This window comes from Macrotis lagotis, chromosome 4, assembly GCF_037893015.1.
Source record: "Macrotis lagotis isolate mMagLag1 chromosome 4, bilby.v1.9.chrom.fasta, whole genome shotgun sequence".
Taxonomy (NCBI): Eukaryota; Metazoa; Chordata; class Mammalia; order Peramelemorphia; family Peramelidae; genus Macrotis; species Macrotis lagotis.
The window spans coordinates 170,296,478-170,368,566 of NC_133661.1; the positions used below are offsets into that span (position 1 = coordinate 170,296,478).

At 36.0% G+C, this 72,089-nt stretch overlaps 1 long non-coding RNA gene and 1 other non-coding gene across 2 annotated transcripts; one reads left to right on the top strand and one right to left on the bottom strand.

Annotated features, from left to right (window-relative positions):
• The first annotated feature begins 9,053 nt into the window (after positions 1-9,053).
• On the top strand, positions 9,054-45,717 carry LOC141520079 (uncharacterized). Its single transcript, XR_012477538.1, has 3 exons — positions 9,054-9,200; positions 36,124-36,225; positions 45,258-45,717. It is a non-coding gene; the product is annotated as an uncharacterized LOC141520079 (long non-coding RNA).
• A 13,637-nt stretch (positions 45,718-59,354) lies between these two features.
• Positions 59,355-59,461, bottom strand: LOC141523255 (U6 spliceosomal RNA). Its single transcript, XR_012478439.1, has one exon. It is a non-coding gene; the product is annotated as a U6 spliceosomal RNA (small nuclear RNA).
• Between the last annotated feature and the right edge of the window lie 12,628 nt (positions 59,462-72,089).

Genomic DNA, 72,089 nt, shown 5'->3' on the forward strand with positions numbered 1-72,089 from the left:
CATCTCTAATGTCAAGGAATTTACAATATAGTTTTTTGATCAGTTATTTTTCAGTTATGTCTAGCTTTTCATGACCTCATTTGGAGTTTTCTTGGCAAGGATACTGGAATGGTTTTCCATTTCCTTCTCTGTCTCATTTTATAGATAAGGAAACTGAGGCAAACAGGGTTAAGTAACTTGACCAGCATCACAGTGTCTGAGGCTACATTTGAACTCAGGTCTTCCCAACTCCAGGTCCAGTGCTCTATACCTTATGCTGCCTAGCTGCCCCAAGAATAATAGTAGCTAGCATCTATTGTTTCTAAGATTTATATAATGCTTTACAAATATTATCTCATTTGATCCTCACCACACCCTTAGGGAGGGAGGTACTATTATTATTCCTAAATAGAAGTTAAATGATTTGCCCCAGGTCACAGCTAGTCAGTATCTGAAACTATTTGAATTCATGTCCTCCTGACTCCAGGTTCAGTGCTCTCTCTCTCTCTGTCTCTGTCTCTGTCTCTGTCTCTCTCTCTGTCTCTGTCTCTGTCTCTGTCTCTCTCTCTCTCTCTCTCTCTCTCTCTCTCTATATATATATATATATATATATATGTATATACTACACTATTTAGTTGTCTAACCTAGCATATAGTCTAATGTGTCATCTAGACCCAAGTAAGGTGATAAAAAGCAGTTAATCTAGTGATAACAGTAAAGGAGAGGTCCATATATAGCATTTTAGGCAATGAAGAAAGCAAATTCTCACCAGGGAGTCAAGAATGTGTAAAAGAAGATTGCAGAAGATTTTCACTAAGAGCTAAGTATATGAAAGAATAGTGAAAAGAGAATATAAATGTAGTATGTATATAGATTATTTTAACCCAGATGTATGGGAGAAATTATTATTATACTATTTTATTAATAACTAATTATTCACTGGATCCAGTCTTTTTCCTTTGTAGTTTGTCAAGTTCCAACTTCTCTTAAAGTTAGTCTCTGAAGGACTGGTTCATTAATGAGATTGTTCTTAATCTTTGAGGTACATATTCCTAAATTTTGGATAGAACCCCACCCAAATGAGAAAACTAGTAGCTATTTAGCATCTAAACAGAGACCAGTATGGATGAGCCTTTACCTTCCTGTGAGTAATCCTAATTCTTGGTGCTCTCCTTTAAAGTACAGAATGACCCAGTTTCTGAGGAGAAAACCAGCCAGAGAAATTGGGATGGAAATGACTTTCCTGTCCAGGTTACTGAGTCTCATAATCATGCCAAATTCTCAGCAGAAGGAACTAAAAACTTTTAGCCCATCTTTTCATTAAGTATCCACCAATCAAGTTTGATTTTCACTTGGCAGGGGAATTCCCTTTCAGAAGCTATTTAAAGACCTTGTGGTCTCTGGTTACTGCAAGAGTCTACAGATCAGGGGGGCAGCTAGGTGGTGCAGTGGATAGAGCACCTGCCCTGGAGTTAGGAGTATCTGAGTTCAAATCCGACCTCAGACACTTAATAATTACCTAGCTGTGTGGCCTAGGGCAAGCCACTTCAACCCATTGCCTTGCACAAAACTAAAAAAAAGGTCTATAGACCATCAATTTATAGATTGCTGGCTATCCTAATTAATATATTGATTATTAATTATTCAAAACTCTGTCCCTTGGAATTTTCATTTGTCTCAGGTAGTTGGGAGCCACTGAAAGCATTTGAGTAACATTTTCTATCAGTTTTCTACATGATAGTAAAATTCAGCAATGATTTTCAGATCTATATTTCTAAGGCACAGAGTGGACATTTGTCAACTAAATAGTCAATTTTGCTCTGATAGACTAGAATAAATTCCCTATTTCTTTATACTAATGGACAATTAATTGCAAAACAACAATTTTTTTTCAGATTTTATGCTCTATGTGTTCCATAACCCTTAGCATTCCTTTATATCCTGTATCAAAGTATTTGATACCAGCATTTGGATTTGGAAACTAGCAAAGTTTTCTACTCACTGAATTAGAGCATACCATTGCTTCCCCAAAACTTTACTGCTAGATTGTAGGTAAAGTTTATAGGTCATTTAACCCAGCATTTCTTTTTCTTTCTTTTTTTTTTTTGCAAGGCAAATGGGGTTAAGTGGCTTGCCCAAGGCCACACAGCTAGGTAATTATTAAGTGTCTGAGACCAGATTTGAACCCAGGTACTCCTGACTCCAGGGCCAGTGCTTTATCCACTGCGCCACCTAGCCGCCCCTAACCCAGCATTTCTTAAAATAATTTGGTAACAGAATTCTTTGGAGCTTGAAAAGTATTCATGGAATCAATGATGGTTTGCTAGAGGACCTGAGAATAAGCTTGAGTTTGGGGTGGGGGAAATAGGCTATTGAGCATGCTTTCTTTCTTTTTTTTTTAAAGGATTTACTTTTTTTTAATTTATTTTATTTTTTTTGCAAGGCAATGGGATTAAGTGGCTTGCCCAAGACCACACAGCTAGGTAATTATTAAGTGTCTGAGGTCAGATTTGAACTCAGGGACTCCTGACTCCAGGGCTGGTGCTCTATCCACTACACCACCTAGACGCCCCTTGAGCATACTTTCAAATGGAAAACTTGCTAAATATGCTCTGACACATAGGCATAGAATCAGGGATCTGACCCATGTTTTCACTGGTACAATGAACTTCTTGAGAAGAAATCTCCCTCTACCATCTCTACAATTTATATGATCTTAGTTTCCTAATTCATTTAAGATTAATATTTTAGATGAGTGAATGATACTAGATTGAAACTGGAACAGGGAACCTCTGTCCATCAAGTGAACATTAGGGTTCTGCTGAACACCTCTTGTTTAATGTTATGCTTGCACTGTGCTCTCTAATAGTTGAGAGAAAATAGGTTTGGCTTGATTTGTCTTGTTCTTTCTGGTACAGTAAAATGACTCAGACTGAATAAAAATAAAACATGTTAACCATGCGACTGTAAAATACTGTAGTCTTCAAATCCCAGGAAGATTTTCATAAAAGTAAGTCTTGCCCATCTTTACTGGTAAAATTAGCGATTTAAATCCCATCAAATGCTTGGCCTCTTAAGAGAATAAACTAAGATTTTTATGTTTATCTAGAAAAAGACAGACAGAGACAGACAGAGATTCTTTCTCTCTCTCTCTCTCTCACACACACACACATACACACACACACACATACACACACACACACATACACACACACACACACACACACACACACACACAGAGAGAGAGAGAGAGAGAGAGAGAGAGAGAGAAAGAATACTGTTGCAATTCATAGTTCTTTTAAATGTGTTTGTTATGCTTAAATGTAACAACTGATATCCCAAAGTGAGAGTGACCTTTTCAAAGATCTGGGTACTAGCAAAAGGATAATGAAGGTTACTTCTATTTAACTTTAAGTAACCTTAATTAAAACCAATGGGCTTTCCTTAAAATTACCAGAGACCTCTTAGAGAAAAGAAGGAAATCATAACCCATGCTTCCATAGAGAATTATATAACAACCCTGGAAGGATGATAGACTCAGGGTTCAAAATGAGACATAGTTTTGAGCACAGGCAATAAGGAAATTTACTTTATTTGACTATACATATTTGTTTTAAGGTTCCCCCCCACAACAGCAAGAGAAAATGAATTTCTATTAATTAAAAAAACTAAATTTCAGTTAAAAAACAGTCATATGAATTGAAATATAATCTATATTTTCCCTCCATATCTGGTTTGCACAAGAGCTAAATACTGCCTAAAATCAGTGTTAATCCAAAGATATAAATGCCTCTCCCCTTCCCTCTCTTCATCTCCCCCCCCACTCCCTGTTAGTTCATAAAGGTAGAAGGATTTTTTAAAAATATGTTTTGTTCATACATTACAAACATTTTTAGGATATTCCCATTTGGTCTCAAATTCACGTCTTCACTATTATTACCTGAACACCAGTGCTATGTAACTCATCCTTCTCTGAATACTACTCAACAAATTTAGATTTTGATAGGTGACCTTTCATTTTATCTTGACATGAACAGGTCTCCAGGTCATTTCCCAAAACCCATGTGAGATGTCAAAGAGTGTGGTCTTCATACTTTCCCTCCATTCATGCTTTCCCAATCCCAGACTTTCCCAGAATTTATTTGGGATGCCAGGTTGCTAGAAGACATCACAACCACAGAAGGCATCTTCCTCTACCCACTCCCCATATCTACACACATTTCCTGATATTGGATGAGTTAGAAGACACCAACTCAATTCCTTCCCATGAGATGGAGGACCACCAAGCATTACCAATTCTCTTGCCCTTACCTAGGCAGTCTTAAATGACCTATTAACCTATGGATGTCTGAACTTTGTCATTTCTCTTGCAGCTGAACCCTTAGAATTTTCCCTGCAGCTGCACTATCTTTTATGTGTGGTCTCCTCTAATTAGAATGTGAGCTTCTTAAGATTGTGGACTATCTCATTTTTTTCTATTTGTACTCTCAGCACTTAGTATGTAGGAAATATGCTTACTAAATGCTTATTCATTAATTCATTTCATTAATTCCTAGTCATTTTCTCACAATGCCACTGTACTTGTACCCTTGCTATCCTCTCCCTCACTTCCTTGCTTTCTTTTATGTGTTATCCCATTAGATTTTATTTTTCTTGAGTAATAAAGCTGTCTTAGTTGGATTTGTATCTGCAGTGCTTATTATAGTGCCTGGCACCTCATCAGCACTTAATATATACATATATATATATATATATATAATTTTTTATCATTCATTCATTCATTCATTCATTCATTCATTCATTCATTCCTTAAACTCTAGGGGAGAACTTATATTCAACCTGAGGCAGTGTTTCCCCTAGTTTAAGAATATGGAGTGAGATTACACAAAGTTAGATGAGGTCAGCACACTATGGAGCAAGGGACAATTCTGGCTTTTCACCTATCTTCATACAGTCTTTGAGCTTAGAATTCAGATTTCTGCTTCACATACTTTCTGGCCTGGGACTTCATTGAAAGCATTTAATCTTTTTTGGTGGTCTCTTCTCTCATCTGTAAAATGGGAATGATAATACTGCCTACTTCATAGTGTTTATTGTGATGACAAATGAGGTAATATATCTTAAACACTATTTTATTAGAACTAGAAAAAATAATAACAAAATTCATTTGGAGCATTAAAAGATCAAAAATAGCAAGGGAACTGATTTTTAAAAATGTAAAGGAAGATGGCCTAGCTCTACCAGATCTAAAAATTATACTCTAAAGTGGCAGTCATCAAAACTGCCTGGGACTGGTTAAAAAATAGAATAATGGATCAGTGGATTAGGATAGGTTCAAAAGAAACTTCAGTAAATGACTACAGCAATCTACTGTTTGATAAATCCGAAAACATCAGTTTCTGAGATAAGAACTCACTATTTGACAAAAATTGTTGGGAGAACTGGAAAACAGTATGACAAAAACTAGGCATAGACCCACATCTCACAACCTGTACTAAAATAAAGACAAAATGGGTACAGGATTTAGACATAAAGGGTGACACTAGAGATAAATTAATAGACCAAGAAATTCTCTTTCTATCAGATCTATGGAAATTTATGACCAAATAAGAATTAGAGTACATTATAAACTGAAAAATAATGATTTTGACTATATTAATTTAAAAGTTTTTCCACTAATAAAATCAATACTGCCAAAATTAAAAGGAAAGCAGAAAGCTGGGATTCACAACTAGGAGCTCTGATAAAGGTCTCATTTCTAAAATATATAGAGAATTGCATCAAATTTATAAGGTTGCAAGTCATTCCCCACGGAATGACTTATAGGATCTGATGCTGAGCAAAGGGAATAGAACCAAGAGAACAATGCACACAGCAACAACAACATTGTGAGATGAACAACCTTGATGGAAACAGCTCCTCTCAGCAGATCAGAGAGCTGGGACAACTATATTAGACTGGCTATGAACTATGTTATCCCCATCCAGAGGAAGAAAACCAAACAAAACCAAACACACACACACACACACACACACACACAAACACACACACACACACACACACACACAAAACAACCCTTCAGAATCTGATGAACACTTTATAAAAATGATCTCTTATGTATCTCTTTCCTTTAATCCTGATTCCTTATACCAAAAATAACTAATCTATAAACATGTTTTTCAAAATATGTATGTACAATGCTAACCTGACTGTTCACAACTGAGGGAGTGGGAAGGGAAGGTAGAAAGAAATTTTGTGACTTAAAATATGCACATGCATATGGATGAAAATTAATTAATTAATAAAAAACAAGTCATTCCCTAATTGATAAATGGCCAAAGGATATGAATAGACAGTTCTCAAATGAAGAAATTAAAGCTTTATATAAATCATATGAAAAATGCTCCAAATCATTACTGATTAGAGAAATGCAAATTAAAACAACTATGAGGCATCACTTTGTACTTATCAGATTGCCCAAGATGGGAAAATGATCAATTTTGGAGAAGTTGTGGGAGGATTGGGACATTGATGCATTGCTGGTGGAGTTGTGAATGGATCCAACCATTCTGAAAAGCAATATGGAATTATACCCAAACAGCAATAAAAATGTTCATTCCCTTTGACCCAGCAATTCTAATTCTAGGACTATATACAGAAGAAATCATGAAAAAATAGGAAAAGTCCCACATGTTCCAAAATGTTCATAGCAGCTTGTTTTTTTTGTAGTAGCAAAGAATTGGAAATTGAGGGGCTGCCCATCAATTGGGAAATGGTTAAACAAGCTATGGTGCATGAATACTATGGAATATTATTGTTCAATAAGAAACCATAAATGGTCAGATTCTATAGAAGCATGAAATGAGTTACAAGATCTGATACTGACAAAAACAAAAAAAAACCCCATTCAGAATCTGTTGAACACTACATAAAAATTATCTGTTATGTATTTCCCCTTAATCCTAATTCCTTATACCAAGAATGAATAATCTGTAAACATGCTTATCAAAAATATACAATGCTAACCTGATTGTTCACCACTGAGGGAGGGGTGTGGGAAGGGAGGGTGGAAAGAAAATTTGTAATTTAAAAATAGACATGTGTATATGAATGAAAAAAATTTAAAAAAAAGATTCAAGGTCTACCATATTGACATATACTGGCTCATGTCCCATGAAATAGTAATACTGATAATGATAGCTAGCTTTTATATAGAACTTAATATGTGTGAGATACTGGACTAAACACTTTACAAATATATCATATGATCCTCACAAGAACCTTGGGAGGTAGTTCCGAGGAAACTGAGGCAGACAGAGGTGGTGGATAGAGTGCTGGCTTTGGAGTCAGGAGGACAGGAGTTCAAATCCACCCTCAGACACTTGACACTAGCTAGCTGTGTGACCTTAGGAAAGTCACTTAACCCTGAGCCTCACATCCAGGGCCATCCCTAGTCACCCTGATTCATATCTGGCCAGGATACAGATGGCTCTAGAGGAGAAAGTGAGGCCAGTGACTTAGCACAGCACTCCTTCACTCAAATCCAATTCACATGCTTGTGATGGCATCACCACCTTGTGATGTGATGTGATGTGATATGATGTGGCCTTCTTCAAAATGAAGGACAAACATTATTAGCTAGTAAGAATCTGAGACTAGATTTGAATTCAGGTCTTTCCTGATATCGGTCCCAGAGCTTAAAACAATATACTATCTGGCTTCCCAAGTGAACTTGCTAAGACCACAAGTTATAGAGGAATTGATGATTTGCATTGCTGAAAAGTGTTTGTATTCTTGAGAATTCTTTACTTCAAATGCTTAAATTATATATCCATACCAAAATAAAAGCATTTTATTAAATAATAATGAAAATAAGAACAAACATTTAGTAAAAAAAATAAAAAGTAAATGCACAATGCTTAAAGATACAAAGCATTCAGTATGAGATCTTTGGGTCTACAATTGGGAGGCATTATTGTACAGTGGAAAAAAATATGGGACTTTCCATCCTAGGATCTACATTGGAATCCTGACTCTACTACTTAATATCTCTGTGACTTTGTGGTAGTCACCTAATCTCTCTAGGCCTGAATTGCCTCATGTATAAATTGAACAAGCTGATCCAAATGACCTCTAATGTCCTGTCCAATTTGAGATCTGTGTTACTATTTTCTTACTGGTTCTTCATGTTTTTTTGTGAGGAAAATGTAAGTGTGAAAGACTTTCAAAGGCTCTTTCTGACAAAAGTTGATAGATCTATGCACACTTTTTATATTAAGAAAATAATTCCATCAATTAGAAGGATGTGAACAAATTTTTATATATGAATGTAATGAAATATTAGTGTACCATATAAAATAATGAATGCAAAGAAATAAGAGAAATAGAGGAAGATTCATATAAGAAATTCAGAGTGAAGATCTGATGAGATTCCTTTGAATTTTGCTCCTATCTTGTGTTTTTTCAAAAGATGCTTAGTTTAGTTTTTGAATTTTTTGAATTTTGATAATTTTGATTTTGAATTATTTTCTTTTCCAAATATATGTCTCTTTTCTTGCCCTTTTCCAGTCATCCTTTGTAACAAAAAAAGAAAAAGGAAAAAAGTAATAAACGTAGTTCAGTGAAACCAACAAAATCATCAACCATATTTATATTTTACATTCATAGTATCTCACTTTTCCAAAGAAGAGAAAAATATTCATTTCTTAACTCTTTAGTAGCTTTCTGTTTAAAGTCCATGACCTGAACATTGTTTGTTGCAGATATAGATATGTATATATATGTTTATTGTAAAATACTTTCCTTCTCCAAAGCTCAAAGTTGCCTTCCTGTGAACTTTGTAATGCACTTACAATTCAACAAGCACACATAGTAATCTTCAACACTCTTCAGGTGAGAACTTAAAAAGGTTAAAGAAGAAGCCACTAAGATTCTATTGCTGTTTGAGAATTTAGTCAGTCAGGGCAACCAGGTTGCACAATGGATAGAGTACTGGTTATAGAATCAGGAACCTGAGTTCAGAATCTGACATCAGATACTTACTGTGTAACTTTGGACAAGTCACTTAACTCTGGGGAAGGAAGGGAAGAAGCAAGGACCGAAAAAAGGAAGTAGGCCAAAAGTGGATTAGCAATTGGAGATTTCTACTGCCATCTACCATATCTCTTTGAAGAGATATGAAGAAAAGAGACAGAAATAGACAAAGTTGCTAAAGGATAAAGGTATTTGTAAAGTATAATTATAATTGACAAACTGAACAGTATTTATATGCAAAAGTCCAAGTGTCCAAACGAACCTTGGAGATTATCTAATTTTAACCTCTGATGAAAAACCAAAGAACCAGAGCTGTCATCACAAAAGTCACCCAATAAACAAATACAAGACAAAGCTTTAAACCCTCTGACTTTATTATCTATCTAGTTCAACTAGACCAAGACTGCCTGATATGATATTTTTCTTTTAGGTTTTTGCAAGGCAATGGGGTTAAGTGGCTTGCCCAAGGCCACACAGCTAGGTAATTATTAAGTGTCTGAGACCGGATTTGAACCCAGGTACTCCTGACTCCAGGGCCGGTGTTTTATCCACTGCGCCACATAGCCACCCCCTGATATGATATTTTTGACAAATGGTATCAAACCTTTGCTTAAAATCTTTCAGTAGGACCAACCCACAATTTGAGGGGATAGCTCATTCTGTTTGCTGAGGACCCTAATTATTAAAAAACTTTTTTCCTTACAAGAAGCCTATAACTGTCTCTCTTCCGTGCATTGCCGCTAATTCTGCCTTTTTCAGACCTAGAACAATTCCCTTTTTTATTTGACTGTCTTTCCAATAATTGAAAACAGACTTCATGTCTTGCTTAAATCTTCTCTTCCTCAGATTTAATATCCCTATTTCCTTCTATCTGTGCTCATAAGGTAGAGTCTCAAGTCTCCTCAGCATCATTGACCTCCTCTATGTGGTATACATATTTTCAAATTGCTTCTCAAATGTGAAACTGAACATATTACACCAGGTGTAGTCTAACCAATACAGGACACAGAAAGACTGTTAGCACCTATTTTTTGATAGACTACCTCTGTGTTGCTGGATTTTTTGGTTGCTAAAACACTCAATAGGTTCATATGTAATCCACTGTAGTTCACTAAAGCCCTCCAAATTATTTAGTTTTACAAAAACACTTAATATCAAACCTTCACCACTTTGTATAGTAAAGTTATTTTTTAACCTAAGTATAGAATTCTAAATTTTTTTCTATATTAACTTATACCTTAAATTTGACCTATCATAATAGCATTTCAAGAATTTTTTAAAAATTATTTTATTGATACATTTCACTTATACTCTTCTAATCTTGCCACTCTTCCCTCTGACAGCCATCATTTACATGACAAGGATTGCCAAAATTTTTATAGATCTTATCTTAACTGCTAGTAAGAATGTTATTCAACCCATTTTGTGACATTCACAAATCTGTTAAACACATCATCAATGCTTTCCTTCAAGTCATCAAGGAAAATGTAGACTAGCAAAGGGCTAAAGACAAATGCTTGGACACTCATTATGCACCTCCAAGATGATGTCAAGCTATTCATGTAAGTATTTCCAAATCCACCTAACTGTATAATTATTTAACCCACCTTTTTTCATCTTATCTCCAAGGATATAATAGAAAACACTTTGCTTAGAACCAGAAGACATATATCTACAATATTTTTTTGATCTACCATTCTAAAAATCCTTTTTAAAAAAGGTGAAATTAAGGTAGTCTGATCAGAACTGTAACTTGTTGTAGTCATGATGGTTTATGGTGGTTACTATTTCCTTTTCTTAATTCTCACTAAATGTCCTTTTAATAATACATTCTAGAATAGTTAGGAATGAAATAAATTACACTAATTTATAATTGGCACAATTTATTTTTGTAATTTTTTCATTGGGGAAATTTGGCCTTTTCCAAGTCACTCATACTTCTCTTACCTTCATAATCTTTCAAAGATCAGTGATAGTAGATTAACAATTACATCTTTCTGTTCTCTTGTTATCTTTGTATTAAGTTGTTCCAATCTACAGTGCTTACATTCATTGAGAGTAGCCATGCTCTGTCAATATCTCTTTACGATAGTCAGGTCCAGGATTTTCTACCATATCAGGCAAGCATGGGAGATATGTCAAATTAAAATGTCTTTCTTCTTTCATCCAAGGAATTTTTCTAAAACATATATCTAACCTTGTTTCTCCCCTGTTTAAAAAGCTTTAGCTGCCCTTGGTGCCCAAGAAAAATAGAGAATTTCAGAGTATTTAGTGAATATTGAATCCTGAAGTTTGTCAATCCAGAAATTTGAGGAAGTAACTCCTCAGACAGTTAATACTTAGATCAGAAAATTTATTTTAGCCCCTTGTTTCACAAAGACATTGAGATGAAATGATTTGACCAGGGTTCCATAAAAAGAATGTGTTGAAGATAGTATTGGAGTCCAGGTCTTTTGACATTAAATCCAGTTCTCTTTTAGAATCATCATGCTTCTCCAATTGGTAAATGGTCAAAGGATATGAATAGACAATTTTCAAATGAAGAAATTAAAGCTATATATGATCATTTGAAAAGATGCTACAAATAATTATTGATTAAAGAAATGCAAATGAAAGCAGCTATGAAGTATCACTTCACACCTATCACATTGGCTAAAAGGGAAAATGATCAATGTTGGAGAGGTTGTGGGAAGATTGGGACATTAATGCATTGCTGGTGGAGTTGTGAACTGATCCAATCATTCTAGAGAGTAATATGGAGCTATGTCCAAAAAGCAATAAAAATGTTTATAATCTTTGACCTAGCAAATCCAATTCTTGGCCTATATCAGAAGAAATCATAAAAAATGGGGAAGGCCTCACATGTTCCAAAATATTCATAGCAGATCTTTTTATAGTGGCAAAGAATTGGAAATTGAGGGGATGCTCACCAATTGAGGAATGACTGAACAAGTTATGGTACACGAATACTATGAAATACTATTATCCTATAAGAAACCATAAATGGTCAGACTCTAGAGCAGCATGGAAGAAATTACTGGATCTGATGTTGAGTGAAGGGAGCAGAACCAAGAGAACATTGTTCACATTAACAACAACATTGTGAAACGATCAACCTTGATGGATGAGCTCCTCTCAGCAGTTCAGAGAGATAGGGCAACCCTATTAGACCAGCTATGAACAATGCTATCCCCATCTAGAGGAAGAAAAACAAAACAAAACAAAAAACCCTTCAGAATCTGATGGACACTACATTCACTTTTTTAAAAAATGCCTTTCCCTTAATCTTAATTCCTCATACCAAAATTGACTAATCTGTAAATATATTTAACACAAATGTATTTGTAAAATATTAACCTGACTCTGCCACTTAGGGGAGGACTATGGGAAGGGAGGGAGGAAGGAAATTTTGTAATTTAAAAGTATACATATGCACATGGATGAATGTTGAAAACCTTTCAGAATATATATTTGAAAAAATAAAATATCAATACAAAAGAAACTATGCTTCATGAAATTTCTTTTTTTTAGGGTTTTTTGGCAAGGCAATGGGGTTGAGTGGCTTGCCCAAGGCCACACAGCTAGGTAATTATTAAATGCCTGAGCCCAGATTTGAATTCAGGTACTCCTGACTCCAGGACTGGTGCTCTATCCACTGCACCACCTAGCCACACTGCTTCATGAAATTTCTAGCTAAAACTTGATCTTAGGAGGATTCAAAGGGGTAGCTAGGTGGTGCAGTGGATAGAGCACCAGCCCTGGAGTCAGGAGTACCTGGGTTCAAATCCGACCTCAGACACTTAATAATTACCTAGCTGTGTGTGTGGCCTTGGGCAAGTCACTTAACCCCATTTGCCTCCCCCCAAAAACCTAAAAAAAAAAGATGATTCAATGTGTTAAGGATTTAAGAAATTATCTCTTCTAGATTCTATAGAAAAAGATATGGAGTCCAAGTGGGGTCATATAAATCAGACCAGGACGAGTAAAAATAATAATTACATATCATTTTCTGTCACATCAAATATGTACTTCCCCAAATTTCAATGACTTTGCCTTAGAAAAGGGACATAATTCCTCTTGAGATGCTACTTTCAAAATGACACATGATCACTGATTTAGATCTTGTGGACTAGGGGGAGGAATCTGGATTAAATGACTTGCCCAAGTTCTCACAGCTGGTAAGTCTGATTTGAATTTAAGTCCCCCTGATTTAAAGGTCAATGATCTATCCACTGAACTAGATAACTGCATCCATCTATTTAGATCTTAAAGGATTTTAGAGATTACCTAGTCCTCTCCATTATGTACTTTATTCAAACAAGGAAAGAGAAGCCCAAAATCAGTCAGTTAACTGTATTTAGCTTCCACTATATGATAGATTCTGTGCTAAACTCTGAGAATCCAGTGAAGGGCAAACACATAAAAACAAGTTCCTGTTTTCAAACAGCTCATAGTAATGACAGAGACAACAGGCAGCCAACTACATAAGAACAACAAAATATAGTATTGCTTGGAGGTAATCTCAAAAGGAAAGCACCAAGATTGATTTGACAGAAACCAGAGAAGTCAGGAGGTTGAAGTGAATAGAGGAAGAGCCCTAGGCATGGGATCCAGGTAGGGAAAGAGCGCAAGGCATGGGTCCAGGTAATAAAAATGCCCAGAGTAGAGAGATTGTCATGTGAGAGGAATAATAAGATCAATAACATTGGTTTACAGAATATATGGAAGGGGATATAATGATGATGATGATGATGAAGAAGATGTTAAAGTCATCCACTACATCTAGAACCATCACTAGTTATCTTGCCACTGAATAATAATGACTTTGGGGTAGAGAGCGAGGTTCTTACAACTCTGCCTCACTTAATTCAATTTATGCAAGAATTAAAAGACATCCTCACTCATACCATTTTACCATTCTTATCTCAAAATCCTGTGATGACAGGCAAGTGTTGAAGCAGAAGTAGTCACAACTGTAGTCACAACCCTGTACACAAATGGCCCAGGTGATGGGGTCATTTCTTCACTGGAAGCAGCAATGGGATTTGGTAGCTCCCTAGTTGTCTGAGCAACCCTTTTAAGTATTGCACTACTCACCCCTTGGTGTGACAGAGGGACTAGAAAAGGTGCCTTTAAAATTGTCTGCTTACCCAACCCTGGCATGATTACCACAGCAGGCAGGGATTCCACCCTGCAGTCTAAACACACATAAAAAAAAATCTCTACTAACGTCATGCCAGGAAACTGAATTGTTTCCATTTAAATTTTCTTAGGAAGATTCTGGTGATCACCTGGCAGGAGAAGATCCCAGACACTGGGGTCCTTTCTTGAGCTAAACTGCTAAGCGTTCCAACATTACTACAGAAAGAACAACTACAATGGACTGGACACATTGTTAAAATGCCAGGTGCATACTTGCCAAATAAACTATTTTATGGAGAATTCAGGCAAGCACTTACAGGGAAGTCAGAAGAAGAGATACTGAGACCCTGAAGGTCTCTCTAAGAACTTAAGAATTGATTGTACAGCATGAGAGACACTGGCACAGTCTTACCCAGCACGGTGTGCCTTCATCAGTAAGGATGCTATACTCTACCAGTGAACTGAAGCATGTCAAAGGAAATAAAAGACATGTAATTTATAATAAGCACCCCAGAGTTCAAACGAACCCTTTGTGACTGACCTGTGGCAGAGCATTTCAAGCTCATATTGGCCTGATCAGCCACAGTGAGATACACTGTAATTTGTTTCAAACATTGTGATATCATTTTGTTTTTCTTCAATAACAAAGGACAGAAACCAACTAACCAAGCCATATGGAAGGGAATAAGGTATAAGAAGCCTGGAAAGGCAGGAGTGGTACAGGTTATGAAGGACTTCAAAAGTCAATTAGAGGATGTCATATTTGATCTTGGAGGCAATAGCAAGTCATTAGAGTTTATTGAATTGGGGAGTGGGGTAATATAGTTTGACTTGTATTTTAGAAAAATCAGTTTGACAGTTGAGTGGAGGATGAATTGGGTGTAATAAACAGCAGAGTCAGGATTTGAACTCAGGTCCTTTGACTTCAAAGATATACCATTTTCCATTAAAATACTCTTCTAATTCTTACATGAAATGAGGAACATGTTGCCTTCCAATCGCGTTTGCTTGTTTTTTAAAAAAAAATTTTGACTTCCTCTACATGTCTTGACTTCTGTAAGATACATCCATGTAAATTATTATCTCCTGTTGTATCTTGGCTTTGGAACATGAAAAATAACAATTTTCCCCTTAGAGGGTTACTGTCACCAAATGTCTCTATATCCCCCCTATAGTATAGATTAGAGAAAAGCAAAATGCAAAACCAACAGCACCTAAAGGATCTTTTAGCTGCTTTTCTGACCATCACTACTAGGAACAGCTATCATTTCTAAAGTGTTCAACAGTAAGTGGAACCAATTAGTGGAAATGTTTCTCTTAAGTGGTATATAATATTATCTGACATTTATATAGCATATTTTATCTGTAAGAATCCCAAATTGATATGCAGTGTTCTGGGATCACTTCAACTACTAAAGGAATGCAGGAGACTCTAGAGTGAGAAGTGGCAGTTTATTTATACTAAGAAAGTTATGCAGCTGAATTCTCAGTGATTTATAACTATGGAAAATAGTCTATATGAGGAATAGTGAGGTGTTGCTCTGGATAGAGAGAAGGACCTAGATCAAGGAAGGCCTAAATTCAAATTTCATTTCAAATTCTTTCCAACTGGCTAAGTTAATTCACCCCAATTTTCTTTATCTGTAAAACAGGGGATAATAATAGTGACTACTCCCAGGGTTATTGTGAGGCTAAAATGCTATAATATTTATAAATAGTCATAATTCTTAAAGTGAATCTATTTTTATAATAATAATAATAATAATAACCATTATTATTGTATTTGTGACTAATCAGTTACATATTACAGAAACAGACTCAAAAGTTAATTTGATGGGAAGATGGAGTCAGGACTTTTGCCCTTTGAGTGAGGAAGGTAATCAGAACTGCTAATTTTTATTTTGCTAAAAGCAGAAAATCATATTTCCTAATCTGTTCCCTGGAATCTTAGGATAAATTGGATAGTATTTGTATTTGAATCTATCACTCACTATAAATTAAACTGACCTCTGAATGTGGGGTAAAATGTTGTGTAATGGAACGAGTCCTGAGTTAGAAGGCAAAAGACCTTGGAGCAAATATCAGCTCTGGTCTTAGGGTCTCTGGTCATTCATTTTTCCAAGGCTTCCTTTCTTCTTCTAAAAGATGAGGAGTTTTGCTTAAAGCATTGAGTCTAGAAAGCATCGAGGGACTTTTCCATGGGAACAAAGCATTGGGCCTATAGTCAGGGAAGACCTGAGTTCAAATCCAGCCCCAGATACTTATTAGCTGTGTGATCCTTTCTAAGGTCACTTCACCTCTGTTTGCCTCCTTTTCCTCAGTCTCATCTACTTCAAGGGGTTCTTGTAAGGAATAAATGAGATAACATCTATAAAGCACTTATCATAATGCTTCACACATAGTAAGCACAATATAAAGGCTTAGTAATTCCCCCTTAATAACTTTCATTTCCATTCTAGCCTCTGTGACTATGACTGGTTCTCTGAAGCTAAAATGAAAACCTTCTTCTATACTGAGCTTTAGATTATAATGTGATTTCATACACATCTTTTCTTTTGATACTCAAAATATGCCTGGAGAAAAGACAAATGTGAGAAATCAGAGTTCTACTCTTCTAATTTAAACTCCCCAATACTTTTCACTACCTACTTCACATCTTCAATAGCTTTCAATAATTATCTAAAGTGAGACGGAGTCAAGGTTGTAGAGAGAATCCAAGAAGTTTCCTCTCCCAGACTTTCCTCAGAAACAATGTTAATCAAGGTTTTAAATAGATTTTTTAGAATGATAGAGCTCACAGAAAAACAGAATGGAGATATCACATGAAGAGTTGCAAAGACATATTGCAGTAGAGGGAATGAAAGGATGGGGTGAGAATTGCTTAAATCTTTCTTTCATCAGATTTAACTCAAAGAGGGAATAATATATATCCTCAGTTGGATTTAGAGAGTTATCTTACCCTATGAGGAATTAGAAGGGAAGAGGAAGGAGGAAGGGAGGGAGGGGCTGAGAGAAAAGAGGGCAGAAGGGAGGGGAAAAGTATTAGGGGAAAAGGGAAAGAAAAGGGAAGAGGACTGATAGAAGGGAGGGCAGATTGAAGTAGGTGGCAGTCAGAGCAATGGTAAAGAGGAATAGGGTAAAATGAGAAAAAAAAGTACAAATAAGGGGAGATAGGATGGAGGATAATACAGAGTTAGTAACCATAACTGTGAAATGTTAATGGGGATGATTTCCATAAAATAGATGTGGATAGAGGAGTGGAATAAAAACCAGAATCCTATAATATGCTTTTTTACAAGAAACATTTGAAGCAGAGGTACACACAGAGTAAAGATAAGAGGCTGGAGCAGAATATATTATGCTTTAGCTGAAATTAAAAAAGCAGAGGTAGTAATCCCTATCTAAGATAAAGCAAAAACAAAAATAGATCTGATTAAAAAGGATAAGGAAGGAAACTTTATCTTCCTACAAGGAACCATAGACAATGAAGTAATATCAACACTAAATATATATGCACCAAGTAGAACAGCATCCAAGTTCTTAGAGAAGTTAAAGGAGTTACAGGGAGACATAGACAGCAATTCCATAATTGCTTCTCTCTTCCCTCTCTCAGAATTAGATAAATCTAATAAAAAAAATAAACAAGAAGGAAGTTAGATATAATAGACCTCTGGAGAAAATTGAATGGGGATGGAAAGGATTTTATCTTTATCTCAATGGTACATGGCACCTGAATAAAAGCTGACAGTGTATTAAGGCATAAAAACCTCATAATCAAATGCAGAAAGGCAGAAATGTTATGTGCATCCTTTTCAGATCATGATGTAATAAAAATCATTTGTAATAAAAGAACCGTGGAAAGATAGACTAGGAAACTAAATAACCTAATTTTTAAAGGAGTAGATCAAACAACAAACCATAGAAATAATCAATTTCATCTAAGACAATGAATATGATGTGACATCATACAAAAACTTGTGGGCTATAACTAACACAAAATTAGGGGAAATTTTTTTATTGCTAAATACTTATATGAATAAATTAAAGAGAAGATCAATGGACTGAGCACACAACTTAAAAACATTAGAAAAAGAACAAATTAAAAATCCACAATTAAATATCAAAATAAAAATTCTGAAACTCAAAGGAGAAATTGATAAAACTGAAAGTAAGAAAGCTATTGAATAAATAAATAAAATTAAGAATTAGTTTCATAAAAAACAATAAAGCAGATAATTTCTGGTTAATCTTATTTAAAAAAAGAAAGAAGAAAACCAAATTATCAGATTCAAAATTTAAAAGAGAAAACACACCACCAAAAAGGAGGAATTAAAGTAATAATTCAGAGCTATTTTGCCCAACTGTATGCCAATAAATTTGACACTCTACATGACATATATGAATATTTACAAAAATAAAAATTGCCCAGAATAATAGAAGAGAAAATAAAATACTTAAATAACAGCATTTCAGAACAATAAATTGGACAAGATATCCATGAATTTCAAAGGAAAAATCTCCAGGGCCAGAAATATTTGTATGTGAATTCTTACAAACATTTAGAAGAGCAATTAATTCCAATTCCATATAAACTATTGGAAAAAAATAGGCAAAGAAGGAATTCTACCAAATTACTTTTATGATACCAACATTGTGCTAAATCCAAACCAGGAAGAATCAAAACAGAGAAAGAAAATTATAGACTGACTTCTTTAAAGAATTTTGATTCAAAAATTTTAAATAAAATATTAGCAAAGTGATTACAACAAAGTATCATTAAGATAATATATTATGATCATATAAGACTTATGTCAGGAATGCAGGATTGGTTCAATATTAGGAAAACTATCAGTATAATTACTATACCAATAATAAAACTAACAGAAATCATATGATTATCTCAATAGGTGTCAAAAAAAACTTTTGACAAAATATAGCATCCATTCTTATTTTTTTAAAAACTAGAAAGCATAGGAATAAATGGAGTTTTCCTTTAAAACAATGAGCAGTATCTATCTAACACTATCATCAAACATTATATGTAATGGGGATAAGTGAGAAACATTCCTAAAAAGATCAGGGGTGAAACAAATATGTCCATTATCATCACTATTATTCAATACTGTTTTAGAAATGTTGGCTGTAACATTAAGAGAAGAAAAAGAAATCGAAGGAATTAGAATAGGCAACAAGGAAACAAAACTCTCTTTGCAGATGGTATGATGGCAAACTTAAAGAATCCTAGAAAATCAAATGAAAATCACTTAAAACAATTAACAATTTTAGCAATGATGCAGAATATAAAATAAAAACACTTAAATCATTAACATTTCTATATATTATCAACAAAGTACAGCAGCAAGAAATAGAAAGAGAAATTCCTTTAAAAGTAACTGTAGACAATCTAAAACACTTGGAAATCTATCCGCCAAACAAACACAGAAACTGTACAAAAAAATTACAAAACACTTTTCACACAAATAAAATCAGCTGTAAATAATTGGGAAAATGTTAGTTGCTCTTGGAAAGGCAGAGCTAATATAATAAAAATGGTGATTTTATCTAAGCTAAATTATTATTCAGTGCCATGCCAATCAAATTACAAAAAATTGTTATACAGAGTTAGAAAAATAGTCACAAAATTCATCTAATGTAACAAAAGGTCAAGAATATCAAGGAACTTAGTAAAAAAAATGCTAAGGAATGCCTAGCCATAGCAACAGTCATCAAAACTGTTTGGTACTGGCTAAGAAATATAGTGATGGATCAGTGAAATGAAGTAGGTACAAAAGAAATAATAGCAAATGACTATAGTAATTGTGTTGGATTCACCCAAAAATTACAGCTTCTGAGCTAAGAACTCTCTAATGCTGGGAAAATTGGTCAAGAGTTTGGGAGAAACTAGGCAAAGATTAAGTGATACCAAAAGTCAATTAGGAGAACAAGGAAGAGTTTATTTTTCAGATCTATGGAAAGGGGAGGAATTTTTGAATCAACAAGAGTTAGATAACATTATGAAATGCAAAATGGATAATTTTGATTATATTAAAGTAAAAAGGTTTTGCACAAATAAAACCAATGCAATCAAAATTAAAAAGAATGTAGAAAGCTGGGAAACAATTTTTACAGCTAGTATTTATGATTAAGTATTCATTTATAAAATATGTTGAGAACTGAGTCAAATTTATAAGTATTCAAGTCATTTCCCAATTGATAAATGATCAAAGGACATGAACAGAAAGTTTTCAGAAAAAGAAACCAAAGCTATGTTATATAAAAAAATGCTCTATCATTCTTGATTAAAGAACAGCAAATTAAAACAACTCTGAGGTACCACCTCATATCATACCAATATGATGAAAAAAGTAAAATGATCAATGTTGGAGTGGATGTAGTGAAACTGGAACACTAATACATTGTTGGTGGAGTGGTGAACTAATCCAACCATACTGAAAAGTAATTTGTAACTATGCCCAAGAACAATAAAACTGTGCATACCCTTTGATCTAACAATACCACTTCCAGGTCTATATCTTAAAGATATAAAATAGAGGAAAAGATTCACATGTCTAAAAAATTTTTGTAGTGGCAAAGAACAGGGAGATTGAATGAAGAAATTGTGATTTATGAATGTGATGGAACACTATAGTTCTGTAAGAAATTGTAAACAGGCAGACTTCAGAAAAACCTGGAAAGAATTGTATGAAATGATGCCAACTATGATAGACTTAGCTCTCATCAGCAGTACAATGATCAAAGATAATTCTAAAGGACCTGTGATGGAAAATGCCATCCACATTCAGAGAAAGAACTGTGGAGTTTGAATGCAGACCAAAGCATACTGTTTTCAATTTTTAAATTTGTTTTATGCTTTATGTTTTTTCTCTCTCATAGTTTTTTCCCTTTTGCTCTGATTCTTCTTCTTTCACAGAATGACATATGGAAATATGTTTAACATAGCTGTAAATATATAACCTATATCAGATTACTTGCAGTTAAGGGGAGGGGGAAGGGAAGAAAACGAGAAAAAATGTAGAATTCAAAATCCTACCCAAAAAAATGAAATTTGAAAAATAGGTAAATAATTTTTTTAAAAGAGTTATGTAAAGTGTTTCATAATAAATCCAGGCCCATAAGTTATGTAAAATGTTCCGTACTAAAATCTATGTCCATAAGTAGGGGGAATTAATATTAGTGTAGATGTGATTATTAAAGCCCAGGTAGAAGAGTAGGTTAGAGAAATTTTGAAACCAACCTAAATATCAGCTAGAAAGGCTAGAATAGAAAAGAAGTAAGAGTGTCAAAAGAATCCCAGAATTTGGCAGTTGCAAGGGACCTCAGATAGTCATCAAGTCTAACCCATAAACAAAATACATGATTATGTAGCCTGCTATAAATCCTCCAGAATCCTACCAAGTCCCAAGTAGACCATTCTGTTTTTGCATGATTGTAATTTTTAAAAAAGTATTTTCTCATATCAAGTCTATATTTGCCTCTGTGCAACTTCCTCCTCCATCTTTGTACTATGGGGCCAAATAGAATAAGTTTAAACTCTCCTCTGTGTCCTTCAAGTTCTTGGAAGACTGATGAGATGAGGAATAAAACCCCAGACTGAGCAAAGTAACACATTGAGCAAAGTAACACATGGAGGGAAACAGAAAAAGGTGTCTATGATCCACTTGGTGTTTCATTCATTTGTCAAACACTTACTAATCATCAACTATGTGCAATACAATATATCATGTTAGGTAGATCTTTAAGAGGCATAAAGCTCCAACCTAACAAGCATTTATAAAAATTATTGTCTACATAGCCTTTAGGATAAAGACAGAAGCAACACAGCCTTTGTTATCAATTTCAAACTCTTCCAGAGAATGCAAGATATTCAGAGACAGAGGGAGGGCAGGAAAGCATCCTGGGTATGGGGTAGGAGGAGAATGACTTAAATGAATAGGTGTAATATAATTATATCACAGAATAATTTCTTCATTCCTCTGAATATTGATATTACAAATTCTTGTTGTATAATTCTTAGTTGTGTGACCATTTCTTCCATATACTAGGCACTATCTTATTTAATCCTGATATCTATCTTTGAAAGTTTTGTTTATTGCGTTGTTTCAGTTGTCTGACTCTTTGGGACCCAATTTAGGAATTTTTTTTTGGCAAAGAAACTGGAATGCAATTAGTATCATGTACATTCAACTGATCAAGAAAAGGCACAGAGGGCACAAGTGACTTATTTATTATGATAGGGCTAATAAGGGTCAGAGGTGGGATTTTGTCCCCCAAATAACTCCCAAATCCAAATCCAGTGCTTCCATGATAGTCTTCCTTGATAATACCTGCCAAGACAAACACAAAAATCATGCAGGAAACATTATTCAATCATTTGAAGGTACTATTCCCACTAGAAACTTTTAATAAGGAAGGGAATAACTTTAAAAACCATTTCATCAAAAGTTAGTGGGTCATTTTTCTTCCCTTGGGAACATATCACTCCCAACATGCTGACTAGGATATGTGAGTCATATTGAACTTTTCCACTTCTACCCCCAAAGAAGTTCAAGACCCCTCCATGTTCTCTTCTATAATCTAGTGGTCAGTGTCATAAAGCAATGATTTTAGTCATTCATCCATTAATTATTTATTAAACACCTACTCTAAACTAGCACTTTATTAGGCATTGTGGAGGATATCAAGAAATTTAAGGTCTTTATGGCCTGATTGTTCATAACCTCCCCTCTAAAAAATATTTGCTTTGTGTATGCTCATTTATGTACGCATCTCTCCCAATTCAATTTAAACTCTTTAAATATAATTGAAATTGTTTCTTTTTTTTGTTTGTATATTCATTGCATCTAGCACAGTGCCTAGGAAAATAAGAATTATATGTGTGAAAAAGTTGTTAATAACATAGCACAATATGAGATGACTCATTTATAAAACATCCTCAAAACAGCCCTGTGAAGTGCAAGAATTGCTTCCATTTTACAGATGAGAAAACTGGAGCTCAAAAGCATTGAGGAATTTGCTCAAAGAGGCTTAGAGTACTGGGACTGGAATCAGCAAAACTGGAATCTGACTTTCAATATTTACTAGCTATGTGACCCTGGGCAAGTCACTTTAACCTGTTTGCCTCAATTTCCCCAATTGCAAAATAGGGATAAGAGCATCACCTTCCTCAAAGAGCAGACTCATCTTCCAGGGTTCAGATCTGACTTCAGGCACTTACTAATTGTGAATCTCTGGGCAGATTATTTAACCCTGTTTACTTCAGTTTTTTCATCTATGAGAAAATGAGCTGCAGAAGTAAATGGAAAACTACCTATATTAAAATGGTCAAATAAAATGTGTGAAAAGGGAATAAGGAGAACATTTATTACATGCCAATTGTATACAAATACTCTGCTGTCTTTTGCATTTATTATTTCATTTGATATAATTTACAGTTGAGGAAACTAAGACAGACAGAACTTAATTGACTTGTTCAAAATCAGAGTTTACTAAAACTAAATTTGAACTCAGTTCTCTTTGACTACAGATCCATGGCTCTATCACTGTACTACCATAATATTAGCTATTGTTGTTTTGTGAAATTGAAAAAAAATGTGTTTTCAGAATATGTTAAGGAAGAAATGTGAGAGGTACTGATGACTAGGATTTGAAAATTTGGGGGGGTATTTGTTTTAAGTCAGAACTTGTGGGTATAGGGTATTCCCTCCCTTTGTAACTTAGAGTCCCAAAGTGTTGCACTGAGAGCTTGTCATTTGTTCATGGTCATCTGACTAGTATCTTGTATGTGTTAGGCAAAATTTGAACCTAGGTTTTTTGATCTCCCAGGCTGGCCCTCTAACCATTATGCCAGACTAGGTACTATGTGAGAATATAGCAATGTCAGAGAGACTGCAGAGGGAGGGGGGAAGAGTTCCAGAGAAACACTATTACAAAAGACAATGCCTCATTGCTCATTTTCTCTTAGGAGCACCTGGATGATTGCTGCCTTCTTGGTGTTAATCGGCTGTCAGAGATTACAGAGTTCATCCCTGACAGTACTTCCTTAACTATTTTCGCCTCATTGCTCACAAGTGATGGGATGGTGGTTCAGCCATATCCATCATGCATTTTGATCAGGTTGTCATATCTCAGATGACATAGATCCTCTGGTTGGGATTGTGCCCCCATCTATGACAGCACCTAAGTGACTTCTTGTGACAGTTGAATGGGTGATGCCCGATAAAAGCGTGATGGCAATGAGGAGTTCACTGCATGTCAGAATCAGATGTTCTACTGTGACATTTAGGATGTATGCTCATGTAAAAGTACAAGTCAGGGAAGGTGTAACTTGGAGCCCTTTTAAAAAAATAGCTCCTCTATTATAAGAAGTCTAATTGGATGGGCATCCAGCTGTGCCTTGTTTAAGGGCAAGGAAGAGTCAGGAGGAGGTCATATGTTGGCCTCATAAGTTGGCACAGGCTTTCTGTTGTCTAGTTAAAAAGCTAGAGGAACCCATAGATGCTAACTCGAGGAGGTTTTAAACTAGCCCCTTGCTGGGCCTACCAAAGGGCTGCAGAATCATAGAATTTCCATATGGGAAAACAGCTCAGTGGTTACCATGTTCAATATAGACTACAATGCATCTGGAAACAGTTATTCAGCCACTAGTAAAAGCTTTCCAGTGAAAGGTAAGGCTTCAGTGAAAGGCATAGGAGGGAAGGAAATTTGTTTAGAATCAATTGTGTGCCAGGGGACTCTGCTAATCATTTTACAAATATCTCATTTGATCATCGCAACAACCCTGGGAAATAAGGGGCTGATAAAATTGTGAAGGCAACCAGGAATTCCCTGAATGTAAATAGCTAGAGCTATTTACTGGAGTCAGGAGGATGAGTTCAAATCTGGTCTCAGACACTTGGCACTTATTAGCTGTGCTACCTTGGGCAAATCACTTAACACTGATTGCCTCACATCCAGGACTATCTCCAGTCTTACCAATCCATATCTGGCCATTGAACCCAGAAAGCTCTGGAGGAGAAAGTAAGGTTGGTGACTTAGCACAGCCCCCTTCTCACTCAGATCCAATTCACTTGCTTATCATGGCATCACCTCCCTGTTGGCATACTCTTCTTTGAGAATGAAGTGTCTTGTGTCTGAGATCAAATTTGACCTCATGTTTCAATTACTCCTGGTCCAGGGTTCTATCTACTGCATCACCTTAAGATATCTGTAAACTTGGTCTTCATGCATTGTAGCTGAAAAAATTAATTACCCATGGTCTCCAATGAAAAGTTTATGTGATTTAAGTTGCTCTTCAGATGATAGAGTCCTTCACTAAGGTTGTACCTCCACATTTTCCAACTTCCTAGGTCCTGGCTAGAGACATTGTGCTCTCTTGGTATACCTTTTGGAAATTTACGTCCATCTCCATCTCACAATGGGCACTGGAGGAGTACTTTAAAGTAAGCATGATGATGATGACAAGAGGGATAGAGACTGGACTTGTCATTTCATTGTTATAGGGAACTGTCAGATGGTGAAATTTCCTTAACTAATGTAAGTTTTCCAATTCTTGATTTAGAGTGATGTCTAGGGAGCAATAGTATCAAATCTTAAAGGAAGTAGGGCCACTAGCCCCTATAGAAGTATCCCCATAGGTTTCATATTGACTGAGTTTTAAAATATAATATTATCTCTATTGTAATTTTTATTTACTTTGCTAAATATTTCCCAAACACATCTTAATCTAGATGAAGTTATCCTTAGGAGTGGTATTGACTGCATACCAATAGTATGGGCTGTCAAACCACAGATTTGACACCTCTGGCCTAGAGCCTAGACTCAGAGGCTAAAACACTTTACCCATGGTCAGTTTTCCACTACATGACAGCCAGAACTTGAAACCAGATCTGCCCATCATTTTCTGTGATTCTTGCATCTTTCAGGACAATTTCCTCATAGGATTCCTAAAAAGTTAATATGAAGTATACTCATTTTGCAGAGGTGGAACTTGAAGCATAAGATATTTAAGAGATTTTCAAAGGTCACACAGTAAAGTTTACAATCTTAGAGCTGGATCTTAAACTCAGGACTTAGGAATTGACTTCAAAATTGAATTTGAACCCCTTTCACTATGCCATGCTATTACTTATTTCAATTTAGCAAGAATTCAGTAAATATTTCTTGATTGAATTTTTAAAATATCTTATAGATGCTACTTTTACTTCTCCATTGCAGTCATTTTCACATCTGAACCACCCCAACCCCCAATACTGAGCTTTCTCTTTTAACAAAGAAAATCAGTAAAGTAAAATCTGCCTGGACAGGGTCCTTACTCGAAGTGTACACAATGTTCTGGACCTTTGGTCCTCTCTCTCTGTTGAAAGAAGTTTAGTATATTTCATTATCAGTTCCTTGACCAAGACTGATCATTACAATTCCTCATAATATATAGATGTGTGTGTATTATATATATATATATATATATATATATATATATAATATACATAATTTTACTTTATGTTATATTGGTCTTTACTTTTTCTTATTCTTTGTTCTACCATTTATTTATTTATTCTTCATCTACTTAATTCTACTTAATTCTTTTAACACTGATTCATTCAAATTTCTCCATGCTTTTCAGAATTCCTTTAATTCATCATTTTAACATGCAATAATATTCCATTACATTTATATACCCAACTTGTTCAGTCACTCCCCCAACTAATGGGTACCTGCTTTGTTTCTTATTCTTTGATACCACAAAAAGTGATGCTATGGTTATTTTGCTAAATATGAAAACTTCTAGTCTTTGACTGGTGGATTGATTGGTTTAAATCATGAGTAGTTATGGTACAGAAAGCCTTAGAGTTTAATTTCCTTTGAGGTGGAAACCTATTCTTGTTTTCTGGGTAACCAGATGTCTTTACCCTTCTTAAATCTTCAATAATCTGGAAAATAGAAGTACTGCTTGCAGTTGAATTTGTATTTGTCTCACATACCTCTTATGAGAGCCAATAATGGTATATGGGCAGTATCTTGATGTCAGAGAAATTTTCTACTTCTCTCCATATGTTATAGTTTCTGTAATCTGTAAATTTCATTTTTCTCTCCTTGACCAGTTCTACATCAAGGCTTCACATTTGGAGAGTGATCTCTTAGCATAGTGTTAGGAAGTAGCCTCTTCTCCCATTCTGAGCTCATAGTTATTCCTTTGGGGTCAATTGTGATATCAGTTCAAAATGACATTTTTTCTAATACTCTATATTTTGTGAACAATATCTCCCATCTCTTCTCAGCATATTATTCTCTCTACAATAAAATGCAAGTACAGGAAGGCTTTGTCATTCTAGTTGTGTGGGGAGAAGTCCTGGGATGGATGAACTCATCATTAATATGAATTACGACACTTTTTAGGATCGTAATATCATGGATTTAAAACTGGAAAGGACTTTTTAAAGATCACCTAGTCTAACCCCCAGATGTTGCTGTTGTTGTTTGTCCTTCATTCTCAAAAAAGGACCATGATAGCAGAGAGGTGATACCATGGCATACAAGTGAAATTAATTTAAGTGAGGGAGGTCTGTGCAAAGTCACCAGTTTCACTCTCTCTCCTCTGGAGTCCAGTGGTAAGATATAGATCAGGATAACAGGAGATGACCCTTGGTCTTTTTAAGCTAAGGTTTTGATAGTTCTCAGTTTCACTGAGTCAATGCCAGTTTAGTGAATAAGACTGGGTAAGAAATGGGATTAAGAGTGGTTTCTTTTACCTAGTAAAAAAAAATTCAATCTGGATGGGGAAGACCCTTAGGGTTTCTAGCCAAAACAAAAATAATTTCTATTTACATCCACTCTGAGCCCATCAAGACCAAACAATGAACAAGTGGTACTTGATCTGGTAACTAGCGTTGACCAATCAATGAGAACCAGAGTGATTTGGGTTTAAAGTATGGATCTTAAAAAAAAGAAATTCCAGCCCTTAAACCCCAAAATATCTTGTAAAGTTTCAGCAATCAAAATGTACATTCCTTTGGACAGAGCACCTTCATGTAAGAGTATGATATCCTATGGATTCCCAGGAGAACAGTCCTTTATTCTTGAAGTTGAAAGAAACTGAGGCCAGAGATGCTAAAGGACTTGATATCTCTTAAGGGGCTGCTTCAGGCACATAAAAATTAAATGATTTGTTCAGGGTCGCAGAGTTTATATTGTTGTTCAGTCATTTTCAGTGGTGTTCAATTCACCATAATCCTCTCTAGGGTGTTCTTAGCAAACATATTGAAGTGGTTGCTATTTCCTCCTCCAGCTCATTTTACAGATGAAGACCTGAGGCAAACAGGGTTAAGTGACTTGCCCAGAGTCACACAACTGGTGAGTATCTGAAACTGGATTTGAACTCACAAAGATGAGTTTTCCTGACTCCAGACCCCGGACACTCTACCCTCTGTGCCACCTAAAAGAGATAGGATTTGAACCTAGGTATTACTGATTCCAAGCCAAGCACTTTATCAACTATACCATAATGTCTCTACCTTGCAGTAAACTTTTAATAAAGAATGAACACATTGAAATGGTATTCAAATCAAAACTTCTTCTAACTTTCTTTTTTTCTTTTAAATTTATTTATTCTCATTTTGTACAAATGTTTTTTTTTACATTAATAGAATATTCTTGTTTACAAGTAAACAAAATACCCCTCCTCCCCCATGAATATAGATAGACTTGTTTGGGCAAAAAAAGTAAAGGGGAGAGAAAAAAATTAAAATAAAAAATAATAATAGTAATAATTGTAGGTATGGCCAGGTGGAGCAATGGACAAAGCACCAGCCCTGGAGCCATGAGCACCCAAGTCCATATCCAGCCTCGTAAACCCAACAATCACCCAGCCGTGTGACATGCAAGCCACCCGATCCCCACTGCCCTGCAAAAACCAAAAAAAAAAAAAAAAAAGAAATAAAGAAAAGACCCAAAATAAAATAAAATAGTAATAATAGTAGGGGTGGTTGGGTGACAGACAGAGCATTGGCCCTTGAGCCAGGAGCACCTGGGTCCAAATCTGGCCCCAGACACCCAAAGATCACCCCACTATGTGGCCCCAGGCAGGCCATCTAGCCCTACTTGCCCTGCACCCTCCCCCAAATAATCATAACAAAAAATGTGCTTGAATCTTTGTTCCAACACCAACAACTCTGTCATGGGTGGATCTCATTCTTTATGATAAGTCCATCACAAAAGTTATTTCCATATTTTTCCACAGTTGCCATTGCTGATCGCAACTCCCTCCTTTCTTATTTCTCCACTACCATGTACTCTATTTTCTCTCTCCTTTCACTATGACTCTGCTGTAGGGTCGCTGGGTGACACAGCAGACAGATCCCTGGTCCTGGGGCCAAGAAGCCCTGAGACCCCATACCACCCCTTAGGCCCAGAATCCACCTGGCCTTGTGGTCCTGGGCAGGCCTTCCATTCCCAGCCCCTTGCAAGAAGTAAGAAAGAAAATGTGTTATATCTGGCCACTCTCCCCCCATGGTCCATCCTCTCCTCCTTTATTCACATCCCCACCTCTTCCCCCTGCTCCCCACTCCTTCTTACTCCAGATGTCTATACCCCATTGAGTATATTTGCTGTTTCCTCTCCTAGCCATCTCTGATGAGAGCAAAGGTTCCCTCATTCCCCCTTGCCTCCCCCCTTCCATAGCATTGCAATAGCTCATTGTAATAAAAAAAAATCTTATTACGTGAAATATCTTGGACTATTCCCCTTCTCCTTTTTCTTTCTCCCATGCCATTTCCATTTTTTTCCTATTGACTCCATTTTTACACCATATTTTACCTTCGAATTCAGCTTTCTCTTGTGCTTCAACTATAAAAGCTCCCTCTACCTGCTCTATTAACTGAGATGGTTCATATGAATATTATCAGTATCATTTTTCTATACATGCAGTTCATCATCATTAAGTCCCTCATATTTCCCCCCTCTCCTCCAATCTCCATGCTTCACCTGAGTCCTATATCTGAAGATCAAACCTTTTGTTCAGCTCTGGCCATTCCAAAAGGATTATTTGAAATTGCCCTGGTTCATTGAAAGTCCATCTTTTTCCCTGGAAGAGGACATTCAGCCTTGCTGGGTAGTTCATTCTTGGCTGCATTCTAAGCTCTCTTGCCTTCCAGTATATTGTATTCCAAGCCCTACGAGCTTCCAATGTAGCTGCTGCTAAGTCCTGTGTGATCCTGACTGCAGCTCCACGATATTTGAACTGTGTCCTTCTGGCTGCTTGTAATATTTTCTCTTTGACTTGGGAATTCTGGAACTTGGCTATAATATTCCTAGGCGTTGGTTTTTTGGGATCTCTTTCTCTAGGGGATTGGTGGATTCTCTCCATTTCTATTTTGCCCTCTGCTTCTAGAATATCAGGGCAATTTTCCTGTAGTAATTCTTTGAAAATGATGTCAAGGCTCTTTTCCTGATCATGACTTTCAGGTATTCCAATAATTTTTAAATTATCTTTCTTAAGTCTGTTTTCCATATCAGTTGTTTTTTCAATGAGATATTTCACATTTTCTTCTAATTTTTCATTTTTTTGGTTTTGAAGTATTGATTCCTGATTTCTGGTAATTTCATCAATCTCCCTGAATTCTATTCTTTGTCTGAAGGACTTGTTCTCCTCAGAGAGTTTTCTTATCTCTTTTTCCATCTGGCCAATTTTGATTTTTAAAGCATTCTTCTCCTCAATAACTTTTTGAACTGTTTTATCCATTTGACCTAAGCTGGTTTTTAGCATGCTATTTTCTTCAGCATTTTTTTGGATTTCCTTGACTAAGCTGCTGACTTCATTTTCATGTTTTTCCTGCATCTCTCTCCTTTCTTTTCCCAGTTTTTCTTCCAACTCCCTCATTTGATTTTCAAAGTCTTTTTTGAGCTCTATCATAGCCTGAGCCCAATTTCTGTTTTTCTTGGAGTCTTTAGATGCAGGAGCTTGTGCTTCCTCATCTTCAGACTGAGTATTTTGGTCCTTCTTGGGCTCATTTGCAAAATATTTCTCAATAGTCTTCTTTTTGTTTCTCTGCTTGTTCATTTTCCCAGCCTGGGCCTGGTTTGGGGTGTTTCTTGTGCTTTTGGGACACTCCTACAAGGGTCTCAGTGTGTGCGGCTCTATCCTCCCTCCTGTTCTGTGAATGACCATAAGTGCCCCCCCCCCTGCCAAGGGGCTGAGGTGGGGGGGGCTGCTGTTCTATGGGGGGGGCCTAGACTGCAATCAAGATCTGAATGTGGTCAGAGCCCCAGAGTCCTGTTTCAGGGGCAGAGGACAGAGCTAGGTAGGACAGAGCTCAATGGGCTCATGCCCTGGGGGCTCCTGCTTACCAGCTCCACCTGCTTCTGTTTCCTGGATCAGGGCTGGGGAAAGAAGATGCTGCTTGCTATATGCCCTGAGGGCTGGGCTCCACATGCTCGCTCTGGCAGAGGTCCCCAGCTGTTCCCCCACTTTGTGCCCAGTGCTCCTCGGGGTGCAGCTCAGGAGACTCCCCCGCTGCTGTGAGCTGTGACTCCCAGCGCCCTGGGGCTGCCTCCGGGAGGCTGAGGTTCTTTGGCTCTGGCGGGCCACCCCTCTGGCGGGCTGCCTCTCCAATCCCAGGGAGCAGAGCCTTTCTGCTCTTTTCCCGGTTACCTTGAATAGGAGAATTGCCTCACTGCGTCCTTTTGTGGGTTCTGTCTCTTGAAAGTTTAGTGAGAGTCCTTAGCTGATGAATTTTATCAGAGAGCTCCTAAGACTTGATCCCTTCTTGTCGCCATCTTGGCTCCACCCCTTCTTCTAACTTTCTAACTCAACTTTTATAAGTGTTCACCTAATAGAACTATCTCATGTTATAAGAAGCAGGACTTTGAAATGGTGCTGTTTGTTGATTGTTAAATTGGGTAACTGTCAATAAATATTGATGAAATACCTACTATTATACTCATTGTACTAATCATCCCAACCCTCAAGAAGTTCATAATCTAATAATGAATGTGTAGGGATGCTCTTGAAGTTTAGCTGTCACAAGCAAGGAATTCTGTCCACCCAGAGAAGAGGAGGAACTTATGATACTTTTTTTTCTGATTCTATGAACTGTGACAGCTCCAGGTTGGAGGCAGGCATGTGTGACATCAAAAGACACCAAGTCAAAAAACTCACAATAGATACTCTTGAATACATATGAGATCCATAGTTCTTCCATGGTAGAAAAAATTAGTGATTTTGTTAAAGAGTCCAGTCTGGCCCTGGTTCAGACTAGGAACATTTCTGTTTGGAAAGTGCCACTTGATCACATTTTACACAAAATATGTAACTAGGAATTTTTCATCTGGAACAAAAGCAGTTGTTGGGATTCGGGAGACAATGGGAGGCAGCTGTGATGCAGAAGATGGTTTGATCATTAGTATAATTGAACTGGGAGAGGGAATGGTCTGGAATGTGTTGTGTGAAAAACAGACCTCAAGAGAAACATGTGATAATTACAAGAAGTTGGGGGTTTCAGTCCAGGAACACTCATACTACACATTAATGAGAACTGATGGTGGGCCCTGTTCCAGAGACAAGAGATGGTCCTTGTCCTAGGGCCAAAACATATCCCCATTCACTTTGAATTATGCAAACCATTCCTTTGTTATCTATCTCCTCTCTCTCTCTCTGTCTCTCTGTCTCTCTCTCTCTCTCTCTCTCTCTCTCTCTCTATATATATATATATATATATATGTATATATATATATATATATATATGTATGTATGTATATGAACAAACATAAAAAAGTAAGTAAGCCCTCTTCCCTTTCACATCTGTATCTTTGGCTTGAACAGGACAGTTAAATAATGCTCATCCATCCCTTAGTCACTACTGTTGTATTGCTGAAAGATTCAAGGTTCTTCCAGTGACCTCCATATAGCAATGACTACCTGTTCATTGCTAGTTACCAGCCACAACATTGTATTTATATGTGCTCTGAGGGATAACTTTGGGGAAAAGGGGAAAACCAGGGCAATTTCTGATCTTATTTTTTAAATGGAGACAGTGTATAATTTAATAGGATGTGTGACTGGCGTAACCTATTCTCCACCTGCCATCCCCACCTGAGACATAAGAAGAAATTTATCTGTAATCATTTGTCACTCTCACTCTGTGACAAAGCTTTTCCATATTTTTTATTACCAAAACACTATAAAGTGTACAAAATGCACATGATATAGTGTTACTTTTATGCTCCTTTCCAAAGTGACTTTCTATTGCAGAAGAACTGAGCATGATATTTCATGAGATATATTTGGTCCAAGGACTGGGGAAATGTAATATTTTCTGGATCTAAACCCTCCTTCCCTCCACCCCACAATTCTCTGACCAATGAGTGACTTTTTATGATTTGAACTGGAAATGTCTTTTTGATTAATTTGTACAAGGTTGGACTTTATTCATAAGAGAGGCATCTGCTTCTATTATGTGCTCAGAAAAGCAATATAAAGGATCAGAAAAACATTTTTTCCTAGGTAGTATTTACCGCAAAATAAAGCACATGAGAGATATAATGACCTGGACTGATTCCCTCTGTATCCTGCAAATGTTAAAGAATATAAAGAAATTGAAAAACCATAGTTATAATACCATGGTTAATTAAAATTATTTCATACCCTTTCTTCAAAATAGTAATAATGTGCTTAAGCTCTAAGAAGGCAGGGACTGCATCTTAACTTTTATATATTCTAGCAGTTACTTAAAACAGTACTGTGGTCACTTAATGTTGACTTGAATCAATTTATATTGAATAGGTGATGAGTACTTCCTTTGAGTGGCACAGTGGATTGAGCAATGGGATTAGAGTTAGGAAGACTCATCTTCCTGAATTCAAATCTGCCTCAGACAGGGACTAGTTGTATGACCCTGGGCAAGTCACTTAACCTTGTTTGCTCACTTTCCTCATTTGTAAAATGAATTGGAAAAGAAAATGGCAAGCCATTCCAGTGTCTTTGCCAAAAAAATTCCAAATGGAGTCATGAAGAGTTGGACATGACAAAATCTATAAAATAGCAAGTTGCATAATCCCATAGTAATTTTGGTGTGTTTAAAGTCATGTAGATAGTAAATTCTAATGCATCAATAAAGTCTATTTAACATCAAGTTAACTCTTACTACCTAAGAGGTACATTATAAAGATTAGATTTTCTGGGAGTGGGGAGAGAAAAGAGGGAGGGGGGGAAAAACTGTAAAACTCAAAACCCTTCAAAAAAAATGATAGTAGAAACTACCATTGTATGTAGTTGGAAAAACCAATAAAATATTTATGTAATTTTAAAAAAGATTACACTTTCTTTCAACTTAATCTGATACTATTAGAGACATTTTTTCCTTTATAATTAAAATCTTATTAATGCTTGTTAAGTACTATATCTTACTCATTTCCTGTCAGATTGCTACCCCAACTAAATTCTCCCCTCCTAAAAACACAAGGCAGTTTTTCAGAACCAACTGCATCTGACAGCATATCCACCATTCCACATTCCTGTCTCACATCTTTTGCCAAGAGGAAGAAAGTGGGTTTTATGACCTAATCTTTAGAATTAAGATGAATTGTCACAATTAATCTATGTTTAGTTCCTTTTAGTTCTAGTTTCCCAGGCATGTAGATTGTTCTGCTTATTTTACTGTATATATATATATATATATATATATATATATATATATACATATATATATATATCAATTCTCAAAGTTTTTCTTAATACTTCATATTTGCTATTTCTTAAAGTGAAATAATACATTCATATGCTACAATTTGTTCAGCTATGCCCAAAGTCAAAATGTCTAATTAATTTCCAGGGATTTTTCTTTTTTCTTTTTTTGCTCCCAAACAAAGCAAAGCACTGCTTCAAAAATTTGAGTATTAAGAACTTTTTCTATCTTAGGAATATCTATCTATCTATCTATCTATCTATCTATCTATCTATCTATATACTGAAGTGAGATTTATATATTGAAGAGTATAAGTAGCTTTTCCTGACAATTCCATTTTTTCTAAAAAATTATAGAATCAATTCAAAGCTCCATCAACATTGAACTTGTACATTTGTCTTCCCACATTCCCCCCACCAGTACTCATTGTTATGACTTTCATATAGTATCTTTATCAATTTGAAAGGAATGATGAAACATCAAACTTGTATTAGTTTGCCCTTATTTTTGTAATTTGAACATTTTTGTCTCATTTGGCTGTTGACAGTTTGCGTTTCTTCTTTGAAAACTATTGACCTCTTTTTCTTTAATCACATATATTAGGAAATAGCTCTTTATCTATATACATATGTACATACAAACATATATTTATATATTTATATTTCTTTAACTTTGACACCTCTTATTTTAGCTACATTGATCTCATTCACATGAAAATGACTTAGTTAGATCATAAGATCATCCATTTTGTGAACCTGAAATTTTTTATTTTATCTTTTAGTTTTTGTTTGGTTAAAAATGTCCCCCTAACTATAGTTATGAAAGCTACGCCTCTCTCTCTCTCTCTCTCTCTCTCTCTTTAATGATGTGACCCCAGAGAGACTCTTAGCATATCTAGGCCCTAGGGGCTAAGAAAGCTTAGTAAGAGCACACTTAGGGTAGATAGTCACATGATGAGACTAACTGGGAGTCTCTTTTCCACTTGTCCACTTTTCTCCCCACAGCCTTGGTCTTCTGGGGATCTCAGGTCCTAAGCAAGAGAAAAGAAGCTTCAGAAATAGGGGGAAAAAACTACAAAATGATGATAGAGATCAGAGAGAAGAAATTTGTTAGGAACTGCCTAAATATCATTCACTGGGGTTTAAATATATGTCAAATCAAACTTGTTTTATGAGAGGGAGGCTCTATTACACACAGATTCATTCAACTGTATACAGACTTAACTGACATGAATCTTTTGGTCTAGACACTAAGGTGAAATTTCTGCTCTTTTTAGTATTTGGCTGTACTGGAGAGGCTGGTATAAAAGAGTTCACTTTATTTTCATCAATGTTGAGCACTCTCTTGACTCTGGAGGAGGTTGAAAGTCTGCAGTCTAGTAAGTATGGGGATCCAAATTTCACAATTCACTTTCATTTTTCAAGGGGATGCCTGTAACTGTCAAGTAAACCTGAAATTCCACTCTGAGATGTAGCTGGAATTGTATTCTTCTAGCCTCCAGTGGAAAGTGCCAAATTACATCATTGTAGTACCTCTGTGTAAAGACCAGACACACTGATTTTCAGGTGAAATGTACTGCTTAGACTTCAAGGACTGGAGGGAAACTGGAGCAGCAGCCTGAACTGAGGGTGCTTTAAATGCCCTGCAAGTGATGAGGTAGTTTGTAGAATCTGAATACTCCATTTGTAACTTGAACCTGAGCTTAATGAGATATAGGGTTAGGATATTTTCCCTCAAACCTAAAGTTGGCCCAAGGTATTTGGGCACTCTAGACTAAATAATAAAATTACATCTACTGTTGATTACATTTATGTAACATCTTATATACATTGCCTCAAAATAGCATGACAATAGCCCTTGAGAGATAGATAAATGTTACTATTATAATCACTTTACAGAAGAGGAAACTGAGACTTATAGAGGTTAAGTGACTTATCCAGGGTCAATAAGGAAGTTAGAGTCAGATAAAAGATTCAATTGAAGGTTTCCAAGTCCAGAACCCTATCTCATATACCAGACTGGCTCTCATTAGCAGAAACATGCAAAGTGTTTCAAAGAGGGTTAAATTTAAGTGGCATCTCAGAAAAAAGCCGTGTAGTCAATATACTTCTTTAAATGTTTCAAAATGACTTTATTTAGTTCTTCACAAGCAGAAAACAGAATATAATCTGTCATGTTGTTTTCTCTTAACCCCATAACTGATGCAGTTGCCAAAGCTGCTCAATTAAATGACATTTAAAGAGGTACAGTTGAGGTTACTTGGACTAGCAAGTGCCAGTTAATAAGCATCTGGGAGCCTGGGAAACATGTCTGGTCCTTTTGAAAAAGGAATTTCTCATAAATATAACTGGCAATTTGTTTTGAGTTGTAAGGGTTGGCAAGAAATTGGAGGATGCTTAAATTTCTGCTGTAGTAGAAATTCTGATTGATGTTGTTATTCAATTTTGTCCAACTCTTTGTGACCCCAGTGGACACATACTCTCCAATGGAATTTTCCTGACAAAGACACTGGAGAGGTTTGCTATTTCTTTCTTGGATGGGCTGAGGCAAACAGAGGTTAAATGACTTACCCAGATCACACAGCTAGCAAGCAAGCATCTGAGATCATATTTGAATTCAGGTCTTCCTGACTCTAGACCTAGTGCTTTATCCACCAAGCCATTCGCTGCCTATAAGGGAGCTCAAAACATTGCTGTGAAGTATCTATCATTGGACAAAAGGTGGAACAGATGTGGGAGAGAGGGGGAAAAAAACTCTAGGTAGACTACTAATTCCTGAGAGAATGGCAAGAAAATTTGCAAAAGGTATACATACATGAGAGGTACATACACTCAGAGAGAAATCTGAGCCAATTTCTTAAACCACTTGTCATTTCATTAGCTACTGAACAAGGTGATTTTCAAAGGGTGAGCAACAATAATAACTCACATTAATGGAGTACTTGAAGATTTACAAAGTACTTTCTTTATGACATTCTTGTGAGCTAGGCAGGAAAAATCTCATTTCCCATATTTTATAGATGTGGAAACTCAGAGACAGAAGTTAAATATTTTGTCCATAGCCACACAGCTCATACACATCAGAGCTGGGATTTGAATCTGTTTTTTTCTACATTCAAGTCTAGTACTTTTCCTCTCTAAAAGTCTGTCTCTCATGTTTTTGGAGGGGTAATATTAAATATATAAATATATGAAAATTAATTTCATAAATTTATACCTATATTTATATATAGAAATATTTCTATAACTACTATATGTATATACACATATACATACATACATACATACATACAGCATAGCAATGGTGTAAAACTCAAATAGAAATGGATCCCTGTGGGAGGCATATTGACTTGGACAACTACAAATTAACATTTGTATTGTATTAAATTATATTTTATTTATTTTGTTAAACACTCCCCAATTACATTTTAATCTGGTTTGTTTGAATCTGCTCCAAGAGTTTTGCTAGTTTCAGGTTTTGAAACTCCACATTACAACTCCATATTACAGCTCCATATTACAAAAACACAAAAATAATAGACACATGATCTTTCCTGGATCTTAGTTCCTTAACTCTAAGCAATAAAGAAAGACTGCTGAACTTAGGGAATGAGCACTGTATATAATTTATCTGTACATCTTTGTTTGCATGTTGTCACCCCCAATAGATTGTGAGCTCCTCGAGCTTCTTTCCTCCTTTTATAATTCTAGTGCTTAGAGCAGTGCCTGCAGATAGTATTTCATAAGAGTTTATTGACTCACTTTGTTCTACCTGTCTCCATGCCTTGGAATACTCTCCCTTCTCTCTTCTGCCTTTTAGTTTCCCTTGCTATTTTGCAGAAGTCTTTCCCTGGTTCTCCTAGCTGTTGGTGACTTCACATTTCTGATTGCCTTTCATATATATCTTGCATGAACATAGTTATTTGTCTGTTGGTCTCTTCCACTTAAATGTGAGCTCCTTGAGAATAAGAATTGTTCTTGCCTCTCTTTGATTATCCCTAGTGATAAATGCAGTTACTGGTACAGAGTATTAAACTCTTAATAAATGCTTGTTAACTTAATGAATGACATGTTGACTGAATAAAGAGAAGTGGAAAATAGATGATGCAATAGGTAAAACTGAATCCACAATTCTTAGAGTCTCTTTAGCCAAGGCAGAAGTTTTACACTGATATATGTGTTTTTTAAAACACATTTTATTGACACGTTTTGCTTTTACAGCACAAGCACTAACAGATTGGTCCCATTTCATGAGAGGTCTCTTATAAGAAAGTAAAACAATCAAATAAAACTAATGATAAAATAATCTCATCTGAAAGTGCACGCAGCCTTTCACATTTGTAACACCCTCCATCTCTCTATTAAAAAAAAAAAATGGCAAATCTATCTCCTTCTCACCCCTCTCTCCTCATTGGAGAAAAAAGTAAAAACCAATTTGTCTTTGAAAAACAATTTTTAAAATAAAATGAAAAAATTAAAAAGAAAAATGTGCATAGTCAAGTGTAACAAATTTCTTTGGTGTATATATATATGTGTGTGTGTGTGTGTGTGTGTGTGTGTGTGTGTGTGTGTGTGTGTGTGTGTGTGTGTAAGTGTATATATAAATAACATGTTCCATTCAATACCCTAATGGACAGTATTTTTCACAATTAGTCATTGTTTTTTTACAGAATTGTTATTGTATAAATTATTCTCCTGATTCTACTCATTTTTTTCTCAGGCATAAGAAAAACATGTTCTTAAAGGGGGAATTCATGTGATAAAGTATGTAAGAAGATACATCTCACATGTATTAGCCCAAATTAGAGCGGGGGAGAGTGCAATCAGAGATCAGCAAGGAAACAACCCCTCCACCTTCCCCCCATGAATCAATAAAATGACTGAAAAACTGATTGATAAATCTTTCCAGTCCAAGTTTCACATTCACATAGAAAATCCAATGTGCTCACTACTTTGTCCATCTTCTAATTTACTTGGAGTCTGGTTTTATATATTACTAATTAAAAATATGATCACTGACAATTTGCAGCTTTAAAAAGTTATCTTCAATCAGGAAGTTCTAGATTTTCTAGAATATTCTCTCATTGCCAATTTCTATATTTCTGCAGGTAATCCCCTGTACTTCTTGTTAAAATCTGTATTTTCATTCATTCACCATCATAATAATAGCTAAATTTTTATATCAATTTAAGGTTTACAGTGTATGAGTACTCTTTCTCTCTATGTACAAACACACTCATGTATAAGCACATACTTATATGTGTATAGTATGCATGAATATATGAATATATACAAAACTCATACTCTGTACACCTTAAAACAACACATGTACATATCATATATAAACACACGTGTACACATGTGTGCAGTTGATTGGTTGGCTTGTTCTAGTCTGTTATCAAAGAAGACCAAAATGACCTCACTATGTTAGAGACAGTATGTCCAGCTGGGACTGCTCAGAACAATATAAGCCCAGAATGCTTTATCACAAGTTGGGCACAAGTAGTCCATGTGAACATTTGGGGTAGTCACTCTAAACTTACATATCTCATGTTTCCTTTGAGCTACTTCTTCTCATATAACACAACACCCTCTCTGATGAGGTGGTCTATGCTGAGTGGTCCTGTGCCAGTGTCTCCCATGCTGCACAATCAATTCCAAAGTTCTTAAGAGAAGCCTTCAGCATGACCTGGTATCACTTCTTCTGACTTTCCCACCCCCTATCCTCCCACCTCTGATGTCTTATCTTGCCAGCTGATCTTCAGAATCTTCCTGAGACAATTTAAAAGGAAGGATTCCATTTTCTGGGCATGGCTGGGGTAGACTATCCAGGTTTCACAGGCATATTGATATTCAGTTTGATAGTTTATCTAATACCTCTTCTCTCCCACACTTTCCTTTCATTAATCAATCAATCAAATTTATTAAGTTCCAGGTGTTCTACAAAGAATGAGGGTTACAAAAGACAGTTCCTGCCCTCAAGAAGCTTACATTCTAATGGGGGAGAAAGGGTGTAACCAAATGCACACAAAGCAAACTATGAATAGGATAAATTGGAAAGAAAAGCACAGAAGGCACTAGAATTAAGAGGGGATAGGAAACACTTCCAGTAGAAGATTGGATTTTGTATAAGGAAATCAAGGAAGCCTGTAGATAAAGTTAAAGACAGAGAACATTCCAGGTTTGAGGGACAAAGAAAATGCTTGGAGTCAAGCGATGGGGTGTTTTGTTCATGGAATAAACAAGGAGACTGGAGTTGCTAAATCAAAGAGTTTGTGGTGAGAAATAAGGTGTAAGAAGACTGGAAAGGTAGGAGGAGGCTAAGCTAGGAACGGCTTTGTATTTGGATCCTGGAGGCAATAGAGAGTCACTGAAGTTTATCTAGTAGGGAGTTGAAGGAATTGAGAAAATTGAAGGCATTAAAAATAACAAGTGTTAAGGTGAATTGAGTGAACCACATTGACTCCATCTTGTGACTCAATTGTGGATCTAGCTCAGTTCACTTTCTATTCGATTATGGGTCTAGTTTAATTTGACTTGTGAGAAAACTTATTACTTTGTTTGAAACTAGTCCTATATAATTGGAAACTGTACTACCTCCCCTTACTTCTTAGAGATCCTTAACTAAGGACTTAGTTATGCTGACCAGAAACCCAGTCAGATCCAAAGACTGACACAAGGAGTTTTCTCATAATTATATATCTCAAGCAACCCATATGTTATATCTGAAAACTGACTCCAAACTGATCAATTAGTTATTGTTTCCATGTTCCTTTGATTAAATACAGACAGTCAGGGAGAGTGAGACAACTCTTTTTCTGTTTTCAGAGAATTATCTTTCACTCTCCCTCTTCCAACTCAAAAAAGTCCTAGATCTTTTCTCCAATTAGAAATCAGAATACCTACTTTTTATCCTGGTTAGTTGTTTCCTTTTAATTAATTGAACTTTTAAAAATTATAATGTGTAAGACATGTTTCTCCTATATTTGAAGTACAATGCCAGAACTGAGGAGGTCTGGTCCTGTCTCTTTATGCAATTGGCACTCATTACTAAATAAATTGATATATTTAGCAGCTTAAACCTCTTTCCTTAGTCATCTCATCTTTCACTTGCCACAGAGTGACAGGATTGAATTCTTGCTTTAGGGAATCAATTTGTCGTCTGAACTGAAGATGGACCAGTGTGGGAAGAGACTTAAAATAAGCATATTCACCTGAAGTCTATTTCAATGGAGTAGATGTGCAGTGATGATGACCTATAATAGAGTGGTTATAGTGGCAAAGGAGAGAAGAGATGGTGTAAATATGTAATCAACAGGTGTTTGGCAATACTTGGAATACAGGTTCAGGGGAGAGGAAAGCAGAGAAGTGAGAGATACTGGGAAGTCATGGATAACTCTTAGGTTGAAAGACTGAGGGAGTAGAGGATAATGATGACCTTTGTAGTGCTAGGGAAGGTAAAAGGGAAGGAGGGGGAAGGTGTGAGGGGAAGATCCTGAGTTTCATTCTGGACCTATTTAGTTAAGATATCTACTTGACATCAAGGTTGAAATGTCTGAAAGGCAGCTGGAGACATGAAAATGGATAGGAGAGTGAGGTGGAATAGGTAGATTTGAGAATCATCAGCATAGAGGTGGTAATGAAGCCTGTGGAAACTGATGAGATCATCAAAGGAAATAGTATAGAAAGATAAGATAAGAGAGCCAAGACAGAAGCCTAAAGGACACTTATGGTTAGAGAACATGGTCTGGATGAGGATCAAGCAAAGCAGACTTTGAAGGAGCATAAGGTGGATAGGAAGAGAAGCAGAAGAGAGTAGTATCCTAAAAACTTTGAGAGAGGAGCGTACCAAAGAAGAGAGAGTGATTAGTAGTGTCAAAGGAGAATGAGGATCTAAAAAAGGCCATTGGATTTGGTAACCAAGATCACTGATAACTTGTAAAAAGCAGTTTGGGTGGAATAATATCAGAAGCTCTATTATAAGGGGTTAAGGAGAGAGAGAAAGAGAGAGAGAGAGAGAGAGAGAGAGAGAGAGAGAGAGAGAGAGAGAGAGAGAGAGAGAGAGAGAGAAGAGAAAGAAGTGACCTACTAAAGACTACTTTTTGGAGGAGTTTGGTTGCAAAGGGCAGAAGAGATATAGGACTATAGTTTGCAGGACTGGAAAGCTCCAGTAAGGGTTTTTTCAAGATTGAAGAGACATGGACATGTTTGTAGGCAGTGCAGGGGGAAGTAAGGAGGGAGAGACTGAAAATAAGGGTGAATAGAATAGGGGTGACAGAAGGATCAATCTATTAGAGACAGAATGAAACAGGATCACTTGAACAGGTAGAAGGTTCAATTTGGTTAAGGAATAAGGCCACTTCAACATTGGAGAAAGGGGTTGAAGGAAGAGAAAGCAGTAGAAAGAAGGTAGCTACATGATAGCTAAATGTATGGAGGTGGTACATTTGTGAGTGATGGTAAAATCATCTTTGTGAGTGGAGGAATAAATTATGGGAGGGTAAGCAGGTTGAGGAACTCAGTGGTTAGGGTATTTGAGGGGAGACTCAATATCTTTGTTGATGTCTCCTATTATGAGGGTTGGAGTTTGGGAGGAGAGAAAAATTGTGAGACATGTAATCAGAATCATAATTCCCTCTACATATACAGCTTTAGAGTAAACACCTTGGGCTTCCTGTCAAGCTGGTTACATTATCAGGCAGAGGTGAGGAGGGGGTACATTCCCATTAGAAGTGAAATAAGTACTTTTTATTTGAATAAGTAAGGATACCATTTAGATTGGACCATTAAGTTTGTGAAATGAAACAACAGTAATAAGACTGAATAACTGTAACAAGGTAGGGTCAGATTCTTAGATATGTTAAATGGTAAATGGGGCATTTTTATTAACCCCTGTAGGTAATAGTGAATTTACTGAATGAGGATGTGACATGGTAAGATACACACTTTAGAAAAACAACTCTGGCAGCTGTGTGGAGCATGCATTGGAGTGGGAAGGGGAATGAAGAAGGGAAATCAATTAGGAGATTGTTACAATGACCCAGGGGAATGGTGGCACTCTGTGAGTTATTGTTTCTGTGGGATAAGTAGCACACATATTTTATAGATAAAGAACCCACAATAAAGATAAATATTTTCCATATTTTATAGATAGGAACCTAAAGATGCATACTTAGTTACTGGTGGGGTAAAACTGGAATATAGATCTTCTGACACCAGTTATAGTATTCTCTTTATTATATCCCATTGTTTCTCTTGTTATTTGCTGTGCTTCTCCAATCTGAACTATGTGTTAACCAGCTAGGTTTATAGTAGCTAAGAGACCTGGGTCTGAAGTCAGGAGGATCAGAGTTCAAATTAGTCTTCAGTTGCTCACTTAGGTCACAGATGCCTCTGAGCTGAATAACTACCTCAACCTCCCAGGGCGTTGTGAGGGTCTGCCAAGATCACAATTGTGAAGTGCTGAGCACAATGTGGGGAACTTGGTAGGTGCTTATTCCCCCCTTGCATTTCCCATGACAATCTATGAACAAAAACACTTCAAAGACTCATATGCTCAAGTACCCAAAGAGATTGGTGAATTCATTGACTGAAATTTCATTCATTAACATCTAATGTTCATCTTCATCTGAATCTATCAGGTCAAAATTCACCCATGGATATCCATTTTTAGGTAACATATCAAAGCTTTTTAACTATGTAACTCGAAAAGAGAGAGAGAGAGAGAGAGAGAGAGACAGAGACAAAGATACAAAGACAGATTAAGAGAGAGAAGAGAGACATAAAGAGAGTCAGAGACAGAGATAGAAGAGACAGAGACAGACACTGAAGGAAGGAAGGGAGGGAGGGAAAGAAGAAAGAAGAGAGGAAGGAAAGAAAGGAAGAAAGGAGGAAGGGAGAGGATAAGGTAGGGAGGGAGTGTGGGAAAAGAAAGAAAGAAGATGCAAAGATAGATTGAGAGTCTCAAAGTTGAAAAACTTGAATCCATGTCCCTGGCTATATGTTTCTCAATTCTCTAAGATGAATTATTGCAGAGAAGTTACAGATCTGATTTGAGGGAAAGATCATCCTCTAGGGTGGAGTGTCACATATAAGCTGGTATCCTGAGTGTCAAAGGAAATGACACAGATTAAAATATAATTGGGAAACATTTAACAAAATAAACAACTACAAGAAAACATAGATAATGTTAATATATGGTTTTCAAATTCACCTTGTTTCCTACAGGAATCCCTTTGTATGGTTTAATTGCCCCTGTTCCTATTAGAGTTTGATGCCCCCATTAAATCAAGCTTGGGTGCTCCCTGTCTCTCCAACAACAAAAATTAATGTTTAAATGGGTATGTCATAACTGTAAACAGCTATCCAATACTGAAGTAGATTAATACAAAGACTTGATCTCTTTTTATAGATACAGAAACAGCTGAATCCAGTCTAAATCACTTGTTGAACATCACACAGCCAGGAAATGGAAGATTCAGGATTGAAACCCAGATCTTTTAAATTCCAATTCAGAAATGGCAGGCCCCCCCAAGCCCTGCCGGCTCTCTCTTCAATTGTCTGCCTCTCCTTTGCCATTTCAGATTAAGATGAAATTTTGAGTGTCATGTTGACCTGCTTCATTATGATCAGTTAGCACTCAGTTTACCAATTGTTGTTCCAGTGAGTTGCACAGTAAAAACCCTTGGTAGTTTACCTGAAAAGCAATGATGATGACTTATGGGCTCAAGTACATAATATTTCTTTTCTGTATTTTATCTAGCTCAATAAGTGCTTATATCTCTGGATCCAGGAAAAACTGTTTATTCTCAAGAACTGACATCCCATTAAAAAGAAAATAAACTAAACATCAGGATTAGCCCCCAGGCTTCCATCATGTCTTCTGCTCAAACATTTTGTATATTTTTTTTCTCCTGTCAGTTCTTCATACCTAATCCACAAATTTCTATACAAGGTAAAATCATGTTATATGCGTTGTTTAAAAAAAAGAATCAAACTATCTTGAGATTTAGAGAATTCTGGGGTGGGGGTGGTGAAGGGGAAAAAAGGAATTTAGCTGTTTCAATTCCATCACTCTTTTTTTTCTTTAAATTTCAATCTAGCAATCATTTAGCAAGCACTCACTAGGTAGAAGACATTGTGTTAGGCTGGGGTTACAAAAGAAAAAAAAAATCCAGTCACTGGCCCTGAAGGGAGGAGGAATTAATTTAGCTGGCTTTAGTTAGATATTGCACATATCACATCTGTTTCTCTGGGGTTTGGTATCTCATAAAACAAAATTGCAGGCATTCTTTTCAACAAACATCTACTTGCATTTAGGTTCAACTAAATGCAAGGCACTGTTCAAAGAGAGAAATATTTCAAGAGGTAGTTATTAAACACCTACTATGTTCCAACACTTTGTAAAATACTAGAAATAAAATAATTAAATATTTCCTGGCCTAAAGGAGTTTATACTCTACTAGGGAGAGGAAACAGGACAGATAAGAAAAAAAAAACATATGAAATAAATACAAATTAATTACTGGGGCAGAGGAAGGAGAAACTAAGAGACTCCATGTAGGAGGTAGCATTTCAACTGAAACTCCCTAAGACTTTGTTACAGGAAAAAGTGCTAATTTGTTTTGTTAGAGTTTCCTCACTTATTGTTCCCTTTATCAAAGAAATCACAGGTCTAGAGTTTATTCCTATGTAAAAACAAATGTGTTGAATTGAATGAGTTTGTTTTTTCATTTTATCTACAATGATGATCAAATGGTTTATTTCTGAGGCAATAGGATACAACCAGAGAATCTCTGATGCAAAGAACCCCAGAAACTGCCTAGTTCATCTGAATAAGTTCACCTGAATAACAATCTCTTTTTTCTTTACTGACTGCCCCCTCCCCTCAAGTCAACTTGGACCCAGACTCTACTTAATCTGCTCAATGGGTAACCATTACCTCTCGGGGCAATTCCACTTTTCCGACAAATAGATATTCATTTCAGTTCAAGGGATTCATTTCAATTCATTCAATTCAAACAATCTGCTGATAATTTCTCTCATCATGGCTTTCATTCTCCAATGAAAATGAATGTTATTTTGCTTTTTTCTGTGTTCCTGAACTGTAGAATCTAATTTTCAGTTATGCACCAAGAATTATTCTAGGTGAGAAATGTTTCAAGTACCATAGTATATTATAGGGATTAAAAAAACAAACAAAAAAAAACACTTCTTGCCTTCAAGGAATTTACATTCTACCAAGGGAAAGAGGTCACAATAGATTAGGAAGATTTTCCTTACATCAAATCTAAATCAGTTGTACAAGTTACATTCTCTAGTTCTGCCCTCTGGATCTAAGTTCCTCTAATTCCTCTTCCAATGACAGCCTTTCAAATACTGAAAGACCACCATTATACCGGATTGTTTTTTTTTTTTTCAGGCTAAATACCTTCAATTCTTTCAATCTAAACTGTATGTTATGATCTCCAGGTCTGTCACCATACTGATGATCCTTCTCTGGACACACTAATTTGCTACTGTACTTCTTAATATGTGGTAGAAACTCAAGGAGTGAACTAAGTGATTCCAATGAGCTAGTCTTAAAAAGATCTAAGGCTCAACTATAATGTATAATAATAATAATAATAATAATAATAATAATAATAATAATAATAATAATAGCTATGTAGAGCTACTTTTATGTCACTATATGTGATTTTATTAGCACAGTCAACACAACTTTCCAAAGATAAGGCAAGTGAAATGACCTCTCCAAACTTTGCCTGTAAAAAAAATGTTGAAAGTGACAAAACATAGGGCGGCTAGGTGGCACAGTGGATAAAGCACCGGCCCTGGAGTCAGGAGTACCTGGGTTCAAATTCAGTCTCAGACACTTAATGATTACCTAGTTGTGTGGCCTTGGGCAAGCCACTTAACCCCATTTGCCTTGCAAAAACCTTAAAAAAAAAGAAAGTGACAAACTATAATAAACTCCAAGCCCTAAATCCCTCTTGAAATGCCACTAATCCTTTGTGATTACTGAAAGAATTGTTCCCTTCCAGTTCCAGAGAGAGCAGTTTTACCCTAGGGAGGCTTGGAAAGGTTTCTGCTGCTACTGAAGTTCATAGGAAAATTTATTTTAGTGTTGGAAATGACCTTAAAGTTCATCTAGTTTAACCTTTTTTTTACAGATCAAAAAGATGAAAGCCTGAAAGGGAAATGACTTGTCCAAGGTCATTCAGGTAGAAGGTGACAGAATAGACATATAAATTCTGCTTTTATTCATCTAAATAAAGGACATTTCCCCTCTGCTTTTTTGTGTCATACTACAAAAAAATTGGATTCTATAGTTCAGGAACATAACAAAAAGCAAAATAGCATTTCATTTTCATTGGAGAATGACTGAAAGCAATGATGAGAGAAATTATTTGGAAGCAAACATTGGCTCACTAATAAAGGTATTTTGTATCAAAATCCATGGTTTCCCACCCACCTTTCTTTTTATAGATTTGGGAGAAAACACATTAACCTGTCCAAATATAACCTCTTGAACTTGGGTCAGATTTTAATTTACCTTTCCCACTAAGCTGTCTGAAGGTATGACATAAGAGGTGGAATGTTTGTTTCTCATTATCACTTACAAATTTGAGTTTCTGGGCTCTCAAACTTCCCATAGATCCATCTAGCAGACTTCACAGATGTTTCAGAAAGATGAAATTGCATTTTGAATAATGAAATCTGCTTTCACCTCCTTAAATTCCACTTTAGAACTCTCTTTAGAAACATTGTTTGGATGCCTGCCCTTTGATATGAGTGTGAAAAAAAATTGTAAAGGTATTTCTTCCTAGCTCCCTGAATTTTGCTATAGTGAATCTAGATCTATGAGTTCCCAGGCTCATAACAGATCTTTCAATGAGTTTATTGTTATTCTTCAATAAATATTTATTAAGCACCTATTATTTATAAAGCACTGTAGTGAGAAAGCTAACTTTGAAAATAGGAACACCTATTTTCAAGTTCTTTCTCTGATATCATACTGGTTGCTGTCCCATATCATAAAACCTGTCAGTGATCTAGAAAACTCTAAGAGTAAAAGTTACAGAAAAAGTTTCTGACTTGAATTAGGAGAGGAAATTTTCTCATCTTGGAATTCTCTATACAATGAAACCACAGGGCCAGCCCCTAATTCTATCTCATAAAGAATTCAGTAGAAAGAAAATAGGGGTAGCTAGATAGTTCAGTAATTAGATAACCATACCTGGAGTCAGGAAGACACATCCTTTTGAGTTCAGAAGGTCTTAGACACTTATTGACTAAGTGAACCTGGGCAAGTCACTTTAATCCAGTTTATCTCAGTTTCCTCATCTGTAAAAAAAATGCTGGAGAAGGAAATGGCAAACCAGTCCAGTATTCAGTTAAAAAAAAAAAACCTAAATGGGATCACAGAGGGTCAGATATGACTGAAAAATGAACAAACAAAAGGGAGATAGAGGAAGAATGATCTGCTAAGAGGCTATTTCATTAGTTGGATGGTAATAAAGAGGGAGTAGAGCAGATAATGGATTAGATAGAGGTCTTATAGGTGGACTTGACAGGATATCATATGATAAATATAAGAGATAAGGAAAAGAGAAGAACCAAGGGCAATCCAGTGGGGAAAGAATGAACACTTACAGAATTACTGGGACAGAAGAAATGGAAGGTATGGAGTGAAAGGAGGTGAATTTGGGAAGTGTTGAGTTTGAGATTCAAGTGAGTCATAAAGGAAGAGAAACCATGAAGGTTTATGAAGAGAAAATATCTGGAGCTATGAAGGGAAGCCAGAGTTAGAAATTTTGTTGTTTAGTCCCTTTGGACTTGAGGATCTTCAGGTTTTCTTGGAAAAGATACTAAAGTGGTTTGCCATTTCCTTCCCCATTTTTTACAGATGAGGAACTGAGGCAAATGGGGGTAAGTGACTTGATCAGGGTCATAAAACTAGTAAGTGTCTTGAGGCCAAATTTGAATTCAGATCTTCCTGATTCTAAGCCCAGGGCTTTATCCACTGTACCACTAGCTGCCATAGTGGGTGATTACTGAATCTGACTGACCACAGATTTACCCCAGCAGGAGTAGAGGCACCTTCATCATCACCCAAAGAAATTATACAAGACATTGTGCTATAGGACTAAAAAGAGCATGCCCTGCAGATAAGGACAGGTTTTTCTCCAAGACTGGAGCGGGGAGGCAGGCTGTAGTACTTCAGGGACACATTTTTAAGGCTAAACTCTAAGGAAGATTCTAGATGCTTAGCAAAACTTAAAGGTTACAGAAAGGCTAAAGTTTCCTAAAACTGAAAAGCCAAATCTTCATTATGCTGACTGCAAGACTATTGCTAACCTTTTGGCTATTCTGTCCCTGAGGCTGTGCTGATGGTAGGAATGTTCTGCACCTGAAACTGAGCCTGTTCCACTAACTCACTTTTTTTTTAAGAAATCTTAGATGGGGGTGGCTAGGTAGCATAGTGGATAAAGCACGGCCCTTGGAGTCAGGAGTACCTGGGCTCAAATCCGGTCTCAGACACTTAATAATTACCTAGCTGTGTGGCCTTGGGCAAGCCACTTAACCCCGTTTGCCTCGCAAAAACCTAAAAAAAAAAATCTTAGATGAAGGACTTTGCCTGGTATAGAGGGTTGAAAGGATCCTATCTAAATAGATGGTCAAATGAGCTAATTTTCCTTGTGATTTCCAAAGCCTCATTTCCCTGCCCCACCCCCACCTTCCCAATTAAGCACCTTCCCAATTAAGCAAAACGTCTACTGCCTCCTCCACTATCTAAATTCTTTGAATCATCCTTTGGTCTACTTTTTTTTTTTTTTGCAAGGCAAACGGGGTTAAGTGGCTTGCCCAAGACCACACAGCTAGGTAATTACTAAGTGTCTGAGACCGGATTTGAACCCAGGTACTCCTGACTCCAGGGCCAGTGCTTTATCCACTACGCCACCTAGCTGCCCCTCTTTGGTCTACTTCTTAATCAAGGTCCTCTTCAATCTCCCTCTTCAACCTACAGAAAGCTGGAATGGTCACCGTCAATCCCTCCTGCTTCTCCTTCTGATTAGATGGCTACTCTCAGAATGTCCTTTAAGGAAGGTAGTGAGACCAAGAGAATTTCATTCTTCTCCTGGCCATGGTCCTGATTCTTTTGTGCCCTCATTCTTCTGCCGCTTCCCAACCTTCCTTCAGCCTCCTTTTATATATTAACTGCTCGTGTTAGAATATAAACTCCTTGAGGGTATGAACTGTCTTTCTTTCTATTTGTAAAGTGTCTTGGGACATAGCAAACAAATACTTTATTAAAATGTTTGTTGATGGACAGACCAGATTGGTCTCTTTTTGCCAGAAAGAGAAAGGAGTATGACTGAATAATGAAATGGCACTGTGCCCTTTGTATTATTAATAATTTTTCTTTTTACTCCATGAGCAAGGTTTCCGGTCTTCTCTGGTTTGGAGCCAGAGAAAACATCATGCACACAAGGGAGAGAGAGAGAGAAGTCTTCCAGATTCCCATCTAGGTTATCAAAATTCTGCAGGTAGAAAATGTTACCTTCATCTTAGTTGTTTAATGTAGAGGAAACACCATGGGAAAAGACCTCTCCTCCAACTGCCAGAGCCTTTGCAGAAGGCCTGAGTTCCCCCTTATTCTTTTTTGTTTTGTTTTTGCAAGGCAAAAGGGGTTAAGTGGCTTGCCCAAGGCCACACAGCTAGGTAATTATTAAGTGTCTGAGATCGGATTTGAACCCAGGTACTCCTGACTCCAGGCCTGGTGCTTTATCCATTATGCTGCCTAGCCGCCCCATTCCCCCTTATTCTTTTCAAGAAATCACTTTGTTGAGTTTATTCTTTCATTTTTTTCTAATATTTTTCATTTAAAAAAAGCTCTGGTTGCAGCTATGATTCTTTTTTTAAGTTTATTTTTATTAAAGATATTATTTGCGTTTTACAATTTCCCCCCCAATCTTACTTCTCTCCCCCCACTCCCCCATGGAAAGCAATCTGTCAGTCTTTACTTTATTTCCATGTTGTACTTTGATCCAAATTGGGTGTGATGAGAGAGAGATCATATCCTTAAAGAAGAGACAAGAAGTCTAAGAGGTAACAAGATCAGACAATAAGATACCTGTTTTTTCCTAAATTAAAGGGAATAGTCCTTGAACTTTGTTCAAACTCCACAGCTCCTTATCTGGATACAGATGGCACTCTCCTTTGCAAACAGCCCAAAATTGTTCCCGATTGTTGCACTGATGGAATGAGCAAGTCCTTCAAAGTTATCATCACCCCCCATGTTGCTGTTAGGGTGCACAGTGTTTTTTCTGGTTCTGCTCATCTCACTCAGCATCAGTTCATGCAAATCCTTCCAGGCTTCCCTGAAATCCCATCCCTCCTGGTTTCTAATAGAACAATAGTGTTCCATGACATACATATACAATAGTTTGCTAAGCCATTCCCCAATTGAAGGACATTTACTTGATTTCCAATTCTTTGCCACCACAAACAGAGCTGCTATAAATATTTTTGTACAAGTAATGTTTTTACCCTTTTTCATCATCTCTTCAGAGTATAGACCCAGTAGTGGTATTGCTGGGTCAAAGGGTATGCACATTTTTGTTGCCCTTTGGGCGTAGTTCCAAATCAGCTATGATTCTTTTAGGGCAGCTACATGGTGCTGGTGGATAGAGCACTAGACTTGAAATCAGGGAGGTGCTTCTTTCTTGAGTTCAAATCCTACCTCAGACACTGTGTGACCACCTTTCCCCCCAGTAACTTAACCTTATTTGCCTATGTTTCCTCATCTGTAAAATGAGTTGGAGAAAAAATGACAAGTCACTCCTGTGGTTTTTACTAAGAAAAACCCAAATGGGATCATGAAGAGTCACATGAATGAACATGTCTATTTTAGATATTCTCTTAGAATCTCTAACTTCATAGAATTCCAACTTAGATGCCACCTCATTCCAAAAAAAGCCTTTCTTGATTCCCTGTTGTTAGTATTCTTCTTTCCATAGCCATTTTTAATCATTTACTTGTATTATTTATGTGTGTGTATATTGCTTCTGCTGCCCTATGTATTCTCCTCAAAGATAGGAATTGTCAGGGCAGCTAGGTGGTGCAGTGGATAGAGCACAGGCCTTGGAGTCAGGAGTCCCTTAGTTCAAATCTGGCCTCAGACACTTAATATCCTAGCTATGTGGCCTTGGGCAAGCCACTTAACCCCCATTGCCTTTCACAAACTAAAAAAATAAAAAGATAGGAATTGTCATAATTTTTGTTTGCCTAATCAGGGTGCTTACACCAGCAGTTGGCATAGTTTAATGATGTTTAATGAAATGGTATTGAATTGAATGATCCTATAAACATCTGACTTTAGAATTTTTCTAGATACCATTCTACTCTTTTGATATCTTAAATGTATTATTTAAATGATGCCAAATAGTAAAGGAACTCTTTGAGTATCTTCTTGAGTTTCTAAGACTTTTCAGCAGATTAGAAGCCATGAAGATTTCCATGTCCTTTTGACTTACAGGAGACTTCTTTGTACTTACTGCTCTTTTTATGGTACTTCTTGGTGATTCTTTCTAATCTGATGAATTCATCTAGAATTTGTGTCACATCTCCAGTGATTATCACATAAAACTGGACAAATTTATTTTGAATTGAATTAAGAGGAAGTTAGACTTCTATATACCTTCAAATATCAAATACCCCTCACATTCTATTTGCTTAGCACATGACTGGCACATAGTAGGCTCTTAATGAATATTTATTAATTTATCAGTTGAAATTCACTATTGTCAGAAGAGTTGATTCTGGGTTTTATTTTCTAATTTCTTTCATCCTCTGGTTCTCCCAATTCCAGTGTAGAGCATGGGACAGCATTAATGATATGGACATTGAGATACAAATAAATTAAAATAAAATTATTGTTTTGCAGACATTTGGAGAATTCCTGTAAAATGCCTAATATATCCTGGGATGTTACAAATTCATATGTAGCAATTATTGTCTTGGACAAATGAGAAAAACTGCATGTTGAAGTATAGAGAATACTAGACTCAGTGTCAGAAGCTTTGGGTTTAAGTCATAGGATCATAGAATCTATAGCTCTAATATTCGCTGTTTCTACATCAGATGTCTAATTGACTTTGTAAAATGGACCCTTAACATAATTACTTAATCTGGAAGCAGATTAAGCAAGCTCAGAGAGAAAAGAAATGTACATATCCAGTTCCAATAGAGGAAAAAGATTTGGTTGCTCATTTTTTGTTTTTACATCTTGGTTATTTCTGAAAATATCCCTCCACACCCTGTTTCCCTCCTTCCCCACCCTACTTCTCTACCTTAAAAAAAGTAAAATACTTATGTAAAGATACTGGTTACAATGAACATATCTGACAATGTGTAAAATTTTGCACATGAGTATTTTTTCTCTAGTAATAAAATAGATAATGATGTCTTTAATCCTCACTGGTTTTACCAGTTATTCAGAACTATGCTTCCCTTTAGTTATTTTCTTAAAATTTATATTATTGTAGTCACCTTGAACATATCTTTTTTGGTTTTGATTGATTTCAGTTTGTCTCATTTTTATTCAAATTTTTACAGACCTCTTAATTATTGAAATAATGAAATTTGATATTCCTGATATTTGTATACTTGAGCTGTGCAATTTATAAGCAACAAGTTTAAGCCTTTCAGAAATTCCTTCCACCATGATGATGCAAGGCTGTCAGTTAGGTGTGTTTCAGCATTTTCCTAGGTTCTCATCCCATAGAATTGAGTGATCCACGAGGTTTGTTCTTTAAACTATTTCCCAAATGATGACACAGTTTGTTTCCAATTCTTTGCTAACACACACACACACACACACACACACACACACACACACACACACACACACATTATTGTCCTGAATATTTCAGTTTATACTAGACATTTCTAACTCCACCTTTAGTGTGTACATTAACCTTTCCTCAGCTTGTTTCTTGAATGACATAAAAAATAAATTTGTGTTATATCATTTTTTTGTTTCTATCACCTGTATTTGATTCAGTATTCCTCCCCTTCTTCCAGAGTCATTTCATATAACTAATAAAACTCATTAAAGGAATAAAAATGAAATAAAACATCAATATATTAAAAAGGTCTAAAAGCACGTGTATTGTACTACATTCATGTCCCTCCCACATCTGCAAAAGAGAGAGATGAGAGTGTCTTCTATTATCTCTTCTTTGCAGCCATATTTGTCCCTGATTATTTTATAATATTAAATTTTGTTCTGTGGGTGCTTCTTCCATGAAAATTATTTTAATCATGCTTGCTGGAGATATTTAGGCACTGCTTACTTTACTCCTTTTGTTTATTAATTGTCAATTCAAAATCGGCTAAAATTGGGATATTATATGGTACAATGGAAAGCATATTGGGTTTAGAGTCTCAAATTTCAGCTCTACTGTACAGTGATTCTGGGTTTTATTTTCAATTTCTTTCATCTTGGGTTTGAGTCATAGGATCATAGAATCTATAGCTCTAATGTTCTCTGTTTCTACATTAGATGTCTAATTGACTTTGTAAAATGGACCCTTAACATAATTATTTAATCTGGAAGCAGATTAAGCAAGCTCAGAGAGAAAAGAAAGGCACATATCCAGTTTCAATAGGGGGGAAAAAGATTAATAAGCATGTTAGATAAGACTAGAAGACCTCTGTGGTCCCTTCAGGCAGTTAGTTTGAGGTAGAGTTAGACACTGATCAAGTGATGTGTGCATCTTAAGTATAGCTGGGCACTATATGCTTTTGAATATTGTGGAATTTGGCATCTGAGAACCTAGATTTGAATATGAATTCCACCATTCACTGAATGGCCTTGAGTTTAACCTCCCTATGCCTTTATTTCCTCATGTATTAATTTCAGTGATGTGCATTAAAGACCCTCTAACATGCTCTGAACTTCTAAATCTGTGGTCATTTAATTCTAGTTCTGACATTTTGCAATTCTGGGAGTGATTCCTCATGGTCCTATGCTTAGCAGAGGAGAGAGAAATAGACTTCCTTTGTTCATCTCTTACTCTGAAACTAGAAGAATCCAAGAACCTGAGGTGATTCCTGACTTGTGCTCTCATAGTTGCCAATGACAGTCATCATTTGCTGGAGAAATGGTTGTGAGCAAGGTTTGTAGAAGTTGTCCTTTTCCCCCATTCCCATCCCAGGAGAAAATCATGAAGGGGTTTGAATAGAAGCAGTATCCTCTATTATACTGCTTTTCTTTTACAGCTTCCAGTCACGCTACAGGTGGTGTTTCCATTGTTCCAAGGAACTTGAAGAAGGTGTGTTTTATCAAGGTCTGGCTTCCTTGCAAACATATGATGCAAAATATAGATAAGGCTGTGTTTATATTCTCTAGGGAATGAATTCTATATCTTTTCCTAATCTTCTCTTATGTGAGAGAAATCCTTGTCTTTTCAGCAAATATAAATGTCTTTTTCCTTCTCCCCAAACTTCTCCTTAGGTTCAAGATCAGCCTCCCTGATATCAAACTCCCTAAGTCACTCTTATGTCCATTTTCTGTATCTTAAATTTTGGTAGAAGGCAGGTGATTTGGGCAAACAAAAATGTCCTGTGTTCCATATTGATTTTTTTCTCAATACTGTTCCCTCCTGCCCTCCACCATGCAACTTTCCCTTCTACAATTTGTTCAAAGTCTAGTTTTGTTTGTTTTGTACAGATTTGTGATTTCATCTGTCTAGAGAACTGCTCAATGTGGAAGCTCCAACCACTGTTGCAGATAGATAATCCCCTTAATTGTAATTTTAGCAATCTGTCCAAGGTCACTGAGAGGTTTGCCCAGTGTCCCATAGAGGTAAAGCCTACAGTCTCCAAAGTTTGGCTTCTGTCCATAAGCTCAACCTTTTTAAAAAATAGTTCATATAACCCCCCCCCCCAAATAGTTCAGATAAACCCCCTAACCCATAGACATCTCTTCCCAACTTCCAGTGAATCAGGTTTTCTGTATATTTGGCACTATGTCAGTAGTAATAATTAATGATTCACCTAAATATTTTTTATTAGATAGAATAAAGCTCCTATAAATGGAACCCGGATAGTTAAAGGGTGGGGGGAAGAGAAATGTTGTTTAGAGGGAATGTGCGCCCTTGTGTATTCAGTGTATAATGTAAGGATTGTATGTTGACATTCAAAAACTGGCATCTGATTGGCTGAAAAAATTGGCAACCTTTGTGATTAATGTTTAGTGAGAACAGTGGTTGGCATGAGATCCACCTTTCACCAATCAGACTAACTGATTTTTTTTTATTCTCTTGATAGCTTGCTAGTACTTCAGAGTAAATGGGGAAGACCTTCAAATTAATTAATCCCCATGAAGTTTTAAAGGTCAGGCCTGCTCCATATTCTTGAGGTTTTGTTCCTGTCTTGCCTGGTATTACACAGCTGCCTAGGTAGAGAATAGATCCTTTGTTGCTTGCTATATTTTCTAGGTTTCCTTTTAAAGGTTTATGAGCAAATTTTAATTCTAAAGACGTATAGAGGACCTAAAAGGACAAAAGCTTCCTTTTCAGGTAAGCACTCTCTACTTCTTAACAAAAAAAAAATTGCATGACTTTTAAAAAATAACTTTTTTGGGGAGAAGAATCCTCAATCCATCAACAAAACAATCTGTGTGCATAGCCCCCCTGCAGGCCATACAACTTATAGGTAGCATTTTCCAACTACATAATAATGGTTCACATTTATTTGACATTTTAAGACTTTCAAAGCGCTTTCCTTGTAATGTTTCTGCAAAGTAGATAGTGTCTCCCTTTTTAAAATCCCCATTAAAAAATGAAGAAAATGAGGTTCAATCTAGTTGTCTTTATCTAGATTTACATAATATGTATCAAGAATCCAAATCCAACCCCAGATATCCTAAATCCAAGTCCTGTGCTCTTTCTAATATGTCAAACAATCAATAGTTTTTTTTAGGATCCTCATGTACATATACAACATATATATATATATATATATATATATATATATATATATATATATATATGTAAAATGAATAGAAGGTAATTTGGGAGGTGGAGTTCACTTCCTGGGGGCAATCCAGCAAAAAAGTTTTAGGCAGAAAGGAGTGCTTTAAATTGGGCTTTGAAGGTAACCAAGTATTCTAAGAGCTCAAGATGAGGAGGGAATGCATTTCCAATTTGAGGGGCAGCCTTTGAAAATGTATAGAAATAGGAGGTGAATTGTTACATGAAGAATGTGAAGATGCCACTTTGCTTGGACTATAGGTTGAGTGAAAGAAAATAATGTAATGCAACTAGAAATGAAGACTGGAGTCAGGTTGCTTAAGGCTATAAAGATACTTACCTACGGATTCTTTATTTGACTCAAGTGGTAATAATAGGGAGTTATAAAAATTCATTATTTGCCTATGAAGACAGAATCCTGATGTCATATGAAGAGAGAGAGAGAGAGAGAGAGATGTATTATAAACTCAGTCAATTTACATTTGGTAACATATCTGCTTTGGAAGGCTACCTGTTGTAGAATGATCTCACAAGAGGTAAGGTACCAGGGAAGTTGAAGCTATTGGAATTATTGAGTTTGAGAATTATGAACTGCAACAGGCTAAGTCATTTGGGGGGTCCTTTCTAAAACTGGCATCACTCTAGTGAACTCTGGGTTGGAGGAAGGGCACTGGTTTAATTAAGAAGTAAATTGGCCCAGGTGGGAAATGAAATAAGTCAAAGCTCTTCTACTGGAGGTAGTGGGAGCAAACCAAATCACTGAGTAGCCCCTGTTCTTCTGTTTGATATAGGGAGAGAGAAAGAGAGAGAGAGAGAGAGATGCAGGGGCAGGGAAGAAGAGGGAGGGAGGGGAAGGGAGGAAGGAGGGAGAGGGAGGGGGCAGTATTTGTTTATTGAGTGGTTAGTGTGATGATTTCAGAATGGAAGCCTGGTGAGAATTAATGTCTCTTTTTACCAGATCCCTTAAAAGAGAAATGAAACAAAGAGATGAACTTCTCTAGAATAAAATACAAATTCTTCTCTTTGGCCTTTAAAGTTCAAGTCTACCCATCCAGCCAGATTATTAACTGCTTTTCTCCATGAATCCAAGGGCCAGTACAATCAACCATCTTGTTGATCCTCACACATGAGGTTCACTCTGCCATCTTTATCCTTTTGTGAATGCAGGCATCTCCCATATCTGGAATATGCTTCCCCTTCCAGTCTACCTTGTAGAATCCTTTAATACCTTCTAGAGAAAGCTCTAATTGATTCCTCCAGTCACCAGAGTCCTCCTCAAATTACCTGGTATTCATTTTGGAGATATTTTCTCTATATTCATTTATGTACAATTTATCTCCTCTGATAAAAGGTAAACATCTGAGAAGTATTTATTTTTTTTGTCTGTGAATTGCTAGTATATGACTCAATAAATGATTGATTGAATGAGAAAAGATAAATAAAAAAGAAATTTTTATGGGGGCAAGATTGTATGCTTTTGCTTCATGAATTTGCATGTCATCCTTGTGCAGGGGTCTTGCTAATCTTCTCTGTATCATTCCAATTTTAGAATATGTGCTGCAAAAGTGAGCACAAGCTTGTATGTTTTTGAATCCAAAGATGCAGAGATAGCATGGGTTAATGGGTAGAATACTGAACTAGGAGAAAGGAAGACTGAGATTTGAATCCTACCTGATTCTGACCTTACTATATACAGGTAATAAGCATCAAGATTTCAGATCAAAATTCAGTAACTCTAATTCAAGATTTTGTGCTCTTTCCAATACAACAATCATAAGTATTTTTAGGATAATTTAATCTCCCTGGGACTCAGTTATCTTAGCTGTTAAGTGAGAGAGAGTGGGTTTCAATGAGCTCAAGATCCCTTGAGCTTTAAATGTAAGATCTCATGATTCTCTTTAAACCTGTTCCTATATGCAGGCTGCTTTAGAAGGAGAAATAATAATATGCTCAGCTGAATAAGCTGATCCGTGATGTGGGGTATGACTCTTACCCAAGCAGGTCTTCCTATAATTAAGAGAGACTTTTAGTTTTCTCATCTGTAAATTGAGGTTAGACTAAATGACCTCTAAGGTCCATTCTAGCTCTAAATCTATGGTCTCATGATCCTAGGAATGGACACTGCAGATTAGCTAATTCAGGATGGACTGCCTGTTAGCTCTAGTACATACATTCATATAAAAGGAAAGGATTTACTGTTTCAATTGGTCTCAGGAGGTAGCTGAAGTTCACCTAGGTTTTGAATGAAACAAACCAAAAGAGAATTTGTTGTCACTGTTCTTCTAAAAGAAGGAGCCCATTTGGGTCTGAGGATTTAAGGGGACTATTGCAGCAGACCTGTCATTCCTCCTGGTATGTTTTCTGCTCTGAATCATCTAAGGCATGTAAAGCTCTGACACTTAGGTTATCCTGAGGGAAAGCAGAACAGAAGGATGTAATTGTGCCAATTCATCTGGCCAGGTGACTGAGGGTATAATGTCCTTCGGGCAGAATAAATTGTTATTTTTTGGCCTTGTGTTGATCATTTTGGCAGTGGTATCCTAGAGGGATAGATCCAAAGGTGGAGTAAGACATTTGGGTGCCTAGAGCAGGAAATCAATTAGCTACCAGTCTTTTCTCCTCTACCCCCATTTACACATGATGATATATTCAGCCATTAAAGGCCTTATTTAATGAAATGCTGATTCAGATTTGACACCTTGTAGAATAGTTTCAATATAAGAAACTGATATTCTTTATTTTATTATTTTCCTCATTTATTTTTTAAATCAATCTTTCAATCTAAGTATATATGTTTGCATATATGTGATATTTATCTTATATATAACATAGTTGAGATTGCCTTCAATCTACTAGTATGCATATTAAATGGAATTAATCGCCTATATGTTGTCTCCTCCATTAGAATGGGAATTCTTTGAGGCTGGGGCCATGTTTTGCCTTTCTTCATCTCTCCAGTGCTTTGCACAGTGCCTGGAACTAATGTTTCTTTTTATAAGTATAATTAATGTTTATTTTTGTAAGATTTATAACTTGATAAAAAAATAATGGTAGCATAAAACAAAATGTTTTAAAAAGTTTAAACAAAAAAGGTTAAATTTGTATCACATAGTTTCGAAACTCTGAAGTGTTTTCATTCCCATTGCCTAGCAGTGTCTGACATACGGCAGTTACATTAATAAATGTTTGTTGATTGACCTTGTTGCATTACATTTGCAAACCTAAAGACTATACTTCCTGAAAACCAAATGAAATATATGGAAAACCAGTGGAATTCAAAATGGAAGTAAAGTTACCTGAGTTTTATTGGATTTGGAAGATTTTTTTTCCTAATCACTTTAAGTTGCCAAAGCAACCCAATATTTTTCCCTTACTGTAGCCTTTACAAACCACTACAGACTTCAATTAAATTTTAGCATATGAAAAAGTAATTATAAACAAGTTGATATTTTAACATTTTATAAACTAAATTCTTAAAAAATATCTTTGAATGTTATACATCTACTAATTTATTCTTTTCATTTTCCTTTGTAAAGTAACTTTTCTTAGGATCTAAGGAGATATTTAAAGAAATGCGAAGTTTTTAGTAACTATAAAAGGCTATAAAAAAGTGAAGCATATTATAGATTTTCTTTATGACCACTGTGTTTTATCCCATCCTATTCCTCTATAATCCTCCATATCTTAGTTTTTAATCCATCCCAGCACAGATTTGCTCAACTTTTGGTTCAAGATTGGGAAGATAAGGGTTTAGAAGTAGATTATGTTGTTTGCTACTAGAGATATTATAGGAAAGTAAAGGTTGTAGGAAATGAATTTCCTTTCCCTGCTCATTCTCTTTCTACCAAATTCTCATTAAAGGCTAAAAACTTGATATCAACCTTGCAATAGCTCTGATTTTTAAAGTGGATAACCACATCAAAGGAATCACTTCTTATAAATAGGTGAACTCTGAAGAGAAAAACGTACTTGACCTTTTAGTGAATTCTGTTCCTATTCATTGACATACACTCTTTCTCTGTCTCTGTAGATAGGTTTATATCATCTAAATTTATATTGTCAGTAACTATAGACAGTAAATGACTTTATGGTAAAAAAATGATCTCTCTATGTATGTATATATCATGCATACATACACATATGTGTGTTTACATATAAACTTACTGAGGAATCTCCTTTACCCATCTCCTCTATGGAGGGAAGAAAGTGGTTAAAGGAAATTCCCGGTCTCTCTCTGTAGTTGGAGAACATGCAAACACCAAGCAGAGAATTAGTCAAGACAAATACCAGGATTAAATCTTTTAAGAGATTAGAAGATCTAAAAAAGAGTCATTCAACATCAGAGTTGGAAGGGACTTTAGAGTTAGTCAGTCAATAAACATTTAATAAACATCTGTGTGACACTGTACTAAAGTACAAAGAAAGACATAAGATAGTCCCTCCTCTCAAGAGCTTCCCCTATAATGGGAGAGAGAACACACAAATAACTATGTACAAAAATCAACAAATGGAAGGCATTAACTTTAAGGGAAATCAGAAAAGTCTTCTTATAGAAGGTTGAATTTTAGCTGGGACTCAAAGGAAGTCAGACAAGTGCTCAGAAACCATGTATTTACCTCCTGAACAAGAATCATTTCTACACATGCCCAAATGATCATCTAGCCTTTATTTGAAAACTTTATTTTCTCTCCATTTATGATCAGAATAAATTTTTTTAAAAAATATGAATTCTCCTTTTTCTGCATATCATAACAGCCTGGACTAGTCTGAGGAATATCATGTAATACAATTGTTTGTACACTTTGATATTTACTTTTAACTAGGGGAAACACATGTCTAGTTGTGTAATTTACTTTGTAAGATATTTGAGGATGTCAGTAGTTAAATTTTTACATGAGAGAGAATGCATCATGGAAGAGCAAACATTTTTGAGATTTTTGAATCTGGTTTAGGATTGCAGCTCGGATATTATCAGATTCATATGTTTACTCTGAGCTGTATCCCTTACAGATTGTAAATATTTGATAAATGTTACTTTTAAATTCCTGATAACATTATGAAAGTGTTAAGAAATGTTACAACTGATAACGTCTTTCTGAGCTCAACAGTCCCATTTACCATGTAAAGTTATTGATTGACTAGAAGAAAATGACTTATTTTAAGGACAAAAAAGTATTTCAGAGGTTCCTCCTCTAACTTTCCCTTTATTTAATCTCACTTTCTCTAAGACCAGAGATAAGATTTTCTTCTGATTCATGAGCAGGTCAACTTGGGTCTATCTAAGACCAAATATTTATGGATATATGACGGTATACAGTCCTAATGACAAATGTGTGATAATGCACCAGAATGAAAGATTTCTGAGACAATAATGTTGACTGTCTGAGTTGGACATTTACTTTGTGTTGCTGGGAAGCCAAGACTTTAGCATAAATCAAATAAAACATTTTTGAAAGAATAAGTTCATACACTGAACTATGGCTCCTGAGATCAGGACTTATGGGCACACAGGTGTCATCTTGCAACAGAAGGCACTCATGTTTTCTGTGCATGTCTGAAAACACTTCATTTCAAGGTTATACATCATGATGGATATATCTCTTCTGGTTTTATTTAAAAGGGTAAAATTCACCAAAGAATGGATTAAAGTTTTGGGTTGAAATGGGTGGAGAAATATTTTAAAGGATTTATAGTGACCTTGGTATCTTTAGTTACATACCTCTTTTAAAAAAGATACATTTATCCCTTATTTTGAATTTAAAGAAATCTTTTGAGTGAATACAAATATATATATATATATATATATATATATATATATATGTATATATACACACATGCACATGCATTATTACTCCTTACTCTTTGGTCATAGAATGTTTATCAATATTTCCTCTTTTGAATCAGTTATTAAGCCCAATTTGGTTTCTGCATGCATTTTCACACAAGTAAAGCAGACCTGCAATCTTTTCCCTTTTTCAGAAAGGACAAAGGAAAAAAGAACATGATTTCTCTCACCCTCCCCATCCCCCCACCTCTTGTCTTTTTAGTCCCTCTCCTTGATATTTCAAGAAAACAGAGCTCATATGTCATAATGTTGAGTGGTGATGGAGGTTAAAGTGTCATTCCATCTGCTATGATGAGGCTACCTGAGCTGAAGGTTAGCCATGTAACCTGCATCTCTCCAACTAGAAATTGCGAGCTACTGCACAAAGGAAGCTGTTGTTCAAGATGAAGCCAAGGGTAAAAATGGAGTAATGTTAGCATTGGTAGGTTAAACAAGAGATAGGAGAGTAGCCTTCATGGTTGCAACAATTGCAAGACATAACTTCCTGCTCAGACTACTTCCTTTATGGCATTGGATATTTGTTAACACTATTTGTAATCGTTTCATTTCCATATACATTTAAGTTTATAAAGACTTTTTTTCATAGCATTGATGGAATTCTTATTATTCTCATTTTTTAGGTGAAGAAACTGATGATTAGAGGGAATCTGTGACTTGACCAAAACTATCTAGCTAGTAACTATCAGTGAGGATCCACAATTAATTCTTCTGTGTCTAAGACTAAGGATATTTCTGCTACACTCTACCTCATAGTCATGTAGTTAGCTGAGTATTCCAATTTTTAAAATGCTAATTCTTGTCTGGACTTAAGATTTCATCAATAAAAGATCTGCCATTGAGGAAATTTCCTTCCGTTAAATGTAGATCACCAAATTCTCTGAAATTGGAAAAGTTACAACATTACAGTCACTTGAGTCACTAAGAAGTTAAATGACTCGCCCAAAGTCATACAGACACAGATATATGTCTGACATATGTGTATATATTTTGTTTGCATATGTCTGTTTACATGTTATTTATCTCTCTCTCTCTCTCTCTCTCTCTCTATATATATATATATATATATATATATATATATAATGTTATATCTCAATTTTTTTTACATTTCTTTGTATCCCTAGTACTCAGCACACTATACAGTCAGTATTTAACAAATGCTTTGTTAAATTAATAAATGAATGGCAAGTCTTCTAGATTCTCTGGGGCCAGCTTTCCATCTGTAATACCTCTATTCAGATATAGTTGAAGACAACATAATGATTCCAATTAAGTTCAGAGAGAGGTTTGGTGGATCTTCAAGGCTCTATTTCTATCTTACTAGTTGTCTTTACATTAGAGGAAAGGATGAAAAGAACTGAGATCTGTGAATATAAAAGGAAGAAATTAGTTCTTTTCTTTTTAACAAGAGAGCTAACTTTATTCCTAATAGATAGCATCTATTTCCTTGGTCTCTCTGAAGCCAATACGCCTGAATAGTTAATGGAGCTGTAAGGCATATTCAAAGTTTATCATATTCAGGAAACTGACACTTGGAAAAGCTGGGGGATTTGTCTATTATTCCAACCAGGACTGAAATCCAAGGTTTACCACAAGAATGCCAGTGCTCTTTCCAGTTACCCTGATGCTTCTAAATATATAGTAGACCCTGAAGAATATAGCAAAATAATTTAGATTGAAGGAGACTTCTGGAAGCACCTGCAGGTTTCTGAAAAGGAAACTGGCATCTCTTTTTATAGATTGAATCTATATTACATAGGTTGGTTTCTGGAACATATGTCATTTAGCTCTATAGAAAGAGTAAATAGATTTTCATTTTATTAGGATTTAGGAGGGAAAAATGATGTATATGATTATATGCCACATTTTAAAATCATGTATTAATAGAAAATATCATTTACTTATGCAGTACTAATGTACTGCAATCAGCATTGTTTAAGATCATCATGACAGACCCTGCCAGGTAATATATGCCAGAAACAAAAAATATTCACTACTTGCCATTTTCCCATAATTGGTTACTTTAAAAGAATTTCTTTTTCCAATTAGCTATCAACTTTAAATTTTTAATTTTCCTTTTATAATGCCTAGATGAAACAGTTGGCTCTAAATTTGGAAGAAGGTCATAAGGAAATCTAAAGTTATAGTTAAACATGAGTATGAGCTATCTCCAAGCTATCCTTGGACTTCAGTGTCCAATGATAAAACCAATAAAACCCATCTTAGTTCTTTTCTACTGTGCTCTCAGAAAAATCAGAGTTAAAGATTTTTTATATGAGTTAGAGATTAAGATAGAATCTAATTCATTGGATCTCAAAGTATGGTACAGGAATTGTTGGGAGTCCCTGATACCCTTTCAAAAGATCTGAGAGGCCAAAACTATTTCCATAATAATTCTAAGATGTTTTAATTCCTAATATGGCACATGTCACCCAAATTAACAAAAGATTTTTGGTATCTTCAATAAAAAGGACTTGAGACCAAAAGATTTGAAAACCATTCAAACTGAAATCCATTCTACTCTTTTTATAGACCACAAGAAGTCAGTTAAAAATAAACACATATCAAACAGGTATCTCCATATGAATCTCTCTATTCTATTTTTCTACTATATTATGCTCATACATTACAATTGTGATCTCATTTGATCACAACAACCTTGGAAGAGAGGGGTTATTATTTCAGTTTTAAAGATGAGGACACTGAGGCAAGTAGGTCAAGGGACTTGTCCCTGGTCACACAGATCCAAGACTGGTGCTCTATCCCCTCAGTTTCCTAGCTAGTTCTAGGGACTAGAAGTCCAGTAGCCTATTTCCCAATCTATTTGCCTTTCATTTATTTAATCTGATTCTAACATTTTGGATAATAAGTTGGAGGTTGGGTGAGAAAGCCTCGGGCTAAGATCCTGCATGTGATTGAAGTAGAATGGAAAGAAGTCATAGGAGTTAGAAAGGTTGAGGAGCCCCGGGGGGGTTGGTGTGAAGACTATGGGCTGAGTACATTCCTTCCTCACCTCTGTAGAACTCCTTGTTTCCTTCAAAACCTTCTTAAAGCCTTTTCTTACATTTATATCATCTCTTTGTGTATCTTCAAAAATATATTTTTATATGTATGTCACATAGAATGTAAGCTCCTTAACAGCAGGGACTGTTTAATTTCTGTCTTAGCATCCTATCACCTAACATAGTGCCTGAAGCACTATATGAAGGTACCCTTTAAATGTTTGTTGATTGATTGATTGATCAGCAAATATTTAGAATTAGAGAACTTCTCTTCACCCTATATCCAAAAACATGATTAATTTGTTAGATTTCTAGACAAACATTTGGTCACAATATCATTTTCTTCACAATCATTCAACAAGAATTTATCAAATATCTTTGTCAGGCATGAGGATTCAAAAAAAATAGCCCTTGCTCTCAAGAAACTTTTATTCTATCAGAAGAGATCCCATAGACACATAATATTACATATTTATATGTCAGATAAATAGAACACATTTTTATAGGATATAATATTTTATTAAATATAATTGAATAATATAGACTTATACATCATATATAATCATATTTTCTGATATATTATCCATAACATATAATGGTGTATAATAAAATATGTATACACACACATATATACTTATCTGTATATTTACACACACACATATACATGTGGGGGGAAGAGAGAGATAAAGAAAAGAATGTGCTTCTCTGAACTTTCTAGTTCCGCTCTAGATAGACAGCTTTCATTCTATTCCATTCCATATTCCATGTGACTCAAAGATATTTATACTTGTGCCTGAACTAGCTGCAGCATGATGCTAGTCTTTGCTGAATATGAAACAGATTTCTAGAAAATTAGCTTTCAATGATTTATTTTTATTGATGCGCTTTCATTAACTGATGGGAAGTATTCTTTGAACAACTTTCTTTAAGCCATTCCAATAGGCCCCTGAGCTTCAACATCTCAAAAGCATCATCCTACCTAGCACCTGGCTAAGCTAAAGATGACCAAGAAGCAACTGGATCCCACTTCATTAGAAGTAAGGGCATCTAAAGTTGATATTGTTCAGATATGTAAGGAAAAAACCTTAAGATCAGAAATGGAAAAATAAAATACATCCTGTGATAGACAACACTATCAGGGGGAAAGATTGATGTTTAGAATTTTTAGAACAATTAGAACTTTTCATTTTTTTGGAATAATATATAGGATTTATAATAATTTATAGTGAGAATAAGGATAGAGAATGGATTGATAATTTCATTGGTATGGGAATTTCTAAGGAGAAACTCTAGTCAATGAAAGTTGATATTCTCTCTAAATACTCTTAGTGAGTTAGAGCACTAAGGCTGTGATTTTCCCAGAGTCATTCAGATAGTATGTGTTAGAGACAAAACTTGAATTAATACCTTTCTGGCTCCAAGGTTACCTTTCTTTACACTTTACCTTGCTGTCTCTCATATTTTTGGTTCTTCACAAAAATAAAAAATTTCCAGTGATAACCAAAAAGTTCATGTAGAAATGCATTTTGAACACTGGAGAGAAATAACTTGCAATAGCAACAAATTCATGTCTAGATAGCAATGTGAGTAGGAAATGTTGGGAGAAACTTTTTTTAAGAAGTGATTTTCCTTATAAAAAAAATCTTTGAGATAGTACCATACAAATGTTGTTTTTGCCCATTTTTCAGATGAAGAACTTGAACCTCAGTGAGTTAAATGACTTGCCCTAGGTCAGCATCCTGGTAATTGTCAGATCCAGGACCTGAATGAAAGTTTTTCTCTCACAAATCTAGCACCCCATACATAGAACTTCAATAATAGCATGCACTTAAGCTCTTTAAGGTTTCAAAATGCTTTACACTTATTTTACACAGTGTTAAAAGGATATAAATATGGAAGAAAAGAAATTTATAAAAACAAAAGGAAAAATTAGCTATCACATATAATTACAAATCATGTGTGATGACTACTCCATACTCTCAATGTTCTAAGATGCTAGCCACCCTTTTAAGTAAAAGGAGATGTACAAAGATTTTGGGTTGGTTATTTTTTTGGGGGGGGGACAATGACTGAGGAAACCTGTTTGTGTCTTGTGAGTATAATTCTTCAGCTCTTAGAATTGATAGCTGAAAGAGTCCTTAGGGTTCAACGAATTCAGGCCTTTCCTCCCATTTTGTAGATGAGGGAACCAAAGCGTAGAGGTGAAGGGACATGCCCAAGATCATGTGGTATTTCTTAAGGGACTAACAGAATTCATTCACTTGCTTTCTAGCTAACTAATCTGCCACCTGAACACTAATTCAGATCCTGATTTATCCAATTCAGTTTCCATAGCACCTTGAGAAATGATTTCAAAGGTTTGCAACCACTAGAGAAGGACAGCTTGAAGCTGATTTCAAGCCAGTTTCCAAGGGGGAATAGCCCCTTGGATATATACTGCCCCCCTGATTTCCAACTAAAAAACAAAGGATGTTCAACAACTGGTTGAATCATTAAATAAACTTTTGCCCTAATTATACGTGCTCTTTAGTTCCTCTGACATGCCCTTGGGTGGAGTGAATTTGGCATTCTCAAAACTGTTTGCTTTTTCCTGTTAGTGTATTATGGCAAATTTCCACATTGGGGGAAAAAAAACAATAAGCAGTAACAACAAAAGGGCAATACTTCTTTGGAAGACTATGGGTTCCAGACTAGATGTATCTCTTCTCTTCATGTCAATGGCCATGGAAGAAAGGTCACCGAGAGGTTTGCCTGAAATAAAAATGGCATTTTTATGGCTATGGCCCTGTTTGTCCAATGGCCATTTAATTGCCTGCCCCAACCCCCACCCCACCCCCTTCCTTGTCTCTAGAAGGGTTTTGTAACTATAGAGTTCTGCTAATGCACACTTCTGCCGGGAAGCTTCCCAGGGTGGGGCACAAAAGATGCTAAGTGGCAGGGGGATGATGGGGAGAAAGCCATTAACACTCCAGCAGCAAGGTCAGATCTGATGCTTCCTTTTGTTTGCAGGATCCAAATTAAGAAGCGGCTTTGCTACTCTCAGTGTTGCCTCCCACCTAAACAGACTCTTGGGTCATCTCAGGCTGGTCACATCTTTTGACTATTAGCCACCCATTAACAGGCTGATTGAAAAGGAGCCAGAGTGGTTTACACATAAAGTGCTTACTATTTTCCAGGAAGAACACATATCTCTGTAGTTTCATTAATGCTTTGGCCGATTAGTATACAAAATAAAATGCTTATGCTCTAAAAAGCCCTGGTGCAATGGGGGAGGGAGGGCAGAGGGGAGGAAAGGGAAGAGAAAAGAAAAGGGTACAAGTCACAAAAATAACCCTTTGATTTTTTTCTCTTTTCTTTCTTTTCTTTTTTTTTGCAAACATGTTTCAAAAAAGGGGTGTTATCTTTCATCTATCTTTTTTTTTTCTAAAGCCAGTATTACCAACCATTTTACTTGTACTTTACTATTATTATCTAGGTGATGGCTGTGACATGTTGATCATATATGGCAGTGAGAAAATTGATTTCCCTCAACAGAAATGCTTCCAATTTTCCCAGGGCCATAATTTTATGTCCACAACAAAATAAAAGGGTCATTTTCCTTAAGATGAGGGGAATTGAAATCTTTGATAAAAGCTATGGTAAATGTTGTACTTTTGATTGCGGAAACGGCAGTTTTCACAAACATCTGGCTTGCCTGTTATTTTCTTTTAAGGGGGTGGGCACGGTGGGGAAGAAGTACGGGAGGGAGAGAATTTTTTTTTGAAAAACTGAATTTGCTTTAAGAAAGCCCCTTTACGTCCGCAGCTTCACTCTAAGTGTTCATATTCCCATTAAAGAAAGGCTAGGGAGAGTGCTGCTGACAGGCCAGCAGGTTTTAGAAAAGTAAGTCACACATCTCACTGTTTTCTCAAGAGTCTCTGTTTCAAAGAGGGACACTCATGCAGATTCTTTGAGTCCTAGTGAACCTGGCACTGAATACATTCACAAACTAACAGACCATTTGATCAAGCCATTTTCTGCCCAATGCATAGGAAGAGAGAAAAACAACCTTTTTTGGAGGAAAACTGGTGGTAGAATGTTTTCTAGCTAGTGACCTCATTTACTACTACTGTTGACTTACCATGTTGGAGTTAGAATGATAGAAATAGTCTTTCCAGCACCTGATGGAGCAGTGTTTATCACCAATTATTTAGATTTTATGGCCTTCTTTTCATTCTAGATCTAAACACAGAGTTAACATATAAGATTTCTATTCAAACATTTTCTAGAGTTTTCTTCTTTAATCAGCAAAGATTTAGTAAGTGCCAGGTAGAACCACACATTGGGGATAATGACAAAAAAGTCACCCCCTCCTCTTAAAGAGTTCACATTTTATATGAAAATACCACATATACATAATTATATACAACATGCATATAAAATAATTTTTAAGAGGGGTGCTAATAGCTGGGGAGATTGTGAGAGTCCTTGTATAAAAGCTTATTTGAATAAGAGAAGCACAATTTATCTGTCTTTTAAATCTAAGTTCCAGGACTTGGAATAAAAAAATGTTTTAAATTGTGATTTTTCTAATGAAAATATCCCTGTATGGTAAAAATATTGGAAAGGATTTTTCAAATTGACCCGTGATTCAGTCATCTTCAGTTGTGTCCAATATTTCATGACCCTCATTGAGGATTTCTCTGTAAAGATATTATAGTGGTTTGCAATTGCCTCTTCCAGCTCATTTTACAGATTAAGAACCCGAGGTTAAGTGACTTGCCCAAGGTGGCACAGTTAGTAAATGTAAGTTTGAACTCAGGGAGTTATGTCTTCCTGACTCCAGGCTTGGTACTCTATCCACTGTGCTACCTAAGTCCCCTGGTTACAAAATAAAATTATCTATCCATTATGAAATTAATTTCATAATTTGGGGCAAAATAAAGTTGATTCTAAGAGCACAAGATATTTATGAATGAAACAAAATTTGCCTAAGAAAATCTTTCAAGGGAAATGAATTTAATCTTTTGCGATTAAGGGTCCCTCTGTATATATTCTATGTTCTTATCTCCCAGATATGAAGGCTAGAATCAAAAGCAACCAGAATTTGTAGGGGTTATAGTATATTTGCTGGGTTGTTACTGGCTCTTCTAATAAAATCTGAACTTCTCCTTTTACATCTCTTTCACTGGGTGCTATGAGTCAAATTAGTTAATGTTCATTAAAAAGCTTCAACTGAAACTGAAGCAGAGAGATTAAATGTGTAACCCAAAGCAGCTAAAGTCATTGTGGGTTCAGCTAGACCAAAACCTTTGCTCTGCTGACATCCCCATCCCTATTCTTTAAATGAAGTCAAGAGAAGTTAGTCATGTCTAAAG